The sequence below is a fragment of the Patiria miniata genome, unplaced genomic scaffold, assembly GCF_015706575.1.
Source record: "Patiria miniata isolate m_02_andy unplaced genomic scaffold, ASM1570657v1 HiC_scaffold_25, whole genome shotgun sequence".
Classification (NCBI taxonomy): domain Eukaryota; kingdom Metazoa; phylum Echinodermata; class Asteroidea; order Valvatida; family Asterinidae; genus Patiria; species Patiria miniata.
In genome coordinates, this window is record NW_024037064.1 from 13,254,871 (window position 1) to 13,326,959 (window position 72,089).

General features: G+C 38.7%; 1 protein-coding gene, 1 long non-coding RNA gene and 1 pseudogene across 2 annotated transcripts; 2 read left to right on the forward strand and 1 right to left on the reverse strand.

Annotated features, from left to right (window-relative positions):
* The first annotated feature begins 5,709 nt into the window (after nt 1-5,709).
* On the forward strand, nt 5,710-7,289 carry LOC119733413. The gene is made up of 2 exons (XR_005271819.1): nt 5,710-6,083; nt 6,636-7,289. It is a non-coding gene; the product is annotated as an uncharacterized LOC119733413 (long non-coding RNA).
* A 3,543-nt stretch (nt 7,290-10,832) lies between these two features.
* Nucleotides 10,833-14,142, forward strand: LOC119732924. Its single transcript, XM_038206503.1, has 4 exons — nt 10,833-11,522; nt 11,953-12,135; nt 13,012-13,099; nt 13,696-14,142. The coding sequence occupies exons 1-4, from the start codon at nt 11,176-11,178 to the stop codon at nt 14,095-14,097; spliced, it is 1,020 nt and encodes a 339-aa protein (XP_038062431.1). The 5' UTR covers nt 10,833-11,175; the 3' UTR covers nt 14,098-14,142.
* Nucleotides 14,143-42,705: 28,563 nt separating this feature from the next.
* LOC119733079 lies at nt 42,706-45,099 on the reverse strand (annotated as a pseudogene).
* Nucleotides 45,100-72,089: the final 26,990 nt, after the last annotated feature.

Consider the following 72,089-nt stretch of genomic DNA (forward strand, 5'->3'; position numbering starts at 1 on the left):
ACTTAATAAAAACAAATAGTGTGTACATAAAACAATATCAGTTACTCACTGAAGATCGTCCTGCTGACCCATATTCGCCTCTGAGTGTCTTTAACAAGGATGGTGGAGTGGAGTTTCTCCTCACAGCACCAAGAACTGCACCAAAGTTGCTGGATGTCAGTCGATTTTGTTCATACGCAAACCTACACATCAAGAAATGAAAATAACAATTAAATATGTCTGGTTTTTTTTACTTGCATGCCCAAAGACATCACTCTTAAAAATTGCACTTCAGTTCTCTTGTGCTTGCAATCCAGATTTATAAAGTAAATAGTCATTTCACTTTACATAGGAATACAAAACTGTATTGTCCTCGGTAAAAGTAGCATTTAATTTGTTTACTAATGAAAAATCTGTTTGAAAAGTGAAACAACAACTATAAAATGCTTACCACAAAGCATTATGACGTTGACCAACAGTAGTCCTTTCAATCACCTTGACATCCTCTTCACAAACAGCCATGTGTTCTACTACATACTCTACTTTGTCCGGGGCATGTTCAAATTCAGGTGTGCTTGTTATAAAAGCGTAGCTTTTTACTTGTTTGACCTATTGAAAAAGTTGCATAAAAGTCTGTTAGTGAACATTTAAGTCCAGAATGTGGTGTTGATTGGGTGGAGAACCCACAAACCAACCCTGAAGAAAATATACTGACATGCGGCAAAGGTGATAGTTTGAACAATGCTGCCACTGATTTCACACAGTTAGGGAAGCATTACACCTAAATCAAACAACATTTTAAAATTGTCTTTATTTTAGTGCATGCACTCTATTTGGTCATTGTGCATGATTACAATATTTAATTTTTGTTTAAATACTCTTTTACTTTTAAAACTACCAGTGAAATTAATACGGTTAATTATTGACCACAATCTTACCACTTCAGGTTCTTTGGAAAGGATCCACCCAATCCCAGTGAATCTTGCTAGCAAGGAAACTCTCTGTAATAGCCACTCCCTATCCTCCTCTTCCACAAGTCTTTTTATTCCAGCTGAAAAATCATGAAAATTAAATTACTTGTAAGAAATTTCATCCACTATCTCTACAACAGAGTTTAATGCCACATCATCAGGGGGTTGGGGAAACGGTGTGTAACATTGTGTGTTGGCAGGCACAGGTTTGTGGTACAATCAACATTTCAAATTGCTTTAATAAATCACAGCGCTTACAATAGGCGCATTTTAAAACGCTGATCATTGGGCACACTTAATCCTTCCTGAAACTTTCTCAACTCCCTGGGGAGCATACAACCTCAAGCTGCTACTGAGCGCTAAGGGATTAATCAAACACCATGCCATCTTGGCCCTTGCAGGTTCCCATTTATACACATGGGCGAAGAAGAACAACTTATGCTAAAGGGTCTTGCTCAAGGACACAAACTTCACAGCTGGCCTGGCCGGGATTCGAACCCACATTCTGATGACTCAGCCACCAGAACATGAGTCGGGTGTACTAGACAGCTCGGCCATGACACCCGACACACAAAGAATCCCTTTATTCCTAAATTACCTGTACTTGTGCTTGGAGTCAGCTGTGAAAGTCTCTTCGTTGGGGTTTCTTGGGATTTGCAGGGTTTGGGGCGGGACCACTTGCACTCAAGATCAGTTCTTGAAACATTCTTTTGAATCCATAGGAGGAGCGCTGCCATGTGGTGACATCTGTCCTGGCCCACTGGGCATTCACATGATGAAAAAGTGACCATCTGCTCAGAAACCTGCAACTAAAAGATTGAAAAACGAAAATTAAAATAATGATGACTGTTACATGCGATTCACTTAAATTGACTACAAGGTTAATATTTTCCAATGAAGTTGACACCAAATTGGGGTACTTGCAAATTGTAGAAGTAATTAAGATTATCTTTTCAAAGTGCACAGTTAAAAAGTTCTTATGGGTGTTTGTACAGTTCTCCAATATGTCTGCACAATTATATCCCCAAAAGAAACTGTCTGCCTCCGATCCTCCAACAAAATTGAGTACCTTGCAAGTTATGAACGATTAAAATTGTGTGTTTTAAAATCTTAAGCTAATTTCACCATAATGCATTTTGGAAAAGTAAAGTGGTAAGGATTTAACCAGTTAAATTTCCCCGGCAGGTAGGCCTAGTTTGATTTAATACTTGTATAGGCCTTCCCAAAAATGTACATGGTAGAAAATAGGTAGTAGTCTGCATTCACTGTTTGGAATTTAGCCTAAATAAAATAGCCTAAAAGCTAGCCTTTTCACTTGGTAAAGTACTACATGTAATTGTAATGATTCATTCAGTTAATTGGTTTTTTTTCGCCATGACAACTGATATAATAATTAAGGATATAAATTAAAAGTGTCAATTTTCAAAAACAAGTATGGTACTTCTGAAACCAGGCTATGAATGTGGGGCCCGCAGTTCCGGAACCTTAGTGTTCTTGTACAATACGTGGGGACAGACAGTAACTGTGTCTAAGTAGAGCTACGAGAGGGATAAGTGGTCATAACCTCAGTGACTTTATCATGATGATGTGTGTTTGGTTGCAAACATTGTGAAATCAATACTCTGGTTTCTACAATCTATTCTAAAGCTGTTGGAAGCAGTACTAACAATTGGTGTCTAGCAACCTGTCCCTTGGCCTTCCCTATGCCGAATTACAAACAAAGTAATAACGGTAACTTTATAATAATTTAGAAATAAAAGTAAGCAAAACGTGTACATTCGCCTATCAATGAATGTCTAACGTTAGTGACCAGCCCTAGACGCTTGCGCTTACCTCCACTCTATAACTTCGCTGCTTCATTGAAGCCTGAACCTTCCCCATGATCATACCGCCTGGTTGAACTTGAACAAACAGCACTCTCCCCGATTTCAAGACATTTTCGGCCTTCTTAAGTCGCTCTGGATGATCCTTAAAAAAACTACAAAGAGTAAAACACGACACCGGTTCCATTTACTCGGTATTGTAAACAAAAAACAGCTGATTGTGTTGACAGACGACCTTTGACATGTTTGACAGTACACGTTCTATTTCGCCAAACTTGCAGTTGGAGCCGGAAGTTCACCGTCACGTGACGTATGACGTCGCCACTTACGAACAGGATACCATGTTATGGAATATGCAGTTACCAACACACATGTTCAAGATGCTTGGGAAATCACCCAGAACAACAGTGTATCTTTCGAGTTCAATCCAGTTTCAGAAACCGGGGAAAATTTCCACGCAGTTTTGCAGCAAGACCGAGACAGTTCGCCTCACAGAATACAATCCAAAGAGATCAAGCAAAACGAGGTGCGAGAAACGGGCAGTGTTTCCATAACCGCCGACGAACCGACAACACCAATACATAAACTAATACTCCAAGAAAAGTTGGAGGGGTATGATAAAGCAAAAAGTCAATACTTAATAGAAGGTTTTACGTCTGGGTTTCGTTTAGGCTTTACTGGCACTCAAAAAATGCGAATGTCAAAAAACTTAGTATCAGCTTTACAAAACCCTCAAATAGTTTCAGAAAAGCTCAAAATAGAAAAACAAAACAATAGAATTGACGGCCCTTTTAGTGAAATGCCTTTACCAAATTTCTGTGTAAGCCCCATTGGGTTGGTTCCTAAAAAACAACCGGGAACATTTCGCATAATTCATCATCTCTCTCATCCAGCAAAAGGATCCGTTAACGACGGGATTCCAGATGACAATGCCACAGTACAATATGCAACAACAGATGATGCTATTAGAATCCTAAATAAATTAGGACGAGGGTGCGTTTTAACAAAACTAGATATAAAGTCTGCATTTAAAATAATACCTATCCATCCAAACGATCACAACCTGCTTGGTTTCAAGTGGGAAGGTAATTATTACTACGACAGAACATTACCGATGGGTTGTCGTTCAAGTTGCGCAATCTTCGAAGCATTCAGTACGGCAGTAGAGTGGATCGCGAAAAGGACTCTCAATCCAGGGGGCTTGGTGCACATACTAGATGATGTTTTGATCATTTCAACGTCACCACAAACAGGCCAACGTAATTTAGAGGGTTTTCAAAGATTAGCTGAAGATTTAGGAATTCCACTTGCTCCAGAAAAAACAGAAGGCCCCTCAAGTTGCCTTACATTCGCAGGAATTGAATTAGACAGCAACACAATGTCTGCAAGCTTGCCAGCCGAAAAGTTGACAAAAGCAATCGGCATAGTCAGTGAAGCCTTAACGAAAAACAAATTGAAGCTAAAAGAGCTGCAGTCCATCATAGGTTTTCTTAATTTTGCATGTAGAGTAGTAATCCCAGGAAGGGCGTTTTTGAGAAGACTGATTAATTTAACAATAGGTGTGAAAAGCGAACATCACTTTATACGTATTAATTCGCAAGCTAAAAAAGACTTACAAGCTTGGCTTTTTTTTTTAAAAACAATTCAATGGGAAAGCGTTTTTTATTTCAGAAGTTTGGTTACCTGCACACACACTGCATTTGTATACTGATGCATCAGGCGGTTATGTTGGTTACGGAGCGGTCTTTGACAAACAGTGGTTTTATGGGAAATGGCCAGAAGCTTGGGCCAGAGAATGTATTACGTTAAAGGAATTATATCCAATACTGGCGGCCGTGAGCGTATGGGGGCGATTCTTTGCAAACAAGAGGATTATGATCCACACGGATAATGCTGCGTTAGCTACCATCATAAATACTAACACTTGCAAGGAAATGAAAGTGATGGTACTTGTACGTAGATTAGTAGTCAATTTAATGACGTGCAATATTCAATTGAAAGCAAAACATTTACCAGGATCAGATATATTCTAGCGGATAAATTATCTCGTTTACAGATCAAAACATTCAAAACGTTAGCCCCGTGGGCCGAGAAACATCCACTAACGCTCCCGGCCGAACTACAGCCGCAGAACTGGTTCCCGGACTGTTAAAATTGCTAACTAATTCGATGTCGCCGTCAACATGGAAAACGTATCAAAGGGCTTACACTGTATTAATTGATTTTCTACAGAAGTGTGGGTTTAAAAATTCACTACCATTGCCTCCGATTATCATTGGCTTATTTGTTACACACTTAAACGAGTGCCACTACGCTGCTAGTACTCGTCACATTTCTAGCAGCACTGAAAACATTTGGTGCGGGGGTTCTGGTCATAGTGACAAGAACCTATCTTGTCAATGAAATTCGACGAGATCCGTTTGTCACACTGACAAGATACGTACGCCACTCACGTATCGCATTCCGCGAAATTTAGTTTGCGCACGCGCAAAATGGCGGCTGTACGCGCGCGTACACACGTGCCTCATTATCGGATTATGAATATTCATTTATCAAAACGCGAAGTTACTCACCAATTAAACTACCCTATATCAGTGACGACATCGCCCCTGGCGGTTTCTATGCACCCCAGTTGGTAAGGAGGCTTCATCAACATGATAAATATTTTTTTAATTATGAAAATATCAGCTTGCAAAATCGTTTTATGAAAGTTTGAATTTTAGTATGATTTTGCACGAAAATCGAAGTTTTTTCTGATATCACATCAAATTTTGGCATTTTTTTAAAATCCGGATTTTTTAGGGAATTCTCACTTCTTAAATGTAGTGAACGAGGGTGTATACTTCATTGTTTTCCATACGGGAAAGCAGCTAATATTTTTTTTAATCGTCAAAATTCGTCCTTGAATATCGCATTTTCGGCGACATTTTGACTCAAAAACGCATGTAACTCGCGATGAGCATCAGGAAATGTACACTGGGAAGTGGCTGAATGAGTACGAAATGCTGAATCTTTCAGGAAATAGAGGATTTTGTGCCTCTATTATGTCTTGTGGAAGTCAAGAAACCTCGTATCTGCCATTCTAAACCACGTACAACGACATGTCATGACTTGCATGCAAACCGATACTCGTGGGAAGAAATTTGACACCGCACGGACCACGCGGTGAAGTCGCCAGGCATCACGGGCACCGTGCAGTCTGCAACAGCGTGCCGGGAGTTGGAGCTCGCGCCCCCACAACACACATCGCTTTTGACTGGTGGTTATACCGTCGCCTTGGAGTCGAGTTTTGAGAATGAGAGCAATACGGGTAAAAGGGGATTTGGGTTTGTTCAGTAAAATACGAAAACTGATTCAATTGCAAGTTGCCTTTGGAAAGTGGAGACTAAGAAGTAGAATTTAACATACAATTCATGTAATTCCAACGGCCATGACGGCAACACTACTATTTTTTTTTCTTTTTTATAAATTTAAAGGCCAGAAAAAAAGGGGGGGGGCTCAATGAATTAAGTTTTTGTTGTAGAAGTCGTGTCTAGGCCTACACTAGGCCTACACGATTTTTACCCACAACTTTACAGACAAAATATACAAATAAATTCATGTTTTAGACCAAGTCTTTTTTCACTGGGGAAAAAAAAGAATAATATTGAATTTTTTTAAAGGTTATAAAGAATGGAAAGAGACCAAAGCAAATAATTGTAAGTGGTCATACATGAGGCCCAAAAAATATAGGCTAGGGTTTTTTTCTCCATGCCAAACTCAAATCTGTCAAATTGTTTTTGATATCTATTATTTATTATGTTGCGTTTTGAAATATTTTAACATTGCTTATTTTTCCTTATATGTGTACGTTTTTTTTTAGCTGTATGGAGATGCTTTGAGTGTCATCCGGGGACTGTCGTTCCTTCTGATGATGATGATGCAGACTTCTACAAGGAATCTACAATGCCTGAATCTACAAGATGACATGATGAAGGACACTATGAAGAAAAGAACTATGACCAGCCTTTAAAAAATTAATTCAAAAATAACCCTTTTATATAATTGAAATATATTTTTAACTTGTTCCTATTGTAATCATAATAAAGACCTTTATAAATTAAAATAAAATGTAAATTTTAACAAACATCTTGGGTCTAGCCTCTTCAAACGCTGGCATTGGAGTTAATTTAAAGATTGTAGTAAGAGTCTAATATTAAATTCCAGTGATTTACTAATAAACAATTGATTTGTTAATTATTTGCGAATTCTGAGGGTAGGAGATTCATGAACTATGCCCAAAAAGGCAAAATACTCAAACAGGAGAGAGTTTGAAACTGAAAATTGCAATGATGGACAAGGTTTGGCTTAATGTAAAGAAGGGGAAAATGGCAAATTTTACTTTAAAAATGGTAGCAATTAAAATAAAAAGCTTATAATCTAATAATTACTATTTGTACTTCTCAATTGGAATGGATTATCTTGTGATTTAAAAGACCCCAGCTGCAATAAACAAGATTCTCACGGAACTGGTTAAGCACTCGTCAATCAGCCTATACTTTTGCACGCAGGTAAGTTCCCTATACAATTACACGTAAACATGACATGGCAAGCGTGAAATACGCGAACGAGATGAACCTATCTTTCATTGCAAAAAATATTAGCTCGGTTCTCGCAAAATTGGAAAATTACAATAATTCATGGAGTATTATAATAGCCAAGGGAAAATCGCCAAAAAAATCCGGTTTATGAGAGAGAAAGCAGAATTCTGGGGCTCGTTTTTGCGCGCGCAAAGTTCATGCGCGTTTTTGCATAGAGACGTCACAAACGCGTGCGTAATGCGTCTTCTCGCGTGGTTTCGGATTACAATTATAATAATAAATGTGCGCATGCTCAGACTAAGTTTCCGCGGGTGTCATATTTCATTAACGTACGTGCACTAGTGCCAGATGACAAGATTATTATCGATCAGTGCATGCGCGCGTTGCGTGGGGAGCTGTTATTGGCTGTTGCTTCACGCGCACGCATGCGTACAGCGCGAGGGCGAACAGAACCTTTATTCGCGCCAAACAGGGTCCTTTCTCAAACCTCGGTTTCGCCTCCGATTTGGCTAAGCCTGAGTTTTTCGGTCCCTAACTTTGGCGATTTGAGCTCAATATGAGTCAAATTTTCGATATAGGGACATCAAACTTAATGTTGTGAAGCCAAAGATGGGAAACTTACATGTACATTCTATCTGAACATTACATTGGCCTGCGAAATAAGTGCGAATGTTTCTGGGTCCAGAGGCAGATCCAAAGCTGTTGACGAAGCCGAGGTTTGAGAAAGGCTCTAGTAATCAGATAGAACGGCCTGGAAGTTGATACATTGTACGTACATGCACATGCGCGTGCCCGCTACGCGCGCATATCCGCGACATTGCATTTTCCCTAGTGCACAGCGGTCGTTCCCTAGTGCTCTTGGCAAACTTGAGTTGGGCCAATGTTTGACATCTTTCTTAGTATGCTGGCAACTTTCTGAAAAAGGTAACATTTTGTGTGTGACGATCATTACCCACTTATTTCCAGTGAATCATTTGGTGCTAACAAATAATGCTGTCGAGGTAGACTTGCCATGAACATAGGTCGTTTTTCTTAACCCGTCTTTGACTGAGACCCCATCATTGTCATGGCTCATGTATAGGCTACACACGCACACAATGCATGTACAGTCAATAGGCATAGTGAGCAGTGGCATGCCGCTCATGTGTCCGTTTGGAAATTTTGCTACGTTTTCATCGTATCACACGCGTGCATCATAAGTGCATCGTCTGGCTAAAAATATAACGAGTAGGGCCTAACGTTATAAATCGTGTCTCATCAAATTGAAATGCACTAGGCTCATGGACATGATGGAAGACCAGAACAACATTCAAGTATTTGTGTGCATTTATTGTGAATATGAAACGCCTCATTTCAAGAGGCTGTTAAACCATTATAGGTTTGTTCATGAAATTGGAAATGGCAGATTTAGAATTGTTTGTGATGTAAATGGGTGTCACAGGAATCTGTCTTCTGTAAGATGCTTTGTCAAACACCTCAAAAGATTTCACAGAAACTTTTACCACATGCATTATGCGAATGCAGTTGAAAATGATGGTATTGATGATGTCAACGAACTAAATCAAGCTATAGGAGCACCTGAGCATGTAGGCTTACAAGATCTAGAAGATGTGGATATGGAAGATGTACAAAACATAGGCCCACCCATGCAAATAGATTTGAGGCGTAAGGTAACACTGTTTCTTCTGAAACTGAGAGAGTTACATAAAGTGCCAGGGACTGTTTGTAGTTTTGTTGCGTCAGAGCTGGTAAATATTTTGCAGATGTCTAAAGCAAAGGTGCATTCTGAGTTGGATGCAGCACTTCTTGAAGATGGTGTCAATCGGGATGAGATTGCAACTGCCATGGCTGTTATTCAGTCAACAGAATTAGAGGACATTTTTCACAGTTTGGAGGATAACAGAAAACTGAGTGGTTATGTTCAGTCTGAGTTCCCCTATGTTGAACCAATTGAATTTGTACTTGGAGTAGATATTAAGGGAAAATGTGAATCCACACAGTACATACCCATTTTGAAAACAGTGGAGTTACTCTTACAAAATGAGGATATATTTGCAGAGGTTGTGCAGGGTCATATGTCTGAGGATGGTAAATTGAGGGATTTTTGTGATGGTGCTTTCTTCAGGGAAAATGTTTTATTTGCCTCTGACTCTTCAAGTTTACAGGTCGAGTTATATTATGATGACTTCAACATTGTGAATCCCCTTGGAAATAAGGTCAAGAATTACAAACTTGCAGCATTTTATTTTGTGCTGGGAAATTTGTCACCACAATACAGGTCTAAGTTGTACGTCCTCCCGCTTGCTCTTTTGTGCAAATCCAAACACTTGAAAAAGTATGGATTTAAGAAAGTACTACAGCCGTTGATTAATGATCTGGCAGTGTTAGAAAAGGATGGTGTTTGTGTGAATAAAAATGGCCATGAGCATCACTTCAGAGGCACAGTGTCATTTGTTTCAGCAGATAATCTTGGTGCTCATTCACTTGGAGGATTCAATGAAAGTTTCAATGGCTTGAGGATCAGTCGTTTCTGTATGGCCACGAGACAAGACCTTGATGAATGCTTGACTGTTGAAAGTTTGAAATGAGAACAAGGGAGAGCTACAATGCACAGGTTACAATGGTTTCCGAAGATAGGACATTGGCGACAGCATATGGCGTGAAGACCGATTGTGTTCTTAATGAGCTTGAATACTTCCATGTTACTAGGGGACTTCCGTCGGACATTGCTCATGACCTTTTTGAGGGGCTTGTGCCCGAGGTACTTCAGAATCTTGTATTGTACTTTGTGTCTGAGGATTACTTCAGTCTTGACCACTTTAACACAAGGATTGAGAGTTTTTCCTATGGTAAAACTGACAGGGTGAATAAACCCACTAGAATGGCTTCAACAGTGGCAGATTTCAGGGTTAAGCAAACAGCTATGCAGTGTTGGTGCATGTTGAGGCTGTTCCCAATTTTAATTGGCGACAAGGTTCCTGAGAACAACCCTCAGTGGAATGTTCTGTTACGTATCATGTTCATGGTGGAAGCAATTTGTGCACCAGTTTGTTCAGAGGGCGATGTGGCTTTTCTTTCCGATCTCATAGAGGATTTCTGGTACACATATACAACGGAATTTCCTGATGAAAATGTCAAACCTAAATGCCACTATACACTGCATTATCCTTGGCAGATTCTGCGATTTGGTCCACTTATCCATTGTTGGACTCTCCGATTTGAGGGAAAACATAACTACTTCAAAGAAGTTACTCACGGCTTAAAAAAACGGAAAAACATCTGTAAAAGTATGGCTGTCAGGCATCAGTTTATGCAGACAATTTTCCTCGCATCTGATAACTACTTGGAAACACAGCAAATTGACACAAATTGTGGAAAACTTAGTTTTGTCAGGCTTTTGTTGAAGGAGGTTCAAGATCTGTTGGAACCACTTTTAGGAGGTCAAGACCAAGTGTTTGAGTGCAACTGCCTCAAGGTCGATGGTGTGAAATACTGCTGTGGCTCATGTTTGGTTTTCAGATACAGTGATAGTTTACCTGTATTCATCATGATTGAGGACTGTTTCATCATTGGCAACATTCCATACCTTCTGTGTACTAGACTCAACACCTTATTTTTCAGTGTCCATTACCACGGGTATATTGTGGAACAACTTCACATGTATATGTTGATTAAACCAATGGATGCCATTGACTACCACCCACTTGATGTGTATGATTATCCAGCAGAACCTAAAAACAAATTAGTAATCCTAAGACACAAGATATCGCATACTGACTGAAATTACTTGCACTGAGTGGTAGATGATCATCAACGCACAAAATGGCTGTATTTTCCTTCCAGAAAATGCGTCTCAAATTCCATGTCACATACAAGAGTTCGAAACGGATCATTGAGCATGAATCTGCAAATGAAAGGGGAAATGTGGATGAGATAACCAAGTCCATATGTGAACAATTCAAAATACCAAGAGATGGGGAACAAGTGCAACTGCAGTATTTTGATAAAGATTTTGGAGATTGGGTTGATGTGGCCCCAATGTCTTCCCTTGAAAATATGACGAGATTGCAAGTCCTGATGACTGCAGCTCATTCTGATAATGAACATGATGAAGCTGTGCCTACTCCAGTGTCTGAATGCAGCGGTGAATCTCCTAAAGCCAGTGAAGGGTAAGTTTTGCTTTGATAGATCACTGAAAATCATCACAGGCCTGTTAAACCTTGATTAACTTGCATATTATAAAAATAAATAATGGATTCTGCCAGAAATGCATGCATTGTCAAGATGACCATACCCCATGCATGCAGTCATAAGCTTTAATATTTAAATGAAACAATGTAAAAACCAAGTCCCCAAAGTCGGTGGTACGTGTGGTTTTTGTTTTGTAAACACCTTCACCCCTGTGATAAAAAATAGAATGAAGCAAAATAAAGTAAAATCCCCTTAAAAACTGTACACATATTTCCATTATCTCAAAATACTTATATTTATTACAGTTTTTATGAGGGACTATTTTATATCCCTTATAGTTGCCGGTTTGATGGTATGAAGATGAAGTACATGTAGGATTGCTTTAATTTTAATGTTATGTTTCAACAGCCCTACTTTGAGTACCACAACTTCACCAAAGACTTTCCGTGTGTGGCCAGTCCAGTTCAATTTCCCGGTATATGCTCTACGTGCTGGAGTGCTGCAGAAGCTGCGAAGTGGTGAAAAGCTCAGTAGGGGAGAGAGGACACAGATCACAGATGCTGTCTACCAGGAGGTCACAAAGTATACATAGTAAGTCAGAAAGTTTGGATTGCAATTATGCCTTTCTCAAGATGCACATAATCCTTTGGTCACGTTATGATTCAAGCTCAGTCAAAAACTGCCTGTACTTTATTCCAACAGCATCCTATTTCCACACAAATTACAAGTTTCACACAAAGTAGTATAAGTTGTGCAACACTTTTGATTTATTTCCGTTTATACTTAAAGCAAAAGTGAATCCCTACCAGCAACCTGAAATGGACATTATTTTTTCCTTTTCAAATCTTACGTTTCTGGATTTTCTTGATTCTGCAACAGTGGCATAGCCACGGGGGGCGTGTGGCGGGGGGGGGGGGGGGGCGACAGCCCCACCATGAAACCTTGTCCCCCCCCCCCCCAGTCGCCCCTCCACTGAGATTTTGAGTTTCTAAAAAAATTATCCTTGCTACGCCACTGTTCTGCAATGAGTTTTCACACACAGTGGCGTAAATCTGTGCCGGCCAGTGGGGGAGGGGGTGTGATATGGAGGATAGGGGATGACCAAAATCAAAAATTGTCCTTGCCGAGGGGGGGGGGGGGTGCTAGACACCTCATTACACTAGGGGCACTATTTGTGGTACAGAGGTACATCCTATGTATACTAACGTGCCTTAACCTTGCATCAAAATGGCGCATTTCAAGCTGAATACATCAGTCTGGTTGTTGGGCAGTTAAAAAAGGTCCAAATCCGCATTTTTTTTTATCACGGAAAAGTGGAGAGGGGGATGATTCAATAACCCATCTATTACTATTACTGTGCTACTACCCCCCTCCAACTGGGATTTACACCACTGTTTACACACTGGAGTGGGGATTGAATAATTTTACAATCATGATTGGCATTTCTCTTTATTTCTGATTCCACAGTTACCCAAAAGAGTGGCAGTACACCGAGGTGGTCACAGCCTTCATGGAGAAGTTTCCCAAGGTGAAATCCAATGAAAATTTGTCAATGGTAAGAACTTAACATTATGTTGATGAAGCATATGTACATGTACACTCAACTTTGCAGTATATAACGGAAAACTGAACCTGTAGGATTTGCTTTGTGCTTTGTGATCATAACCATAAAATCTAAATGAAGCCATGACTGCCAGGGTCACACATATATTAATTCCATAAACATTGAATAAATTTTATGCAACATTATTTGCTCATATGTATGACCACATTTGTATTTCAAAATAAGCATAAATTTCTAAACTAACCGCTTTTGTGTCACCGCAATTATGCATGTAAGCTCCGTCCTTTCCCAACCTGTAAGTCAGTTGTTCACGAGATAAAATGGTGAAATTTCATTCAATCCCAAATCAATGCACATTATGCCCGGCTTTTATCCAAGTTTTATCTACATGTATCACCTCCCAGGTGAGAAAAAAACTAAGTGATCCATTATTTTAGGCTCCTTTTGTATTGCCAGGTTTTTCCCAATACATACATAACATTTTTGTGTGAATACAAAATCAAATAAACAAACAAACAAACAACCCAACACCCCAAGGACACCTTGTTTGTTGCTTAATGATGAGAATTACATTTTCTTGTTTTCAGAGTCTGTGGCGTCAACGGATTCAATATAGGTTTCAAAATGACCGAAGGCGTAGAGATTGTGTGCCAGGAAAACGCCGACTTGCAGATCCAACTAGTACAGCAGCAGGACCACCTCCAACAAAGAACGACAAGCTCATGTGGGGACTCAAAAACTACATCAGTCAGCGACCAGAGGGCGAAGACAGTACTTCAATTGAACGACATCAAGCTGCTATGAAGGTGGAACTCGCGAAGAGAAACCCAGACCGGAGTCGTGTTGATCGCCTGATGGCACTGACATTTGCTGACCGCAGGGAATTCATCATCAAAGGCAATCCACTGATGGCTGACATCAAGGCACGTTTTCCTGCACTTCTTGCAGGGGGAAGCGAGGTATTTATATGGCTTCTGGCTGGCACTTAACTTGCTATTGAGAACAAGTAATGTGATAACTGAACACAAAATGAGTCAATTTACTTCCAGGTACTAGGCTTTTAAAGCAATGTTAAATTTAAACTGTAAAGGTGCAGTCCATTTCAAAATGTTATTTTCTACTGTTTTTAGTATGAATATTGTATCCTTATTGTGCAGGTTCTAAAGGAGTTTAAGCGGATTTCAACAGAAGACCTGGGGAGGAAACTTGCAACTGGTTTGAAGCGGTACCATGATCGGCTTTTCTGTCTCGCAAAGAAGCAAGATCACACTGTCATCAAGAAGCTGATTGAATTGGCATCACTTGAAACAACTGAAGAAAATCGTCGGGGTAAGTGCTGTCATCTAATGCATATAAGAAGCGTATTCATTATTTGAATGTGATACTTGGCTTTAGTCAAAGTAATCTGAAACATAACTTAATGGTACTTTTAATCTATTCCAGAAAAGGCATACTGTGCTTCCATTGCTGTGGTGCCAATACTACTGAAGGAGAAGCTGGATCATCTGCTGACTCAACAGGTACATGTAAGATTATGCAATGATTAAACGTTGAAAGTGTTTAGACCCATAAACAATTTTCAAATTCAATGCATTGTTTTGGAACTGATTCAAATTGAGTGACATGCTCATATCTTCACCACCTCATTTCACTTGGTAGTGTGAATGTCTGCATATTCACTTGTAGCTTCATACATTAGTACTTAACCTGAAGGTGAAATTGAAGAAATGTTGAATCTGCATACACGTGCCTGATCTGCATACAAGTGTCCGGCACAAATGTGCACTGCTTTTTACCTGGGGACGGTAGCCCCGGTTTTTGTGGAAAGACGCCTGTCAGTATTTCAGCCATACTGTGAAAAACCTAAATGAAAATGCACCGATATCCCAGACACCCGATCACTGGGCTTCTTTGGCTACAGTCCATCATTTGCAATTTGTATTGTGTTCATTTGAATCAACAAAAATCACGGTGCTCAAAATCTATCGTGCCACTCAATTTTTTAAAATAAATAATATCATCAGTTACTTTTTGGGTAGCTGCAAATGATGGACTATAGCTTTAAGCAGCCTGCTTTTACTGAGAAGCTTGTGTGGGGGCTAATACTTGGGTTATTGCAACACTTCTACTGAAACTTGGCCTTCAATCATCCATGCATCCACTCACTCATTTTGATAACTCTTTTTGTTTTCCCTTTTCAGACTGGAGAATCACAAATGGATCATATCATCCACCAACAGGACGACACCACATTCAAGGTCGTCATCGAAGAAAAGGTAGTCATGAAGACATCCCACTTGTTTTCCGCATTTGAGGTTTATTTTGCATCTTTTTATGTTTTTAACCTGTCATATCCCAAGAAGTTGAAGAAAACACTTCAATTCTTCCAAAGGCCTATCCTGAACATTCAGGACAAGGAAAAGGTCCACACTAGTGTGTGTGCCCTCCTTGAAACTTTAACTCAGTAGTTATTACCAACAAAGAATCCAAGAACATGTCGGCACTTTTTGTTGATCTCTTCAGGACCTTATGATCAGATGTGCAAAACATGTAAAGATGTAGAAATTGTTTTTGATAAACAATTTTGACCATCATGTTCTTGAATGATTTCTATGTGGATAAATTCAGGGAAAGAGTTCCAAACAAGGACAACTTTTAACACCCTGTGCACAAACCCTATAAGACTGGTCTGCATTTTTTTTCCAAGTAAATGCTTCAATATTTTCATTGCTAAGACCAAAAAAAAAAAAGATAGTCGGTCTCTGGTCAGACCGCAGTTCCGGAATTGATGCGGCGACGCGGTTTCTTTTTATTCAAGCTTGTATTGTACAGACAAGGTGGGTACTATTTTGCTTTTTTGTGTCCTCATTATACATTGGTGTCCTCCATAATTTGCCTCGGTGCCCTTTATCATTTGCCTTGGTGCAATTTCCCCATTCCTTGGTGCTCCTTGGTACAAAAATTTGAGGAGGCTAAAAAAGATAGTCGGTCTCTGGTCAGACCGCAGTTCCGGAATTGATGCGGCGACGCGGTTTCTTTTTATTCAAGCTTGTATTGTACAGACAAGGTGGGTACTATTTTGCTTTTTTGTGTCCTCATTATACATTGGTGTCCTCCATAATTTGCCTCGGTGCCCTTTATCATTTGCCTTGGTGCAATTTCCCCATTCCTTGGTGCTCCTTGGTACAAAAATTTGAGGAGGCACGGCAAAAGAGATTGACGCGCATGATTAAAATGGACACGCGCGCTGACCACAGACCGAGTAATTTTTTTTTGGCCTAAAGTTTACTTTTTGTTAGAACATGTTACCACTTCCTGATGGCTGATAGTTCACTTGCTATCCGTGTATGCAACTCTTCCCAAATTCGGTCCTGGTTCTGTTTTCTGTTTCAAATTTGGTTTGATTTCAAAAGACTGATTTTGAGATTTGTGTGGCCAAAATTTGACTCTTGTAAAACTTAACTTGTTAAACCTTGTGTGTTTTTTCTCCTGGATCTTGAGAATGTTTGATCCCATGCCCAAAGTTACTGAGCTTTTATGACTACTTTCAGCAAATCTGAAAAAAAATTAAATGTTGAAGTTTTATTTTTATTAAATGGATGTGGCTTTTTGAAGAGATGTGGTTCATAAGAATGTTAAGAATGTACCAACTACATGATGGAAAATTGTTCCTTAAAGCCTTGTTGTGACTTGAATAAAAGGCCACGGGTGAAAAATAAATTATATAAAAAAAACTGTTGCCAAAATAGTCTCTCTCTTTTTAGACTATTGAGCCACCTCAAGTTCAAGTCTCAAGTATTAACTTGATCATTTTTTAAAGGTTTTGTGAATCCTGTGCGCAAATCCACTTAAACCAGGGCACAAATCTTATACTAGCTCCTGGCCATGTAATTTGAAAGGATTGATCTCGAGAGTTTAATAACTAGTTTCAGCAAATTCGAAAAAGGTTCTATTTTCACCTTTTATTTCATTTGTGGAAATGGATGTGATGTGGTGCAAAAGAATGTAAAGAATGCACCAACTACATGTACATGATGGAAAATTGTTAAGCCTTGTTGTGACTTCAATAAAAGGTCATATGTGCAAAAGAAATTGTAAACAAAACTTGTTGCCAAAATATATATGAATTTTTTATTTTTTTTTACTGTTGACCCACCTCAATTAGTTCAACTGTCAAGATTTCACAGGTTTTAAGGTATTGTGAATCCCGAGTGCAAATCCACAAATCTTGCCGTAGCTTCTAGTCCTTTAATTCAATTTGATTGATCTGAAGATTTTTTTGTTGTGGAAATTGTATTGTTGCAATTAGTTTTTCACTTGTATTTCATTTCATGTCCTCGTTATTTATGAGTGGTGTTTAACTTTATGAGTCATTGGGATGTTACTGTTTAAATAAAGTAATTCAAAGCGATGTATTGTTTATTTCAAGTGTTCTTTTTCGTTTTGAAGGCGTCTCAAGATCAGAATGGCTAGATAATTGCAATTTCAAAATACAGAGCATGGCATGATAAAGGCCTATACAAGACAAAAATATTGACAGATCAAAACAAGACACTGACTAGATTATCACAAGATAATGACGAGATGCCAGCAGGATAGTGACGAGGTGATGACTAGATGTAAACCAAATGATGACTAGATGTAAACCAGATCATGACTAGATGTAAACCAGATCATGACTGGTTGTAAACCAGATGATGACGAGTTGTAAACCAGATGATGACGAGTTGTAAACCAGATGATGACGAGTTGTAAACCAGATGATGACGAGTTGTAAACCAGATCATGACGAGATGTAAACCAGATCATGACGAGATGTAAACCAGATCATGACGAGTTGTAAACCAGATCGTGATGAGATGTAAACAAGATCATGACGAGATGTAAACAAGATCATGACGAGATGTAAACAAGATCATGACGAGATGTAAACAAGATCATGACGAGATGTAAACAAGATCATGACGAGATGTAAACAAGATCATGACGAGATTACAACTTGTCAGTTAGACAAGTGAGTTCTTGTCAGTACAGACACTCGGGCGAAACAAGATCTATCTTGTCAGCATGACCAGTTGTTGTTTTCAGTGAGCCATTAATTACGTACATAAGTTGTACAGTTTACCAGAACCAGGCCAGTCATTTCTGGTTCGAAAAGCAGCAATGGGGGTACAGAACAACAAACCTAGGCAGGACATACGACTGCCGATCACATTACAACTGCTACAAAAAATTACAGCAGCACTAGAGCACTGTGCGAAATCAAGGTATCAAAACTTGATGTACCGCAGCATGTTTTTGTTGGCCTTTGTAGCATTCTTACGAATAGGGGAAATGACCGTTTCAAATCAAAACACAACCAATGTGTTAAAAATAGATAACTTAAACAAAAGCCAAGATGGCGAAGGTGTACGATTAGTTTTTGAACACTACAAGCATTCCAAAGGAAAACAGGCCAGTATAGAAATTTCACGCAAAGGAGATGATGTATGCCCAGTCAGAGCATTGTCAGATTACATGAGCCAACGAATGTCATTTAATTCAAAGTTCTTGTACTGCTGGCCAAGCGGGCAACCAGTGAAACGAACCGAGTTTGCCTGTATATTGCAAAAGACGGTGAAATTTATAGGATTAGACCCACATGCATATACGGGTCACAGTTTCAGAATAGGGGCCGCATGCCATGCCCTTTCCCGTGGCTTCTCTGACGCACAAATTAGGGAAATGGGAAGGTGGCATTCGGATGCATTCAAAAGATACATCAGGTTTTAGGATTGAGAAAGCCTAGGGTATAGTACAGTGCGCCAAGAGCAACGGCATCAAGAGTGTTTTGGGGGGAGCCGCCCTGCGCAAAATAAATAAATAATTAAATAAATAAATAATAACAAAAACAAAAATATTGCGCAGTGCGACTTGTGGCGAGATGGCCCTCCAAAACAGCCAAGAATAGGTTAAAACACAGAAGTAAAAACATAAGAGAATAGTTGACAAAAAATAAAGAAATATTACCAGTCAATAAATTACTAATTGTATTAGCCTAGTTAGTACATGGAACAAAACATAATGTTAACAAAGTTCAGAACTATAATTGAAAAGAAAAAGTGTTAGTATCCAAGGTTGTAACAATGCAACAAAAATTAGTGATTAAAGAAAAGAGGAAATATTTTCAGAGACAACAAATATAAAAGAGATCAGATGTCAAAGATGGCAAACCTAGTAGATATGTACTATGTTTAATTATCTTGTTAAGTAAGTAACATTTAATTTAATTGATTATTGTGTAAGAAAAAGAAAAAGAAATAAAGGACTCCTCAACCCCAAAAGGTCGAGCTATAACTAATGATGCTTAATTTTGTGAAAGAAAAGTAAAGCAATAAATATGTTTTCTTGCGGGGGGAGTTGTCTGCTCCCTTGGTTCGCGTGTCTTAACCCTTCTCTTGTGTACTCGTTTTCCCTTTGCTAGCCCCGACCACCGCAATCCGAAGTCGCTAATTGAACCCCCCAAGTCTTCTAAACCATTCAAAACGGAGAAAAAAAACCTCTAGGTTCCGGGGTTTCGCTTTACAAATAAACCCTGATTAAGAATATGGCCCTGCCTGAGGAACCTAAGCCTCACAGCGCTTCACCTTCGAACTGTGATCTCTGGACTTTCCAAATAACACTTGCGTTTAAAACAGCCTCGAGCCGATGACATTTACAAAGTCAACGTTTTTTTGTTTTTTTCCCCACAAATGTATTTACATCATATATATATATATATATATATATATATATATATATATATATATATATATATATATATATATATATATATATATATATATATATATATATATATATATATATATATATATATATATATATATATATATATATATATATATATATATATATATATCTCCAATGACTGTCTCGTCATTCTGCTGATGAGTGCCTTATGGTACGAAACAGTCTGTTCAGAAAGAGATATGCCAAAGTTTGTTTAACTAATATTCTGAATTTATTGCATATATATATATATATATATATATATATATATATATATATCTGACAATAAACCCATCCCACGACAAAACATAGCTTATTTTACCTCCTACCACACTACAAATGTCCACTATACAGAGCATTTAGAAAAACAAAGAAAAACTCCTTACCGCTGGTTTGGGATCCAGGGTCCTATATAAACCTTGACAAACTAAATGATTTCTTCTAGTGAGTTCTACGAAACTGACAAACGTGGTTTTCGCGATCCCTTTTACTTCCGGGTATCTAGCGCCCTCTGTTGAATGTCGCGTATGCGAAATCCATCCCAAAACAATTATTGTATGCACAATTCAAGGCTCTTCTCTACCGAAACTGCCCCAGAATCAAGACTAAATCTATGGACCCTGATGCGCAGTCCATCAAATATTATGAATATCTATTGAACTTTGAAAATTATGACGCTACATTCTTGAAATGTGTGTGGTTACCCGAGATGTCGTTGGAGCCGATGAAATCGGGTCCGGTTCACTGCTCGCCGCTGATGCAATCCCAGCTTCAGGCGGGGGCTGTGCTAAGTCCACAGAGGCGATTTTTATTCTCTCATATATAAACATATATGGGACTTAAAGGACGAAGGGAAAGAATATGAAATCAAATGGGACATTGTTCTGAAAGCACTGCTATACTCTAACGTAAACAAGAGATGTAATTTGTGTATAGCAGAGAAGTACATAATCATATGTAGGCCAGATCTAGGTACACTGAATAAGAGAAGCGAAATCGTCTCCAAGTGCAGGCATCGAGACAGATGTGTTCTTACTTCAGTGACGTAAACGCGTAGCTTCAATGACGTAACGCGCGTAACGCGTGCGCGCGCTTGATTCGAAATAAGGTAAGATGCTACTTGTATTCTATTTTTCGTCATTCTGCTGATGAGTGCCTTATGGTACGAAACAGTCTGTTCAGAAGAGAGATATGCCAAAGTTTGTTTAACTCATATTCTGAATTTATTGCATGGTTATAGCTCTACAGAGGTGTATCGAGCACTGTGAATTTTGATAGAAGACGATTTCATTGGATATACTAGCTCCTATTTTTATAGTTGAGCACTCTCCTGACGTCGCACTTCAAAATGAAAAGAGTGAACTTTGAATATTCGACGAAGAATATTCCGGTAGCATCGAGAACAACATACCTCAAGCGCCTGATCGAGAAAACGGAAATGTTCATCAAAAGGATTAGATGGAGATCATTCTTCTTTCTGAATCCGGAGCTGAACAAAGACAAGGCGGAGAAGGAGGAAACGTAAGGATTTAACTCGCGGAAAACACCACCAGTCATTCCGGAACTGAGAGAATTCGAAGACAATTTGGTGAGTCTGATTCAAAACGTCGAATTTGAGAAGACCACTAGCCAGTTCCAACGCAAATTAAACGAAGTCATAAATACGATTAGGAACGATGATAAGCTTACCGTCAAGGCTGATAAGACTACAAATTATTACAAGATGGAAAAAGATGACTATGTAATTCTTGTCAGGGCGAATGTCACGAAAACATACAAGAAAACCGAGCAAAAGGAAGTAGCGGAAATCAATCGCGAAGCGAAAAGAATTGCTAAAAGTCTTGGACTGGGCGACCGCATAGATAAATTGGCCGAGAGGGAAGTCTTCGTTACTTTGAAGGACCACAAGGACAACTTCGATAACAAACCATCATGTCGACTAATTTCGACATTGTGGAGTTCTACCCCTCGATAACGGAAAAGCTTCCCCTGAAGGCCCTAGGGTTCGCGGAAAACTACGAGAACATTAGCAGCAAGGAGAAAGATATCGTCATCCACGCGAAACAGACAGTGGTATTCAACGACCAGGTACCGTGGAAAAAGCGTAATGCAGACAGCAAATTCGATGTCACGATGGGCAGTTTCGACGGCGCGGAGTCATGCGAGCTGGTCGTATAGCATATCTGCTGTCGATCCTGAAACCAAAGTACGGAAATAGAGTGGGACTATACAGGGACGACGGTCTGGCAGTATTCAAAGAGACCCCCAAGAAAATAGAAAACACGAAGAAGGAAATATGCCAAGTATTCCGGGAAAATGACTTAAAGGTAACGATCGAAGCCAACAAGGCAACAGTAAACTTCCTTGATATCACATTAGACTTGCGAACGGGAGGGTACAAGCCATACATGAAACCAGGTAATGTACCTCTCTATGTACATGTCCAGTCAAACCATCCACCCGCCGTCATCAAACAGATACCAGAGGGAATCAACAAGCGACTTTCCAACATCTCGTCGAGCAAGGAGGCATTCGAGAAAGCTGCCCCGGCCTACCAGGAGGCTCTGCAAAAAAGCGGGCACAAGTATCGGTTGACATACACACCGGGCAATAACACCAGGAAAAGGACTAGAAAAAGGGAGGTGACATGGAACAACCCGCCATACAACAAGAACGTACGTACCAACATTGGAAAGAAATTCCTTCAGATAATAGAAAAATGCTTCCCCAAGGAACATAAGCTTCACAAAGTGCTCAACCGGAACACAGTAAAGTTATCGTACAGCTGCATGCCGAACATGAAGGCAACGATCCAGTCAATCAACAAACGGAAGGTAAAACAAGAGGACGACGTCGGTGGTAGAACATGCAGTTGCCCCCGCAATGCCGAATGCCCGCTGAACGGGGAGTGCCTCAGCAAGAACATAGTGTACCAGGCCACCGTCACGAGCGAAGGCAGGAAGGAGGCATACGTCGGGCTGACGTCCACAACCTTCAAGGCGAGACTGGCGAACCACAAGCAGTCATTCAGATCCGAGAGCAAGAGGGCGCAAACAGAGCTAAGTAAACATATATGGGACTTAAAGGACGAAGGGAAAGAATATGAAATCAAATGGGACATTTTTTCTGAAAGCACTGCCATACTCTAACGTAAACAAGAGATGCAATTTGTGTATAGCAGAGAAGTACATAATCATATGTAGGCCAGATCTAGGTACACTGAATAAGAGAAGCGAAATCGTCTCCAAGTGCAGGCATCGAGACAGTGACGTAAACGCGTAGATTCAATGACGTAACGCGCGTAAAGCGTGCGCGTGCTTGATTTGAAATAAGGTAAGATGCTACTTGTATTCTATTTTTCGTCATTCTGCTGATGAGTGCCTTATGGTACGCAACAGTCTGTTCAGAAGAGAGATATGCCAAAGTTTGTTTAACTCATATTCTGAATTTATTGCATATATATATATATATACATATATATATATATATATAAATATATACATATATATATATATACACATATATATATATATACATATATATATACATATATATATACACACACCAACGTGTGTATGTCTTCATTTTATTACTAGTGTGTGTTCTCCCTGTTAATATGACCGTCTTTATATTTATTTTTGCCATTGCCGTTATATATGTATTCATAACATAAATATCGTTATAAAACACTTCGTGAACACTTTTGTGTTTTTCCCCAAGAACTGCATCCTAGAGAACCTACTATGATTTCCGTAATTATTTAATTTAACCATTGCTTTACTTAAATCATCACTAAACTCCTTCAAATGCCCTTTAAAAGATCTGTGGTAATGTACAAATAGTGGGTCGGCTCACCTCTACAATATCGTATGCTTTGCTCATCATGGACGCCCAAGGAGTAGAACTGTCTTATTTCAAACTGTATAGGCCACCTGTCCACTACAGATGCACGCCTATTCTCAACGATCAATGCTCACGAATCGCTCTACACTATACGTTGTACGCAATGCATGGCATTTACAGGTTTCTACAAAAACTTGAGCACCACCTTTGTTCAAAGAAAGGATGGGGAACGAAAGGCTGAAACCCGGATAGGCTGATTGACAACCAGGGCCTACCCAGCTAACACATCACGTTGCCACAACGTTGTGCAAAGTTGTGAAAATGTTTTCATTTGGTAACGTGTCACGATGACATTCAAGCAACGTTGACACAACGTTTGACTGTATAATTGTTGGTTGTAAAAATGTTGTATATTGGTAGTTTGTACAACATTGTACGAAAGTCATCATATGACATTGTATTGACATTGTATGGTGGTCGTTTCACAATCGTTGTAATAAAGTAATAAATATGACGTTGTGGTTACGTTAAATGTAGGTGTTTTCATGACGTTGTTTTTAAGTTGTCAATGTTACGTTGTCAGAACGTTGTCATTTAGAATGTTTACAACGTTGCTGTGAGATTATAATCATGACGTTGAATTAACGTTCCATCTACGTTATTTTATAACGTTTTTTTCAGTTGTGAAAATCACATTGTTACGACGTTGTAGTTTAGTATTTCCAAACGTTGCGGTGATGTAAAAATCATGACGTTGTTGTAACATTGTACGTGGGTACTTTCACAACGTTGTTGGTTGTTATTCTCACGTTGTCATTACGTTGTAGATACCAATTTACACCACGTTGCTGTGTTCATGACGTTATGATGACGTTGCAAAAAAGTCTCATCATAATGTTAAGTTGTAAATATCATGTTGTCGTGACATTGCAGTTTGTTATTTTCACAGCGTGGCTGTGACGTTTTATAAAGGTGTTTTGACACTGAATTTAAGTTGCAATTATGCTGTGCAATTATGCTGTGCGTTACGATCCATGCTAGTTGTGGTATTGACAAAAACATTGTGATTACGATTTACTGAATGTGAAGTGAACATAATATGTTTTAATTAATGATGTTTCATTTGATAATAATTAACATTTGGGTGCCGCCTTGCATTAATAATGTAACTCATGAAATTTCGAACATCATCATGTTTGTTTTGTCGTAGTAGGAAAAAAATGTTTCCAGATATTTTTCTAATGGATGAGATCGTGGTCAAAGCGCGACTGTTTCCCGCTCATATTCATTGTTGAATACTCAATGTATACATGTACTTTATTGCACACACCAACGTAACTAGAAATATGATTCCCGTTCTCAAAGAAAATATAACCATGGCGCATGCGCATCAGCAGAATTTCCACGTCCAGACCGCGTGATAGGTTATTTGAATTGCTCTGCTCAGTCGAGTCAGCAATCGAGCAGCAGCAGCTCACTAACGGTCGCCGACTCGCCGTCCAGTTGATGTGAAGTATGGTCGCCAAGCAAGTTTTTTTCACTACAGCATTTCTTAGAAGGTATACTAGGAATGAAATTTTCTGTATCTTGACTTCATTCTTGTGTCGAACACTTTGTCTAAAAATCTGATGAAAGGATCAAATTAAAGTAAAACAACTTTTCGAACAAAGTCGCTGTCAAAAAATGAAGATTTTTCTATGCCTATCATCTTTGTTTTCAAGTTTTAATAAATGTTGAAAATGTTCTTCGGACTCGATCAGAATAAATGTAGATTTATTAAGAGTGAAATTGTGTGCCTCAATTGAGATTGGGGGCTCGTCAATGCGAACAGTTTTGGAGGATCATACACTGAAAGAAACGTTCAAGTCATCTGGTTTTCAATTTGATAATAAAATCTTGGTATTTTTCCAAGGAAATATTATACATGTGGATCAGATTTACTCGAATTCATGTTAGACCTTTTTAACAACGTTTTAGGTTGGAAAGTTATTTGTTCGATAGTTATGATTTTACTTAAAACAGATATTGTTTTAGCCAATGGCAAAAATGGCAAAAGTGTATACATTATATCGAGAAGACTTTTGATTTGTGTACTATAGTATAGGCCTATGTTTGTATTTTTTTTTCAAATTGATGAATTAATCAAAATGTAACAATATTGTATTGAGATACCCATGATACCCGAGCCAACAACCGTGAAATTCGTACCTGGGGTATCTCTTAATTTATAGATCTGAGTTGATTTTCTCTCGAATAAACCTTGTGCAAATTTGAGCATAAACAGTCCGTTATAAAATTCCCGCTCAAAGACACAGTGTACGGTTGTAATAGCAACGCGTATTAGCATGTCAGTCTCAAGGTTCAGGCCTAAAGTTCACGTACCAGGACCGTACACGTATAAACGGTCATCTGGCTTTCGTTGGCTTGTACATAACAAGTGTATACAGTTTCAATCCGGGCTTTCGGGCCGTATAGCTCCCAGGGTTTGGCATGATTTAAGGGAGTTTGACCAAAGTGTGTGGAGTAGGGTTCAGGGCCAGGTCAGCACTGTTACAAGATCAATGAAAAATACGCGAACTATAAAAGCCTTTTCTAAAAAGGGTCATTTGTAGACTAGTTTTTTCGTGAAAATAAGACATTATGTGGGTTGATACGAAGAGCACGGGGACATCATATTTACACTGTGTTCAAACTTGATTAGTTCTATATATTTCTCAACCTTCAAAAAACATCTTTACTTTCTCCAGGTAGGCAGTACACAGGTATGCTATACGTGAGTGCACTGGCTGCAGGATGTGGCATGTTTAAACTTTTAACTTCAGCAGTCTTCGAGGGAGGAAGTTTCTAATTATTTTGAAAACCACCCCGTACATCTCTTCAAGGTTGTTGCTGTAAGTAATTCAACATACATTTTGTACACTGACCTTCTATACATGTATCTCTGTAAGATGGTGAAATTAACTTTTAAAATGTGTTGAAATTACACCTTGGTCGAAATGTGTTAAGTGATTACCTGACGTTCACTAGACACCTATATTAATTCAATTTATGTATTCATGAAATTTATCTATACTATAAAATTCAAGACCGTGAACCCAATGCATACATATCCAAATCCTTCCAACTCAAAATGTTCATACTACCACGTCCGCCTTAACAAAGTCATTCTTGTCGAGTCATGCGCCAGAAAAGATGCGTGCCCAACGCGTGAACCTCCCTGGCGAGAGCTGATTAATTTTCTAGCAGGTATTAACTTGAATGTTGTGAAAAAATGCAATGAAGTTTATAATTTTTATCGTTAGATGTCTTTCAAAAATGAATAACTTGTATTTCGTAGAAAAATAGCAGTTGAAAAAAAGTAAATAAACTTTCGGAGTGAAACTCGAAATTAGCGTAGGCAACGGATCTTTAATCAAAATAATTATGAATCAAATTAGGTTTTGCCCTTCACCGACGTATACACACTGTGTACCCAGTGTGTATTCGCATCAAATAATTATGCGAATATCAAAACTGCTACTGCATGGACGGTTCTTCTTAACATTTAATGAAATTGTATCGTGTGAAATTTAAAATACTTAAAAAAAGCTTGAGCTCTTTGGTAATCAAATATTTTCTGTATTATATTCAGGTTCCTGCATGACATGACTTCGCATGAACTTTTAGAAATGGCAGCCGATTGTGCTTGGTTATCCAGAAGGGCCAAGATTCAAGGTACGTGTATTAAGAAACTAACCATCGCAGTCACTAAATTGATTGGTCCAAAGGTATCAGCGACAAACACCTTAAATACACTTCTGAAACGAGCACCATAGACCTAATGCAATGCCGACTACCAAGACCATAAACTTGCAGAAGAACCAACATTTTGATCGTTACGTACATACATTTGAACATGAAGTTGTTTAGATTACATAAAAATGCGTAAAACAAGATGGCGCTTTAACTCTCAACCAGGGTTTTTGGTTACCCTTTAAATTTGAGAAATATCCTTGACTTTAGGGTCAACTTGAAACAAGAGGCTCATTTATTTTATCCCTGTCTCTCGTGGGTTAAAGATTGTACATGTAGAAACACAGGCACAGCTCTGCTTGAAGTACATGTATTGAGAAGACAGACATTATCTGGATATACATGTAGTTTTAAATTTCACATCTGGTGAGCCAGCGTGACACGCAGTGAGTGTTTTAAGCCTAAGGCAGCAAACATTAAATGGTTCATAATGTTTAAATAATTGATACATTGTTTTTTGTTTTCCTTATTTTCTTGTCAGATTCGTGTCTTTGGAGAAGTGCCATATTGACAACCTTGCTGAACAAGGAATCCACTTACTTCTACATCTGGATAATCTTCTGTTAAAGGTTCCATTAAATGAATGTTACTCTAAAACATAGATTGGGCAATTAGCCAATCTGCATGGAGGTATTCAAAGAAAATCATGTTGAAATGTCAATATTTTAAAATGCAGGTTTTTTTGCGAGTTCCTTGCATTCAAATATATCTTCACGAACAAACGCTATTCAAGTATCTCTTTCAAGTGTAATTCTTTTTCATAGACTCTGTAGCTACAAAAAAAAAACAATTCCTTTGAGTTTTCTTTTGAAGATGTTCCATGGGAGAGAAAGAAAATAAAGGATCTAGATAGAGGACAGATTTAAAAAGCATGTGATTCAGTAGATTAAAAGTTGTCGGATCTATTTTATTTGTTCGATGTGAAAGTCGCCTTCCTATACTATATTTCTCATCACGGACAGTGAAAAATACTAATGTTCAAATACTATTTGAAACCATACTTTTGCTTGAATGTACGTTACGTATAGCACTGTGTATTTTTCATGAATTGATCCAATACATGAATAGGTATTCTCTAGTGTGGGTAACATTGTGATATGGTATGTACCCCGTTAAAGGTGATGTACAAAACCGGTTAGTGGCTAGGTCGACGATAATAGCCCTTGCATTCCGGCTCTGGCTATATTATTGGCGACCAGACCCTTTATCTTCTAATTGCTCAGTAACAACGTTATTGTTTTGTTAAAAGGTTGGTTCATACTCTGTGAAGTTACGGCAATTCACTTTGTGAAGTTACGGCAATCATTAACGCCAGCGCTAAAAATCTGGGGAAGAAAGAGTGAACCACATTTAACTCTGGGCAATTTTGAGTCAAATGGTTTCGATGTCAACATTTCAAAATTTGCTTTCACTTGAAGTATGAACCGATCGTTAGAGCTCAGCCCAGTCACTAAGGCGTGAATTCCTTAATGTGGATTCAAGTTAAAGACTTTAATTGTATACCATTCACGAAATGGACACTGTAGTAATATGTGCATATTGATGTGTCCAAATAATTGCAGTGAGTATTAATTACACTTACCGTTTTAGTGTTTGCATTTTAGTAATGTTTTTACATGCTGTTGTTTCTGAACACTCTTTGTAATAAAATTAGAGAAACATGAATTACATGTATGTTTAATTGTTTTGTTATCGTTTTCAGAAACATTTCTCCATAAATGCCCAGTAGGCTGCAGTAAGGTGGCCACCATAAGGTGGCCACCATTTAGCTGCAATAACGTGCCCATAAAGTTGCAGCAATGTCCTCATAAAGTTGCAATAACGTCCCCATAAAGTTGCAGTAGCGTGCCCATAAAGTTGCTTAAACGTGCCCAATACGTTGCTTTAACGTGTACAATAAGTTGCATCAACGTGTCCAGTAAGTTGCAGTGACGTCCCAAATTAGGTTGCAGTAACGTGCTAATCAAGTGGTAATCATGTCGCCAAAAGGTTGTAGAAACGTGCGTAGAAGTTGCTGTTATGTGTCAATTTGGTCGCAAATAACGTGGCGTCAAGGTGGTAATCATGTGCAATCACGACCAAAAAAAGTTGTGATGTATGTTGCGTTTACGTTGTGGAAACGTCATTGTAACGTTGCGTGATAACGTTGTAGCAACGCGCACGCGAGTCGACATTTTTACGTTGCCGCAACGTCATTTTCCTCACGTTGCAACAACGAAAACCTGACCTTCTGGCAACGTTGTCACAACGTAAATGTGTTAGCTGGGTATATACCATGCCCGCTCGAGCGTGGCCCGCCAGCTCAGACGTTGGTTTGCAATGCCCATTCCCGATCGACTTGACAGAGAAGTCTTTGCGACAGCCATTACAATATTTTCTGCTTACAACTATGCTTGTGCTCACCCTGTCCGGCTTTTAAATACTTTACCCTTGCAAAACAAAGGCCTACATCTGACTAAAATGAGCCTACCGCCATAGCTCTTCGTTAAAGGGTTTCCCTGTGCACCATCCCAGCAAACACAGAACGTTTTAAAAACGTTTTGGTAGGTTTTACGTAGGTCTTCGTCCAAAAAGGACGTTCTTAAACCGTGCATAAAACATTGTAGAATGTACAATTCCGAGGTTTTTTCAAGAACGTTCTAAAAACGATTTGCAACCGCTAGAAATTGTACCCACGTGAAACGATCTTTTGCGTTTAGAAAACCTTACATTTGAACGTAAATAAACTAAACAAACAGACCCACGTCTTCGTCCAAAAGGACGTTTTTAAAACGTGCTTAAAACTTAATGTACAATTCCGAGGTTTTTTCAAAAACGTTCTAAAAACGTTTTGCGAACGCTAGAAAATTTACCAAAGTGAGACGATCTTTTGCGACGTTTAAAAACGTTTGTTGGACGTTAGAAAATGGACCTACGTTAAAATGTCTTTTGTGACGTTTGGAAAACGTAATTTCCCAAACGTTTAAAAACCTCACATTCAAACGTAAATAAACGAAACAAATAGACCCATTAATTCGAATTGATGTGGAATCTTACATTTGTGTGCAAGGTTGAATATATTTACACATTTTCAATTACTAGCAGATTCATACGGACAATTACCCGGCATCCACTGTGTGTGTTGTTAAGGTTTTCTGTGTTTTAAGCAATTATTTCATTAATTTATTCTATTGAATGTTTTTATATTGTCTGTTTTTTATCGTCCATTTTCTGTATTTGTATGTTTTTGTATTGTTATGTGCAAATCGAGAAATGAAATTTCATGCCGGTATGATTTAAAAATAATTCAGTACGCTTTGGGCAAGATCCCGCAAGATTCTAGCCGATCGAAGCGTCAAAGACAATGACCCATAAACGTCTTGGCACTCTGGTTGGCCAAGGTGCGCTCAAGCTGCGGTCGTTCTGTTTCAAAGTCTAGTCGTAAACACAACGACACACTCTTCTCTGGCCATACACTAGTCACTTGCCAGTTATGCCCGTGGTCATCTCGAACTATTTTGTTCCAACTTTCAGCAAACTTTTGTTCACCAGTACAATGCAGTACTGCAGTAGCTAGGCTATACAACAAAACACACGGAGTTAGAATAATAACAGCCGGCTACACAGAATCCAATTAACAGGCCAGTCCCACACAGAGTTACAGTGACCACCTGCTGTGCAAGGTCAGATTACAACCACTGTCTTCCGCTGCATGGTAACCCAGTCTCACCCAACGTACAGTACACACAACCTTGCATACCAGTCAATACCTGAATCTCCCTGTGTGGCAGATTTGAAGTCAGTCAGTTGGACCACAAAGCAAGGAACAGATCTAGGAATGGGTTGCTGGTAATGTTGTACTTGTACAAGAAGTTTAAGACAGTATTTCTCAAAACATGAATGTTGGCTGTAAAGTGCATGCATATGGAAACTTTCAAGACTTAATTGCTCTTCTTGCAAACACTTATAATGGAATTGTATGGACGTTAATGGATTTATAAATGTTGCCTACATCACCATGATCACAATTTCCATGGTCATGATGGTGTCGTTCTACTCTGCTAGAAAGAATAAAGGATGACTTGGAGGATGAAAAAGGTTGGTGAGTAGAGACAATCTTTCATTTAAAACCAACTTTAGATATGTTGCAGAATAGAATAGTGATATAATATTAATGTAAATAACAAACTGTTATAATGTTATGGTACGGTCTCAGTTACAGTTCATGATAACCAGATTCCTTCAACATCAAAGTTGCAAGAGAATTTCACAATTTTTTAGAAACTACATTTATTTTGTCCAATGCTTGTTTTAGGGAGGGAGTTAGGGCAGAAACTATTGTAAACCACATTTAATGTATATCGTAAATTGACTTGGGGTCGAATTAACAAATAAGAATCAGCCATGTCGGCTGATTTGACAAGTTTGGAGATTGGTTTGAATTTGTTTATCATGTTTATGCAAAAGTGTGCTGCTGTTGTTCGCCGACAACAAGTTCATTTGTGGACAAGTCGACTTGATCATTGTAAGTTTTTTCACACAAATAGTAGCAACAGTATACAATGTATACACATTATAAGATGGAATGTTTGTGTCGGGGTGATATAAATCAAATTAGGTTTTGCCCTTCACCGACAGTGTTCAAATGTATACACACTTGCTAAACGTTGCTATAGGTTTAGCCATGCTGTAGCCACGTATACGCTTCGTCCATAATTATCTCCGGACTTTTGACGTTTGTTATTGTTTAGGCTCCATGTATTTTCCTTCGCAATTCTTTTTATACCAATGCGTAGGAAATTAAATGAAAAAGACATTTAAGATCGCCCGATTCGGTCCAGTATGTTCTACAGCCAACATGACTAAGCCTATTTTGTGAAACTTTGGCGGAGTTTTGCCTCGATCAATCAGACCGCGCCCGTGAATTAGACTTTTTGGGAGGATTAAAAATGAAAGATGTGTAGTAGAGTTTGTCAGGTTGTGTTTTTTACATCTCGGAACAAAATCTCAATTACGATTTATTGCTCGCGAGGGGCAACTTGAACTGGTGAACTTGTGACCCTGCCTACTGGTAATGGTCATAAAGCTGTGTGTGCTGAAAGTTGAAGTTAAAGGTTCACTGCATTAATTTGTGTGCTTCACAATCACAAAATAGGTTCTTCAGTTCTTTTCCCCTCCATTACACCAATTCGGCTAAAACATGTAAAACCAAAAAAGGTTGGAAATGTGATAACCAGTTCGGACCTCTATATATTGCCACAAGATGAAACTTTGAATAAACTTCACAAAGTTGTCCTGCAGCCAAAAGTGAAAATAGAAAATACTGAATAATTTACAAACTCGTTTCTACTAAGGCATCAACACACCATTAAAATGGAGCAGAGTTTATCTATCTACCGACAATCAACTGCTCAATTAACTGGTTCACTTGTCATGTTATCCTTTTAATTTTCCCCCAAGAGGAATGCATGAGGAAACCACTCTAATATACCAAGGAGGCCGAAATCAAGAATGGCTACTGGGGAAAAACAGTCTCCAGACCTTCTAGGTGGATGAATTACAAAGTAAGTTCATTTCTGCAAATCGACGTTTTTTTACACACATGTGCTAAATATCCTGGTTAGTGTTTTAAATGTTTTTCTTTGTTCTTCCATGGATGCGCTGTAGAAGAATCTACATAAGGAATGAGTTACAAACTAACACGAAAATTACGTATACGCATGTGGTTTTTATTTGCATGTTACAAAGAATTATCAACTTGCCAATACATAACATTTCAATGTTTATAACCTTGTGGGGATTATGGGAATTGTTTACCCTTCTTCACATATTTGTAAGTTGTGACGGGTACACAATTTCCAATTAGATGCTAATAGAATTCATGACTTGTTTTTATATGACATGAGCTGCCAATTTTTGTTTGCGCTGAGAACCTTTACATACTGCGAGCATCAGTTTGTGCTTGCCAAACCCAAGTGAAATTCAATCGACAATCAACATTTTAATGACTAGATCAGCAACTTGGCAGTATGATTTAAGTATAAGTGAACATGTAGGAATTGCCTTTGTAAATATTGTACAATGAACTTAGCCCGTAGGGGTCTGTATTATGATCTTGTTCCTTTGGGTGATTTGCAGAAGGAATCCCTCAAATACTCCTCAAACTGTTTTTCTTTAATTGATATATTTTTTGTTATTTATTTGATTCGTTTGCACTGTAGAAACCTGGAAGTGATGCAGCAGCTCAATCTGAGGATATTCAGGAAGATGAAGATCAGATGACCAGTGAAGACTTTTATATTTTAACAAATTTAGTTAAGAAAATATATGTTTGCTTTGGCAGTTTTAAACAATATGTTTAAGATAAAGACCAGTTGGAGTCTGGATTATACTGGCAAAGCACATACTTATCGCCATTCATAAATACCCTTTCGGTCCACAAAGTTAAAACTAATTCGGTCCAAAAGTCAAAATAAGTCAAATATTATAACAATTTCAATGTTTTTTCCCAGCTATTTTACTCTATGATTGTCGGACACCAGCCACAGGTCTTAATCAGTTGTTTTATAACCGGCAACGTGACGAGCTCTCGAACGACCGATATGAATTAGTAAAATGTTTCTCTGGTATTTATGCATAAACAGGTGTATCAAATTTAACCTTATTTCCCACTTTTCTTGTTGCTATTTTCAAGGGTACATGTATTTTGGTGTAATTTGTTTTTATGCAAATTAAATTTTCTTCTAGGTTTTATGGTTAAAAGTGTGATGCTATTTCAGGTAGCAAAAACATCTCTGTTACAGCTCATTTAGCACAAAAGAAAAACAATCCTGTACATTTTCTTCTGTCCAGTACGCCATCAAGTAAAAATTTCTCGCAGACGTGTTCATTCAGCACATATTCCGGCACAATAAATCTTTGTGATAAATCGCATTAACAACTTTAAAAAAAAAAATTAATTTAATTTTAATTTCTAATAACTACAGGTACGGATATAAATCCATGAAAACTCGAGTTCTGTAATTTGAAGTTCCGGACCAAGAATAAAGTTGATAAAACACAGAATCATCTAGTATCAGTTGGTTGTTCGAACGTCCGAAACGTTTTATGTAGGTCCTTGTTACGTCTTTAGTCAAAAGTAGTACGTTTTTAATAGGTTTTGTACGTTCAACAAACGTTCTAAGAACGTTTATGGCATGTCAGTTGGTTGTCTGAACGTCCGAAACGTTTTATGTAGGTCCTTGTTACGTCTTTAGTCAAAAGTAGTACGTTTTTAATAGGTTGTGTACGTTCAGTGAACGTTCTAAGAACGTTTATGGCACGTCAGTTGGTTGTCTGAACGTCCAAAACGTTTTATGTAGGTCATTGTTAGGTCCTAGATAACTACTAGCAAGTTGCTAATACGTTTTGTACGTTCAAAGAACGTCTCAGAAAACTTTTTTAAAAACGTCCAAGAGTGTCCACAAATGGCCGTTTTTAAAACGTTTATTCAAAACGAAAGAGCCACGCTCAGAAAACGTTCAGAAAACGTTAAACTGTTTGCTGGGTTGTGTTTTTACTGCAGTACTGCATTGTACTGGTGAACAAAAGTTTGCTGAAAGTTGGACTGGCAGGATGACTGATGTATGGCCAGAGCAGAGTGTGTCGTTGTGTGTACGACTAGACTTTGAAACAGAACGACCGCAGCCTGAGCGCACCTTGGCCAACCAGAGTGCCAAGACGGTTATGGGTCATTGTCTTTGAAGCTTTATTCGATTTACACATAACAATACAAAAACATAACAAATACAGAAAATTGACGATAAAAAACAGACAATATTAAAACATTCAATAAAAAAAAATTAATTGCCTAAAAAACAGAAAACCTGAACAACACACACAGTGGATGCCGGGTAATTGTCCGTATTTATCTACTAGTAATTGAAAATGTGTAAACATATTCAACATTACACAAAAATGTAAGATTCCACATCAATTCAAACTGATGGGTCTATTTGTTTCGTTTATTTACGTTTGAATGTGAGGTTTTTTACACGTTTGGGAATTACGTCTTCCAATAGCCTTAGTCAAGGCGCTAAATGTTATTCAACCCGGCCACGGCGCGTAAACGATATCCTCGCTAGAACTATGCATTATACAGTGCATTAAAAATACAGCGCGAACAGCGACCTCATGCGGCCACCATTTCTATGCAAATTAGTTGGACCCTATATCGCGCCTTGGTTCAATCGTCGGCAAAAGCGTTTGTTTTTCTTTATTTTGTGCTGGATTTCTAGCGCACGACCTCGTATGCGAATTCAGATAAGTGTAGGCGGGGCTAATATGTGGAGTGTCCAATCACACCTTGGTAAATCCGGACGTCATCAAATTGTTTGCAGCTAGCTATTCGCCTTTTGCGGACGTGACAGGAACCACAGTTTTTGTGCATTGGTGCCGTGTGCAGAGACACATATGGTGTACGTGTACATGTATGGATTATGTATGGATTATTATTTTACTAAGCAAGTTTCCCCGCAACGATCGACCAATAAGTAAACTACATTTAAGGTCAGCTAAGGCTATTAACATAATGAGCACCACCCCCAAAACCTCACATGGACGATTGAACCAAGGCGCTATATTGGTCCAACTGATTTGCATAAAAATAGTGGCCGCGTGAGGTCGCTGTTCGCGCTGTATTTTTAATGCACTGTATACTGCATGCATAGCGCATAGACATTATGACTGCATGCATTACAGCGCTACGGCCGGATAAAAAACAACTAGCGCCTTGACCAAGGCTAGTCTTCCAAACATTTTAATGTAGATCAATTTTCTAACGTCCAACAAAAGATCGTCTAAATTGGGTAAATTTTCTAGCGTTCGCAAAACGTTTTTAGAAAGTTTTTGAAAAATACCTCGGAATTGTACATTATCTACGTTTTAAGCACGTTTTAAAAACGTCCTTTTGGACAAAGACGTGGGTCTGTTTGTTTAGTGTATTTACGTTTGAATGTAAGGTTTTTTGAACGTTTGGGAAATTACGTTTTCCAAACGTAACAAAAGACATTTTAATGTAGGTTCATTTTCCAACGTCCAACAAACGTTTTTTAACGTCGCAAAAGATTTCACGTGGGTAAATTTTCTAGCGTTCGTAAAACGTTTTTAGAACGTTCTTGAAAAACCTCGGAATTGTACGTTATCTACAACGTTTTATGCATGTTTTAAAAACGTCCTTATTGGACAAAGACGTAAACGACCTACGTAGAACCTACCAAAACGTTTTTTAAACATTCTGTGTTTGCTGGGAAGTGCCTCACTGGTGTTTCTGTTTGGGCGTCTTCCATTTCTTCCATTACACAAATAAATTTGGAATTTACAACTTAAAAGGGTAGGGTTCATTCTTGCTATCAACCCTTGTTCAAGGAGAATAATTATCCCAAGTGCACTACTAATAGAGGCAGTGAACAAATACGGTGTTTTTAGACGTTTGTTGAAAAGAAAATACACTCCAAAAGACATTTGTCCTCTATAAAATCGTAAACGTTTTTAAGAAATCACTGAAAGAAAAATTACAGGAGAAACGGAACCAAATATATTTGAAAACTCATCAGCCACAATTTATTTATTTATATGTACATTATTTCAATCGCTGTTGACAAAACATGTCACTTTACACTTTAATAATACACATTTTAAAGTCTTAATTATTGAATCTGTTTGAATATTTATCTCCTCAATTAATTTACATGTACATCATTTTAATTGTACAAATATCAAAACATGTAAAAGAGAAACAAACTTTCGTAAGAGGAAATACAGACATCCAAAAAGCCCATACAATTAAAAAAAAAGTGGTAAGGTTACAGGAAGGTGCAAGGACCTTCCAAGTGAAGCTGCAAGATTCAAAGTATATTGAATTATCTATGCTTGCAATGCATTAATGGAATCAGTAATTATTTCAAACAAACTTGACTCTGATTGGTCGATCAATGGCAGTGGCGTATAGGCAATGTAGCTTTTGATGTCAAGAGGGGAGTGGGCATATTCAAGAGCCTCAATGTCCCAACATTCTTGGGGTTTGTTTTCATTGCATTCATGTCAGACCTCTCAAGTGAAATCACACATTGATGGTGAATACCTCACCGTTAAAACTTTATGAGTTTAAAACCAAACCACTACTTTGACTCATGGGTCATTACACTTTGAACAAAGAATGTCATAAATTATTTTTTATAGACTAAATTTTTGATATGTATATTACAATGCAGTTACATCAGCATATTTGTCACTCTCTCAAGACTGAAAATTCTTACCATGGCGGTAAATTCTTCATTAGTATTTTCTGTTAGTGTGTCTATACTTGATACATTTGGTCAATAAATGAAAATTTAATAAAGGAAGCCGGTACATAACATTAGCATCAAAACGGAGTGACACAGCATGCGTGTTTGTGCCGACTCTTTCTAGAAAGAGAGTAACCATGTTTGACGGCCTTCCTACTTTCATAACTTTGTAAACATTGCTAGCAGTGACCAGCATTGAGGCTACACCGCCCTAATCCATGTGCCAGTGTCTAGTCTAATTCATGTTACTAGAGATGCATGACAGTTTTAATAAAGTCAGAAAACAATCTCACAAGATTTGCGTGACTGCCTGGTACTACAATTCCAAAAGATACATATACATCAGAAAAATATGTTTAGACTTGTTGTCTTCACAGCAGCTTGTAGGTTGGGGTGGGAACAGACACCTTCATCCTGAAGAGGAAAATGTTGAAATAATACACATGTAAATTGATTAACAAAACAGTTTAAAACATGCAAAAGTGAGTCACACTACACAATAGAGTACGGAAGTAAATACATCATGTGCACAATTGTAAAAGAACAGTGCGTGATTTAGCCAGTGAACAAACATGCGCACGTCCATTCGTTTGCACTTCACTTCCTGTTCTAAAAGACGTCACACTTCAGGACTCTATAAGTGTTCAGTATACCAAGCATGTACATAATTATGCCTTGAAATCTCACTTTTAGTTTTGCTGTGAGCACTTCCAACAAAATGATCTGGAGGCATTGGCCACTGAACACCTTTAAACAAATTTAGGCTAAAATGCATTTTTTTAGAACATAAATGACAAGGCCAAAACCAACAAAAAAGGAATTCAGCTTCCATTTATGTGGCATTTGAATATAGGGTAGGTAGGTAGGGAATGTTTTTGATTTTTGTTTTTGGAGGGGGGGGGGGTGATCGTTATGTAAGTGTGTGCGTGTTGTCAATGTTAAAGGTAGGAATTGATGGTTTTGGTTTTTTGTTTTTTTTCTTGAACCTTAACTTTGGAAATGTTTGTCCTGGATGAAAAGATAATCTCGATCGAAAGATGTAGCAAAATCGCTACATCAGCGACCAAAAAAATTCAGTCTCTGTGGAAGCATTGGGCGTCTGGCCGTACTACAGAGCTTGCAATAGTACTGCACGGCCAGACGCAGTCGGGCTAAGTTTTCCCCTAATCTCTAAAATCTGTATGCACCCAAACATTCCGGATGGATTATGTAAAAAGTGATGAGTCTGTGTTCCGTACTGTAGTTCTCTTTCTACTAAAGTAGAGCCGTAGCCTAGGGCAGCGCAGGCAGACATGGCAGTAGCCAGTAGGAGTATCATTCTCAAGTGAAAAAAATGCAGGTAAGATTCAAAATCAAAGCAGGGCACTAGAGAATCCCCATGCCAAGTAAAACTTATCGAACCGGGCGAATATTTAATAGAAACAAAAATCTCCAACTTTTGATCATAGGCATACACCGTGGCGTACACGTACGGCTTGTGTTCACTCGGTTAACTTTGATGTGCCAAATTTTCAGACGAACCGTTTTATCGATTTTCGGACTTAATTCTGCAAACCAAACTGCATAAAGAGAAACGATAAATGACTGTGTAATGTGGTTTTGCTCATTTGCGCACTCAAAATATGAAATACTGATAATCAGCAAACATGGATGCCTGCGGTCGCAGTTTGACCCACTGAAGTATCGGTCAACATCACGCTTGAAGAACTTTGATAAATGTTTCTTTCCACGTGGACAGGAATTTAAGGCAATCAAAGTCACTTTTGCAAACCTTAGCGCAAAAAAACAGAGAGTATTTGATGCATTTTTTTTGTTTTTCCGTGTCGTGTAGTACGAAAATATTGGGTCACAAATTCAAAACAGGCGACAGTTTAGGGGATAATTTTTTCAGTTTTGCCGAGTAATTGTAAACTTGTCTTCACTGAAAAATGGTAAAAGATGCCATGGAAAGTGCGATGTTTAAATATCATTTAAGTCGGAAACCGTTTCAATGAGAAAAGTAAGGTCTCACGTTATACGTTTTTTCGTTGAATGTAACGTTAGTGTGCACGTACCTGTACACAGACCCTGCGGGAATCTGGCCCGTAAACATGGCTAGCCACGCGCCGCGCGCGGCGCTCCGTTTGTAATCTTTCGACGCGTTGGCAAATAAATGTATACATTTAACCGAAACGATTTACAACTGACTGGTTCCCGCCCCTGAAATGCAAGCACGATCACAGAGGGCACTGGGACCAGTGTATTTGTGCACGAAGCTTTCAAAATGGGTTTACTCGAAAAATGACGATTTTTATAAGCTACAGGTTTCCTTCTTACATCAAATCACCTGTAAAATGATAATAATCTATCATCCTTTCCGATGGTACTACGGCTGATCTAAGGTAAACCCGGAAAATTGTCAAAATGTGTAAACCAAAGTCAAAAGCGAAAGATTTTTTTCCTTTTCATTTTGTACGTTTTTTGTCCATAATTATTGGGTTTTTTTTTTTTTTTTTAAAGGTTTTTAGCGCCGTTACCACACTGTAGGGATAATTTATATCTTTGTTCACTTGGTCTACTGATAATTTTTGGTTTGAATCATCTTTTAAGTACGTTTGAGAAGGATACATTTTAAGACATAAAAACCAGACAATCGTTCAGTGCGTCGTCTGCTACCGCTCTTTGCAAGCCGACGACGCGGAGGAAACCATTGCGCATGCGTGAGAAGACGAACTAAATGCACGCACGGTCTATGGGGCTGAAACATACGTGTGGTAACATGATTCTATCCACTGACCCAAAAAGAATGATTTTCAGAGATGACAAACACCGACAACGCGTGAGCTGAGAACATACGTACGTACGCGTATTATAAATTGAAACTAAACAACATGCAGTACAAGGAGGTCATGAATAAAATATTAGCAATATAGTGAATGCGCGTAGGAAGCCTTTAGAGTACCCCCCCCCCCCTTTCATACCACTTTAAAGCTCAGATTTTATTAATCTATGTTGTTTCTGTCATAAAATATTGGATGTTTTATTTTATGAATATTTCGTTAACCAAACCCAACTTTTATATAAGGAAAGGATATCCCAACGTTAATGAAATCTGGAGTCAATAAAAGTCTAAAGTATTGCTTATATTTTTTAACCCCAGACTGTCTAGAAAACACTATTATCAGTGCAGGGAGAGAAATAGGGATTATCTTTCAACAGAAAATACCATCTCCATTGATGGTATGGATCAGTCAAAGACCAATTTCCCTAGTTTGTTCATAGAGGACACGATTTTCAAAATAAATCTTTCACGATGTTATGAATGAATGTAACAAAACCCTAAGGTCACTAAAGAAAAATACAGTGAGGTCAAATGAATATTCATTTAAGAGTCGGCAACCAAGCCGATCGACGGCTAATTCCCATCTCCAAATTTTCAATAACAAACAAGTGCATCTTCAGAATCGTGATAGTTGTTAAAACCAACTTGTTAAAGAAAGATATTTACTTTTCACTTGTCTTAGTCTTCTAGAAATACTTTAATAGCTTTCGCGTCCAATCACTGGAGTGGAGGCAACTCTTTGGATTTCCAAAGTTTATTGATAGACAAACGAAAAGCTGCCGAACTATGAAAAGCCGAACACTGTAAAATTGGACAATTGTTATTGATGAGTACCAAAATAGTTCTTATTGTTGAAAATACAAATTAATCAAAAAATGCGACAAAATAATTCCTCACATGTCCTTTATGTATGTAATAAGCTGTTCTTAGTTGGGTTTTTCGGTATAGGAACACTTCCTAGTTTGTTTGAAAATCATTTAAAAAGTGCCCTCCAGGAGTAGAAGTTGTACATTTTCCAGTTTTTTTTTTCGAGACTGATGAATTCGTTTAACAGAATAAAGTTTACGAAAGGGTCTGGTTCAAAATATTTCATTTTGTGTAAACACCCTCACCTATTTTTGTAAATTTGTAAATGCTGAAAGATCTCCATCGGCTAATTCGAGAGTCCTACACACCAAGGGTTGAAGTAAGGCATATCCGAGGGCCAAAGATTTATAATCTCAAGGATGGATATCTTCACACCTTGAAGAAATCGGCAATCACAGCAAGCCTCATCACATCTGCTTCAGTAAAGTAAACGGCAAAACGCAAGTGAAATACAGAATGTGGTGTTGTGATCCTTGGCGGCCTAACGATGTAGAGGCCAATGACCCAGAAGTGCCTTCCACATCCTCCCCGTCGGATGGCCTAAATATTTTGAAGGTAACTTTAAACACAAAAATGGTTTCTATTCCGGACATTTCATTTACCGTGTTTTGCCATTAACTTCCCTTCATTAACGTATTTCCAATTCAGTTTACAAAAACATAGTAAAATATTTCGTTAAACGAGTAAATTCAACAGAATGTGGTATATAAAATTATATCTCACAAGACACTGTTAGTTTCATTTATTTTCACAGAATTATTCACCAGCGTGTTCTGTCCCTGCAAGGGTTGATTAGAGCTTAGCAAAGATTGATCCCGGCCTTGACAGCATCCTGCCAGTGTTTGGAAGGAGACTCCAGACACAGCACAGGCATGGTCGACTGATTTCCTCAAAGACTAGCACGAATATACGGAGGTAAATTTTACCACATTTTATTTTATTTCATTTCTATTTCTTTTATCAATGTCGATTTTTTTATCTGAACCTTTGTATTTCTACCTTCATTGTCTTGAAGACGGTAGAGACAAACATCTCATACATGTATGTTGACAGTTTTTAAAATTTCTATTCCTTCCGTGACGGCCCCTGCTTACATTTTGTTTCTGGTATCCTAAAACTGAATCTACAGATAAAAACAAATTAATTATGCAATCAACCGTCAACATAATTTAGGTAAGATGTCGATAGATATATTGATAAGATTATGTAGGCAATGGAGGATCACAACCATCCTTGGCCCCTGGAGTTGCTGCAGACACAGCCCAGGAGAGACACCCCGACGGACATATCCCATCTTCAAGAGATGGAATAGTGTGCGACTCAAAATTGCCTGAGGGTAACAAGTAAATTAAGTGCTATAATAAATAAATAATATATAAAACAACGTGAGTTATGTGTTGTTTATGCTAATTTTGAATACAAATCACAATTTTCTTGGGGTTTTAATCTTGCATTTTCTAAACTAGCATTGCATTTTGCCACTTTGCGAGAAAAGAGCTAACCAACAAGCCGTTCTTGGAATTTTGTTTTGACAAATTTCATTTTTTGGTTGACCAAGAATAATAATTTTTTAATGAGTAAACTGAACCTACATCAGAACCAAAAATGTACAAAACTTGTGTAGACAAGGGACTATTCTAGTTTACTAGTCTCTAATAATTACAGGTCTGTGTGCAAGTTATTCACAGACGGCTTGCTCAATTAAAGTAATACCACATGACTCTCTTCCATGAAATGTCCTGTACCTTACCTCTTTTAAGACTTACATGATCTTGATTCCAACTTAATTGTAAATAGCCCTAATGGCGAATGGTGGTGGCAAAGTAATATATTTCAGCGATTCCAACTTTATTGTAAATAGCTCTAATGGCAGATGGTGGTGGAAGTGTAATATATTTTCGTGATTTTCCGTGAATTTGAGAAAGTTGAGGTATAAAATTTTCTATCACTCAGTAATACTGTTGTCGTATTAAAATAAAAAATCACTAAAAACATGAACGTTTGTCATCTAAATCTGTTTGAATACACTCGAACTAACTTGGTCAAATTATCTATACAAAACTTGGCTTTATCTAATATAATTATAAAGTTAAACTAAATGTTAAGCGAGAAATACCCCAAAATGGCCTGATAATGGCTTATATATACAGCACCACCAACGGCCTCAATATATGTTCCAAAGCAGGCATGATCTAAACCACCGATTCTTTTATCACAAGAATCATCATTTATATGCAACTTATACATATCAAAAATCACCTCTATAGATGTCCTGAAATAAAGATGAATCAAAGTATAATACTCACTTTGCTGAGTTGTCCTAATATCAAAGAAAAATGACGAAATTTGACTGAATTTGTTGCGAAAACTGATCACGTTGCAAAATGATTACAAGTATGGTGAAAATGAATAGCGCCCTCTGGCTTAAACAAACTATCTAACATAAAAATGAAATGGCACTCTCTGGCGTGCCATGCACTGAATGATATTCTGGCGAATACAGCCCCCCCCCCCCACCAAAAAAAATCTGGATCCACCTATGCATATGCACATAAATCATTGTTAACTATTGATTGTTCTTGAACTTGTAATCCTTATTAAAGATGTAATGCATTTTTGAAAGGGCTAGTCCTGGAGAGAGCGAAATATATATGCAGTTTATATCACTTTATTATTAATATTAATATTTATCAGGGAAGCCATTCATATGTTTTAATGTAAAGTTGCTTGTACTTCTGTTGATAAATATGGATTAATTTTAAATATAATTTCTTGTAATCCATTTGTTCTTAGAATTTACTGAATTTGAATTTTGCATTGCTGAGAACAACTCCCGTGAAATGAATTTTGTCTTTATTCTACTTTCGATCTTTAAGATTTCTGAGACTTTCAGCTAGTGACGCATGTGTACAGGCTTGCTAGTGTTTCGAGTATGAAATTGCAAAAGTGTAGCTGTACTAACCTCCATCCATTTGTTGTAAACACCTTCGAATCTTTGTCACAGCTTCTACAGCCAAAGGGGCTTGGTAGATGTTGGCGTAAACCATTGCTGAATGGCCCACGTGTTTTGTAGAGCAGCTCTCTCTCTGACTCGGGCAAATCCAGCAAGGCATATATAGTGCTGCCTCTGTGTCGTATTTGGTTGGCACTGATTCGCTCCGGGGCTTCCAAGTCTTCTACCATGCTGCACACTTTTTGTACGCAGTGCCACCCACTGATGTGATTATCACTTTGTTGTATGCTGGGGAATATGTATGTGTTGTTTGGGCTGACCCCAGCTGTCTCCCTGACCTCCTCGCTGGCTATTATTTCCATTGCAGCGTGGCAGTCTCTTGGGATTATCACAGGGACCAGGTGGTTGTTACCCTTTCCTGTTTGGAAAGTTCTTCTGCAAATAACTTTCTCTTTACCTCGTTGAATGCCTGGATCCTGTGCTTGTTGATCCAGGCACCTTTTACGGCTTCATCCCATTCAACCAGCACCAATCTGGCAGGTTCTCCTCCTCTCGAATAGAACATGGTAATTCTGCTTGCTGCCAGATCCCTTAGCTTGACAAATTCATGGGAGTTCCAGAAGACAAAATTGTCTTCTGCCATTTTCTTCATTTCACTGACTGTTTAATCTCTAAGATTTTTGACATTTGTCTCCAGTGGTAGCCTTTCTGGCTTGTGCAGATAGACTAGCCTGTTCTTGGTGAGGCTGTACTGCGCATCATCAAATATAAAGTTAAGGTGAAGATCCAGGACTCGCACAAACTTCTAAATGTCTTCCTCATCTTTATCTCTCCCTTCGATTAGGTATGTGCCTTTCACAATCTTCGCTGTGGTCTTCAGGAGATAAAATATGACATTTTTTTAGGCCAGCTTTTAAATCAGAGGGAGATGTGATAGTTGTGTCTTCATTTTTGTGGAGGTATATGTGTCAACTGAATCACAAAGGGTCTTGAACTGCTGCCGCTGAAGCATACCAGCTGCTGTTCCTCGATCTGATGGTCTCCCTCCTGTATTCTTCTCTTTGAAGTCGAGGTACAGTGACCCAAGCCTTCGCATATCCAACCTCGCTGATCTTTTCACCTCCGCTGTTTTGTCTTTTTTCCTGTTAATTTTATCGTACAGACGTTGCCCTACCATGAAAGAGGTGACTACACTTTTGCAGACTTTCAAACATTATCATCTTTCAAGCCTTTGAATATTTCTTCCTTGAAATCATCTCTGACCAGATCGGGGAGAGGCTGGAGCAGAGATGTGGACACTGCTGACGCACATACTGATGACTCCTGGCAGCAGGTTTGCTTATGGCGGAAGAAGGATCTGCTACTATAAAAGCTATGGCAATTAGCACACATCACGGTTGCAGATGCATTCTTTGTCTTTTTTTGTTGAAGAAGCTGCCCATTGTCAGGATTTTACCTAACTTTCTTGTTGTAGGAATATATGCTCTCTAGTCTCAGCTTTTTAAATGCAGCCCTTTGCTCCTGCTTAGGAAGCCGTTGGATTGCTTTTGCCGTGTCTTCATGCTTGTGCTTAGCTATAAAAACGTAGTAGTGTGCCTAACAGGTTGCCTCACATCGCATTTTGTTCTACTTTATTTACTGGTACCCTTTTTGAGAGATCACAGTTTCATCCAAGCAATACTTCCTTACCCAGCCATCGGACTGTGACCATAAATTCCACTGGATACACTAGATAACATTTTTTGCAGCTTCAGTACTCTGTAATTAGGAGATACATGCACATACAGTCAAATTACGCCATTACTCCTTCCCCGTACCAATCGGGAAGATCAACAACATTGAATAGTGTGTGACGTAATGTTGTGTCATTGAACAATGCTGTATTGGCCTTTGCCTGAACAACCAGTGCTCAATAGTGATAATCAGTATCAGGATAGATACTCGGGTTCAATGTTGATGTTTCTTAACAACTCGTGTGCCTTACCACTGTAATACTTCTGCGACCTTCAACATTCAGTTCCTTTTTTTGTGGTGACATTAGCCCAAATCCCCGCCCAGATTTACCAATAAACCATAATTACACTGCTGAAACCCCTGGTAGACGACAATATAACATAACTATCGGACCTTCGGACTATGTATGCGGACAACTTTATTTCACCTTCAACCCTTCTCAACAGCTGGCTTGCACAGCAATCACCAAAATAGAGACCTGCATATCCGATATTCGTCGATGGATGCAAAACAATTTTGTGAAACTTAATGACGACAAAACCGAGTTCATGATCATTGGCTCCTCGCAACAACTGTCAGAAGTTACCATTCCTTTCATCACAATCGCAGATTCTCAAATCTGTCCAGTTCCTCAAGCTCGTTATCAAGGCATTATTGTGTACTCTTCCATGTCATTTTAAAGTCATATCTCTCACACCGTCCGCTCTGCCTCATTTCATATCCGCAATATTGCCCAAATTAGAAAATACCTTACGCGCAACTCTACTGAACATATTATTCACTCTTTTGTCACATCTCGGCTGGACATAAGAAATTCACTTTTGTTCGGCCTCCCTCAACAACAGCTATCTTTGACATACGTCATTCAAAGTTAGCATAGTCATAGTCCATATAGCAGAGATGTGCCCCGAAGAGTGACGTCATGGTGACGTCATCGACTAATTTATTACGGATTTTTGAATATTTAATTTTTCCCATAGACTTTGTACACAGAAATTTTAAACAAATTGTCGCTTTTCAAAGGGCATTTTCGACTCTTTGCCAGTTATTCATTTACACCACTCTTTATCCAAGCAAAGACCCTAATTCAAACAACATTGTGGAATGATGACGTCATGATGACGTCATCCTGTGTTTATTTATAGGCAATTAAATTGTGACACTTTTAATATTTAAAAATGCATAAGAAATCAACCGTACGCGTCCGCAGCTTTCTGTTGCCGGCAAGTGGTGGAGTAGGTTGAGGTCTTTATTTCATTCAGTGTGCGTGAAATCACGTGACCCTTGCTTCCGGTCGAAAAAGGCCAAAATCGAAAGTGGCTTATTATTTAAAAGTTGTAATAGATATGAACTTGCTTTCTACAGTGTTAGTCTCTTGGCTGATAGTATTCTTCAAATTATTTACTGATGACGTCATGCAATCTTCGAGCGCCCTCTAGCGACAGGTTAAACATTTTCAAAAATGTATTTTGAATAGATGTCTGTGGCGAAGTTTGTCGGAATCGCCTAAATATTGGTGTATATGATGACCTTGACCCACTTGAGACGTGTGCGAAGTTTTAGGCGAATGACATCATCAGACCGGAAGTTATAACAAAAAGACCCTTTTTCATTTGAAAATTCCTGAAAAATCAACCATGGCAGTTTTTCTGTTAGTTTTACTTTAATTGTCGATTAAAGGGTAGGTCTAAAACATGTCAAAGCTTCGAGGCAATAAGCGAACTCGGACATGCCCTGCGCACGCTTAAAACTTCAGGTTGACAATACCTCTGCTCTAAACTATGCACAGAACGTCTATATGTACATTACATACACGTACGTTACGCACATACATGTACATCGTATGTCAGTCAGCCTGCAGAGCACGTGTTGCCGAGGTCAAATCCTGTCCACATCACAGTGACCGTTTTAGCCGATTTTCGGCTAACTTTGACAAATTTTATGTTCATGCATGCGCATAGTCAGGGACGTATAATAAACAATCATAATGCCGAAAAGCCCTATGTTACGTATTTAAAGATGCAGTTATTCTGCAGTGGGGTTTTCCACATGTCTTTTCCTATACAACACTGATATCTTACTGAGTACTTCTGAACTTCAGCCGAGAATTACTATGAGAAGGAAAGAGAAATCGTATTTTTGTTTGAACATATTCCTAAGGGTCAGAATATCAAGTAATATTTCATAAAAATGTTTCAGTTCAAAGGCAAAGTTCCGTTGAAAAGACCTTTTCTTTTTCAAAAGTTGCTAACAAATCAATCCGTACAGATATAATCTTGAATTGCCCATTAAATGATAGCTTAAATATTTGCCTCAACAGTGCCAAGTTCCCAGCTTGTCAAATTGTTCACACAGTTGATGCGACGTCGGCAAAAAAACACACTTACGCAAGTTGCGGTAGAGGGCTGTAAAACATGCACAGGACTTACACAATGTGTATAGCAAATGCACGTACGTTGTACATACGCACATACATCATATGTCAGGCAGCCTGCAGTGCACGTGTTGCTGAGGTCAAATCATGTCCACAGTGACCGTTTTAGCCGATTTTCGGCTAACTTTGACAGATTTTATGTTCATGCATAGTCAGGGCCGGGTATTATTGATAGAAAAAAATCATAATGCGGAAAAGCCCTATGTTCTGTTGCAAACAGACATAGATCTCTAGTTTGTTTTCTTTCTCTATTGGTAGTATGTTGATTTTCTGAGTAAATTCCATTTATTGTGTTTATAGCGCCTTGAGCGCCTTAATTAGGTGGATATGTGCGCTTTGTAAATCTTCATTATTATATTTATAATTATTATTATTACTATTATTTTAATGTGCCGCTTAGGTTGGCTTTGGAACACGCCGCAGAAAGGGCAGGGTCGTGCTGGTTTTGTCTTTCCTATTTAAAGAAAGAAAGAAGTTATAGTTAAAGGGAAAATACAACATTTCCAAGCATCGAAAAATAGACTGGTTCCCTTAGCGTACAATTATCCGGCATCTGTAAATTGATCAATTTCATCTTCAGTGGAGTCAGGGAACCAGACTACTTGAAAAATTTTGTTTTTCTTGGTTTTTCCGGCATTTTCGAAAACAAAACTTCAAACATGTCAGTGTAACAATAATTTGATATATTATACTTACCCCTCAAATAGTTCATTTCTGAAAATTAAAGCATAAGCCAATGATGTACATTCCCTTTAATGTCATACAAATTACAAATGTAGACGTTTGCTGTAGCTTGCAAAAAGTGTGAGTCTGTTTACAGATGGTACGAGAAGGCAAAAGGGCCATTCTCCAGCAGAGAAAGAAAATGTGAAAATTGAGATTCACCCAAATTGTTGCGTCTCCACAGTAAACATGCTGAAAACCAGTTTCATTTTCACCTGAAATCAGATACATTCGTTGAGGTTAGGTCTCAATAACAACATAAAATAGGGGATTAAATACAGTGTAATTCCATTACTATAAAATCCGCCTACAAAGTTGTAATTTTGTTACCATGTTTTGCTTTGCCATGGATTTAATTCCAAAATAAAGTTTCTCCTTCCATATTTTTTCTATGTGTGTTGGGGTTTTATTAAAAATACAGAATTATTTGTATAAGCACAAACAAAAAGTTTAGAAAAGTGTGATTTTTTTTTCTTTTTCAATAAAGAGACATTGTCTGATTTCAAGTAAGATTTCATAAAACAATTAATGTAAAAGCTTAATTGATTCTTTAGGATTGCTAAAGTTATTCGCTTTCAAATTAGGTATTAGATGAAAAGATCCAACCACAGATAATTGGAAATGCATTTTAATGTAATTTCAAATTATGAGGTTTTTTGGCGGGCAGTCAAAGCTCAAAAGTTCATACAATATTTTAGGCAGTACGGTGTTTAAGGTCACGCACATGCACTTCCATTCGTCTCGCATACATCATGAATAATGCATCTCTGTTATCGGATGCGACAACATTTGATCAAGTGATCTGTTGGTCAATATATAAATATGCAGAAGCGTCAAACAAAATAAGCTTATAACTAAGCGACCTCGCACAAGCAGTTTGTTGCCCCCCCCCCCCTCCATTTAAGAAAAAAAATTTTGTTACGATTTTTCACACTCCGATATGCGGTAAAACATGTTCTTTTTTAAGTTGTTAGACAAAGAAAATCGATTGACCACTGCACAAACAATGCTTCTTTTACAGATTTTCAAACCATTTTAAGGTGTTCGATATCTTAGTTGCAATAATGTAAATTGCAAGTTTCGTTTTCACATTGGCAAAGTCGTCTGCATGTGTGATGCCTTTGGGGGCACATAACAAAATAATTTGAGTTCCGCATTAATGGCAGTAGTAAAAAGAGTAACCATTTTCCATTTTTAAGCACGATTCAAAATTTTGAGACTCGGAAATCTAAAGTATACTTTTTTGCAAATATGCTTCTTCTAATTTGGATTGCAAGAAGTTGATTCTCCATCAAATCGTGACCAAGAATCATTGTAGGGTTTCCTAAATACTTTTTTTCACTTCTGGGCGTTTTTCCTTCTGTACAGAATATGTGTCGCTATTACTACAACATAAACATATTATCAACTCGAATATTTTGACCATTTTTGACTTATATGCTGAGATGTTTTCCTTCCTTCCAACTGTTACACCAGAAATGTCAAGACAACATTATTGGTATTAAATATGTATTTATCTGTTATGTAATATCTGCTTATGCATACATTATGCATTCAGTACGTATTTTTCTTCTTTTTTAGCAAGAAAATGATGTGCGCACTCACCTCGACTGGTCTTAGATAGCAAGTCATCAGTGGGGCACTGACTTGGAGACGGAGGTAAGGCTGAAGAAGTAAAAAAGTAGTCCCATTTTACTTACAAAAATTACGAACCTGGCTGAGTTAAACACATTTGTTACTAATTCTTTCCCACAACCAATTTGCATTAATTTGCAGATCAGCAATAAAAAAAAATATTGGCATACTGTGTATATGTGGTGCGTCTTTTCAGCTTGGCGAGATTCTTAAAAATGCTCTTACTGTGACTTGTCCTAGATTGCGTGTCATCTGTTGGAGGGGCAGGTTGTTTTTGAGACTTTGACAAAGGTAAGGCTATCTTGGGAAGAAGAAGAATCCAAACATGCATTCTGTTTGAAGTAAATGCAACCACAGTAACTTGATAAGAGGCACAGACAAATAACCTAACTCAACATCACCAATTCACTTCACATCACTTTATTTTCCATGTCAATACATAGGTAAGGATGGTATACATATATAAGGTGGTGGAAGGGGCCCCAAGAAGCACTGCCCCCGTGAACATTAAGTCAACAACAATACCCAAGCTACAACCACGGAAAATTCTACAAAAACCCAGGGAAACAAACTATGCCGTAACCCTGTAATACTTTATTTAATAAAAAAATACTTGTTTAATAATTGATATTTGTATTTGCTTTTAAAGGTAGATGAACTGGATATGTTCTTTAGAGACTTGTCAATCGAATTCCACATCTTGGGCCCCTCATGCTTCACAGTTGTTTCTGGAAAAAGTAGTTCGTGCGTATGAATGATGAAATTCTTTACTTTGCCGTGTAAAATAATGGTGTACCTTTCCATTTTTTATGAATGAAGAACGTACAGATTTAGGCAATTTATTGTTACTGAGTTGTTGCATAAGGGATCCCAGCTGGAGAGAATAAAGATCATAAACTTTCAAAATATTACAGTTATAAAAGAGGGGATTACTAGGTTCTCGATAACTGGAAAAGTTGATTATTCGTAAAACAGTTTTTCTGTTATTTAAAGATTCGACTAATATAACTACTGCTGCTGTTATCCCATGCAAAAATACCATATTTATGTTGGATATGTAGCTTTTTGTCTAATCGTACCCAAGCTATTTGTTACCAAAATGAGCTATCCGAATGGCGGTCAATATATGCAGGCATTCCACAAGGTACTAAACGAAGGCCTGTTGCTTTCTTGGCTGTGATTAACGATGCTTGATCCTATTCACCTAAATTTAAATATGTGGATAACTTAACATTGTGTCAGACTTTCAGTGACGTAAATCAATCCAACTGGATGCAAATTGAACTTGACAGGCTAAATCAATGGGCTTTTGATAACAATATGAAATTAGACCCCACTAAATGCCAGGCTTAGATTGTGTGTTTTAAGAATAATCGAACCTACCCTCCTGATCTTCAAATAGGTGCCTCAGTCCTTGGTCAATCAAATTGTTTGAAAATTCTTGGTGTTTACATTCAAAACAATCTGAGATGGGACACCCAGGAGACTACATTGTGCAATTCCTTTAACTGCAGACTGTACTTCTTACGCCAACTTAAACGCTGTGGTCTACCCGTTGATGACTTGGTCACTGTTTACATGCAGTACGTAAGACCCACTGTTGAGGATGCATGTCTTGTTTGGCATTCTGAAATGACAAAGGAACAAAGGGAATCGCTCGAAAAATTACAAAAAAGAGCATTTTGCACACTCCTTTCCTTTAATGTTTGCGAGCACGTTCCCTATGACCTTATGTCTAATAGGATACAAATCCCCTCTCTCCAGGAAAGACGCGATCATCTCTGTTTAAAGTTTGGTAAAAACCTTCTCTCATCTCATAAATACCGTGACTGGCTTCCACCCAAAAGATCAAACAACCTCCGCAATACCAACACCCTGTCAATCCCTCGATGTCGAACCAACCGATACAAGAATAGTGCAGTCCCATTCTTAGCCAACCTTCTTAATAACAATTAAGCTCTTCGTCTAACACCCTGGTGTGATATTTATCTTCATTTATTTACTGTTTGTCGTAATCTGAACAATCCATTTCTCCATAATTGTTTTCCCAACTGTTTTTAATCAACTGTTTTTAGTCAATTTTTTTTTTAATTTGTTTTATTGTGTACTCACCATTCTTGTTGTTACATGCATTGTTTTTTAACTCATTATAATTTTTTCCGGTCTTCTAATTATTTTTATTGTAATACATACAGTTTTTACCTCCGTCTATTTTTAAAATGTTTTCCAATGTAAACCTGCCCACAATTCAGCCTTCGGGCTGCGACGGGAGAGTAAAATAAACCATTCAATAATAATAATAAAAATAATAATAATAATCGCCCTATTACAGTAATAGTAGTAATAATAATACGGCAATACGAGAGTATTAAACAAAGTTAATAAAATATTGTAAGGCAAAATAGTTTTAAATTCTGAAATAATACCTATGTTTCTTGAAACAACTGTCGATATATGACTGATATGTTTGTTTTAGGTTAGGCCGTCATCTATATATATTATCCTAGGAATTTGATTGTATCTGCTTCTGTGATCTCTATATTATCAATACAAATTTGACTAGACTGGTGATGTTTTTTATTGCAAAACATCATATAACTGGTCTTTTTTATATTGAGAGTAAATTCGTTCGCTTGGATCCAAAAAGAAAACCTTTTTCATTTCATGATTAACCGTGTCACAGAGCGCTTTCAAATCCTTGTGGCTATAAAATTTATTACTGTCATCGGCAAAAAGAATAAAAGATAAAATATTTGAAGTTCTATCAAAATCATAAATATAAGTAGAGAATAGGAGGGGGCCCAGTATAGAGCCTTAAGGGACACCTCAGATTTGGTATTCCCAATAACCACAAATTTTTGTCGATTGGAAAGATAACTTTTGAACCAATCCTAGGCCACCCCCTAATTCCATAGTGCTGAAGTTTACAAAGAAGAATCTCATGATCAAGCGTATCAGAGGCTTTTGACAGGTCTAAAAAGATACCAATTGTAGTGGAGGATGTATATAGGCCGGTAGCTTTCTTATCGATCAGTAAAATAATGACATGCATAGTTGAATGAAAATCAAACTGATTATTGGATATTATTTTATGATTGTCTAAAACTTCTAAAGTACGGTTATAAACAATACGCTCACTAATCTTGGAGAATGAAGAAAGTACAGAAATTGGGCGATTATTAACAATGGCTGGGTCACCATTTTAAAAAATCGGAGTAACTCTAGCAATTTTCATATCATTAGGAACTTTACCACTTAGCATGAAATGGTTAATAAAAATGTAAGAGGCGTGGCAATGGTCATTACAACTTGTTTCAATAATGAACTGTCAATGGAATCAAAGCCAGGACTAGTTTTATTAGGTAAACTGTTTACAATGTCTATAACCTCTTCTTCTGTAGCAGGAGAAAAAAACATAGAGTTAGGATAAGGGTTCAACAGATAATCACTGAAATTTACATTTGGGGTACTGTTATGTTTACTAGCAAGATTTCTACCGATGTTAACAAAATATTCGTTGAAGTGATCAGCCATTACTTGCAAATTGATAACATTTGCACCATCAATCTCAATCATATTAATTTTAGATTGCGGGTTATTTTGGAGTACACTATTAATTATTTTCCATGTTTTTTTTTAATTTTCCCATTTACTTTTTCAAACTGGTTTGTAAAGTAAGCACGTTTTGCATTTCGAAGGACATTAGTAAGTATGTTTATATAGCGTACATTCTGGTTACGATTAAAATCAGTAGGACTAGCAATATATTTACGATAAAGTTTATTTTTCACAGAAATTGACTTGCATAAACTAACAGTCATCCAAGGACATTTTGGTGTTAATTGTCTTGATCTACATTTGTCTTGCTTAAGAGGAATATGCTTATCAAGATTATTATTGGAAATATCCATGAAACGAACAAATGCTGAGTTGGCATCCTCTGCCACATTTTCTGATGCAAAGTCTCGGGCTGGAATATATTGATGATTAACACGGTTCACTTAAAGGGGGTATGGAGTAAATACTGGGAAGTGATCATTTAACAATGATACCAGATTTAGGTAAGGGGAGTATGTTAGTAAATATATTGTCAATTAAGGTGGCTGATAAAGATGTTACCCTGGTTGGCTTATGAAATAATTTCAAGCATGATGAAGTATAAGTTATGTCCAAAAATTCTTGTGATTGCTTATTATTTGAGTTCAACAGGTTTAGATTAAAGTCACCCGAGACAAAACACAGTTTATTTTTTTTGCACAGATGACTGAAGACTGTTTGATAACTAGATAAGAATTCCTCAAACTTAGCATCTGGAGCTTTATAAACTATTCCAATGACAATATTTTTTACATTATTAGCCGTGATAATTACAATAAACATACATTCAAAGGAGTTGTTACTCAAATTATTTAGGTCTGGTCTAGAAATATATTGAAAATCAGTAAATTTGTAGAATGCAACTCCACCCCTAATTCTGCCCTCTCTATTTTTAGTTACTAGGGTAAAAACCAGGTAATCGTAGTTGATTCAGACAGGAATTTGAATTCAACCATGTCTCAGTCAGGCCAATAACAGAAAAGTTATGATTTAGGAAGTGAAGAAAATACTTAATCTGTCGACATTCTTGGTTAAACTTATAATGTTTAGATGCAGGAGTGAAAAATTATCAACTGGATCATGATTAAAGAATCAACACAATCATTGAGCGAGTAATAGCATAAATTTGCAATATTACAGTTCTCGTCGTTTTCATTGTCTGGAAGTTCAATGGAGCTAAGTTTAAGATTCGACAAGGTTCGGAAACTAAGAGGGAGATCACTTGATGGAATTCATGTCAGAAATTACCGAATAAAATTTTTGCAAATCAAGTGTATTAAAAGGGGGGATAGGTGCAAGACAATGAGGGCAGTACCAGTTCCCATCATCATTAGCTAGCTTGGAGAAATCAATTAGATTGAGGCCAGTACATTTAAGATGCGTTCAGAGATTGCAACAATCACAAAAAGTAATGTTTTGGTTGTTTGTTTTTTTACAGAGTTACAGCATATACTACAGAAAAAAATGAACAGGCATACTGCAAGAAAACCAAAAAAAGGGAAAACACGGTGGTAGGCCAAAAAAAAAATATTTGGTCTCTGGTCAGACCAAAGTTCCGGAATTGACACGGCGACACGGCGACTATTTTGCTTTTTTGGTGTCCTCATCCATAATTTGCCTTGGTGCTCTTGATCATTTGGCGTGATGCAATTTCCCATTCCTTGGAGCTCTTTGGTAAAAAACAAATTGAGGAGGTGCGGCAATGAAGGGCGCTGTTGGAGCTACCGCTGAACATTTTGGGGAAAAAAAGATTGACGCGCATGATTAAAATCGACGCGCGCGCTGACCAGAGACCGACTTATTTTTTGAGGGGTCTTAATTCAATACTATGGAAAGAGAAAAATTACGTATAAATCTTGGGTATACATACACAGATACAAATAGTAACAAATACAAACACAATCAAAGCACCAACATCAATGTAGAGGGCTACAACTTTTGACAGATTACGCAAAAAATATCAACCATGCAATTTGGGACTGACAATCAATTAATTACTTCCGCACCCGCAAGATATAAGCCAAAATATTAAGTGAGTGATTCTTACACAAAAATAACCACCACAGTATTAGAGTCCACTCTGAACAACACGTTTGTGTTATAACATTGAGAGTGGACTCTATTAATGTAAGCCAAAGGATACATGAGGGCCTATTTAACTAGGTCGGGTAGGTGAGGTGTGCTTCCTGCCATTGATAAGGATTTGGCCATTGCGGAATTCGACCTTCTTGCCAGCTTGCTAGGCTTGTTTCGTGACATCCTTCAAGCTCCGTTTTTTTTTCGATGTCAGCGGTAGGCAGGTAAGGCATGATGAAAATGCCACAACTTGCGAGGGTGGATTTTGCACGCTGCAAGATGGCCTGACGTTCCGGTCTGTATATGAATTTCGTGAGTATATGTCTGGGCTTGTCGGACGGAGACTTGGGAGGGCTTCCAGTGCGGTGGGCATTCTCTATCTCCGGTTCTAGTCCACGCTTTTCAGCCAGGACTTCCTTGATCTTTTCATACGCGTAAGATGGGGACTCGTCAGGGAGCTCAGGGACGTTGCAAAACCTCAAATTATAGCTTCTAGAATACCGCTTCATCTGCAGTGACGTTTCTTCCAGTTTGTCAATCTTCTGTTGTGATTCTTCAAGTTTCGAAGAAACTTGAGCTACTTTGGAAGACAGGACTTTGTTTTCAGCTTGGGATTCGTCCAGCTTCTGCGCAGCGAAGGTAACGGATTCCTCGAGGTGGCGTTGTTTTCCCTCGTTTTATCTAATCTTGTCATGAACGACTCCTAGTTCATGAGTATGGTGTCAAGTTTAGCCAGTAGTCCCACCTTCATCATCATAAGCTCCTGCTGAATTGCTGTGATGTAAGGGGGAACTTCGGCTTCTTGACCATCGGAATTAGTAGCAGTAGATGATGGCGTATGTACTTGCATATCGTCGGTATGGAGAACACGATTCTGTCGAGGTGTGTTTTTTTTTTCTTTCTGGGCGGCATACTGACTATTTGCTGAAATACGAGTTACCTTAGAGCGTACACTAATTGAAAAAACAGATCAGATTACAAATGATGAAGGCCACGTTGCGATGTTGGTGGATATTAATGCTGTTTTTGTAAGCTTCACGGAGCGGAATTGAAAGATATGTCAGTCCATGAAGAGCGCCCTCAGTCTTTTCAAGTGATGGCATGACAATGTCATGAGTGGTGTTGTTATGTCTTCTTAAAAATGACTGTTTTACATTAGGTGATCCAGGGGAGGGGAAATGGGTGTACAATCCACCCCACCCATACCCGTCTCCCAAATTAACCATCCCCCATGAAAGGAAAAGAAAAGGGACAAAAGGACAGAAAAGGGAAATGAGAGGGGAGATAAGTGTGCAGTCTCATGCTTTCAGCCTCAGCAGGTTTTTTGCTGACATTTGTACTTTTTTCCATATATGTTACTCTTTTATTGATGACTTCGTCTCAATGTTGTATTTCCAAAACTTTGTTTTCAACCTTTATCCCCATGCTAAAATTATTTCTAGATCTATTTATATTTAACATACTGTATTTAGATAACTGTAAGTCTGGTGTGGTCCTGCATGTATGTAGGTTGGTTAGGATGTGTGATTAGTTAAAGTGTTGGTCATTCCATTCTTTTTTACTCTTTCACGTTACCCTCACAGATAAAGCCAATATTTGTTCTGATGATTAGCCTGGTAGCTTGTACATGCATGAGAAATCCCCAGAACTGGTTTTGTTTAAAATTTAGCTAGTTAGTTGTGGAGATGAGGGTCAGCAAATTTTGAGTAGGTAGCACGACCGCTGAACTTTGATTGCTTGTAAATATCTCCAAAAGTATAGCACCAATCAAGCTAAGTGTTGTACCGTCACAAAGCACTTTGAATGATCTCCATTTTATGACAAACAACCTACTTAAGGTCGAAGCTCAGAGTGCAAAGAAATCATACAACAAAATGACCTTTGACTTTTAATTCGGAAATAAGTATTGTTGCGGGAACCCCCCAGGCCAACCCAAGTCTGTTAGGATAAGTATGACTCCTAATGGGGTTAAGACAATCTTCCCAAACCAAGGCTCTTCCTAGACGAGAGATCACTCGGAGCGACCTTCAAGGCTAAGGGTGCAGGTCCGTTTTGGTGGAAATCTACCGCCCGATTATGAATGAGTGTTGATTATTTATCTCTGTTAATTAATGGCACAATAAACCTGTAAACATAACACCGGAAGCAGAATTGTCGGTAATCTCAGACAACAATGATCGTAATTTAAGCAACAATAATCAGGTACATTAATTAGCATGTGATTCGGTGGGTTGTTTTATTAACAGGGTCCTTAGTTACTGGAGATAGCCCGCTGCTAGCCTATGCGACAACGCACAAATCATTAAGCACTAGACAACAATGGCAGCAATGAGCAACTATGCACAGCGCTAGTAATAAATCGCTAAGTTAGCAATATCACAGCATCACAAGTGCACAACAGCCGCTTAGCAATGTATACAGTCCTATAGCAGGGTACCCGCTACGCCGTGTGTGTAAGCCAGAATTCAGCTACACATACCAGCGCGAAACTTAAAGGTTAACTTCATCTTTAAAATTCAAAAGGAAACATAAGACTTAACTTCTTCTTTTAATTACAATAGAAAACATAAGGGGGGGGGGGCTGATTTCAAAAGTCTTTAAATATTCACAAAATATAACATGTACCTTCCTCAGATGTCACTTACATGTGTACATGTGCTTCACATGTGCAAAATATAACATGTACCTTACCAACATGTCACTTACATGTACAAGTGTTTCAAATGTGCAAGAACGCCAAAACTCAGCTCATTAAATATGCACAAGATTCTAAGTGCACAGTACAACGTATCGAAAATCCATGTACATGTACAACTTCACCAAAATTTGCTAATTAAATATTCACAAGATTTCACAGGGAATTATCGTACAGCATCTGAATCACATTTTTGCTCATTAAATATTCACAAGAAATTTAAGGAAAATTATACTCGTCTAGACCAAATTTTAGTTCATTAAATATTCACAAGAAATTAAGGGAAAAATTTGCACTGATTTTAAGGGCAGAAATTTAAAGGATAATCTTAGACTGATGAAATGTACACTAAATTTGATGGCAAGATTTTCGCAAATCGGAATTTTACATGATTTAACTGGGATAAATTTTACAGAGTTTGAACAACGGATTTTTCAATTAAATATATAACAAGACTTTTCTAATGCACCATTAGCACCTAGAATTATATTACAAGATCAGTCAAAAGTTCATATTTTGCTCCTCTCATTGGATATACATGTACATATTTTTTTTTACTTCTACATGATTATGGTGAATCACTTTGTACATAAAATTGTTAAGTACTTTACCAGATCTTAGAAAATTTAAATAAAAGTCCTGATTTAAACAGATTAATGATTTTTTTCCACATCCAATTTTACATAATTTACATCTGCCGAATTTGTGAGAAATGTGTTTACGATTAAAATGACTGATTATTTTTAATAATTATTTAACCGACAATAACACCTAACTTTTTTCAAAACGTAACAAATAAATTTGGAACTGTCAAACTTAACTGGTTCAGAACTGAACAGAACAGAACAGAACTGTACTTTCCTACAGGCCGCCCTTGTTTGTCTACTTCGATGGGTCTTACATAGGAGATGCAGCGCTCCTCTTCCTTCACTATAGCTCCTTCGAGGATGACTTGTTTCAGGGTATACTCTCTGATGATTGCCTTCTTCATCCGTTTCTTCGGAGGCGCTTTGTCGCCATCTGCTGACATCTCGCTGACGTCATCTTGCAGGCCTTCGAGCGACAGCATCGACGATGCAGTGCTCGGGTGAGGTGACGCCTCTATAGCTGCCACATCCTGCATCATCTGCAGCGTCCCTATTGGTTTCCCACTACTACGAATGCAGGGGGAAACCGAGGACTTCGGGGAAGTGGCTGGCTTTATCGAAGGGGAAAGGGGAGTTTGGACAGTGATAGGACTGCCTCTCCAGAGTGGGGGGGGGGGGGGGGGGGGTTCTGGCTGGCGGAGGGGTTGAATTTCCCGGCATTACTTAGGGAGCGGTTCGGCTCTTGGTAACCTCTGTAGATGCGACCTTGTGCGGGACCGCGACAACCTTTTTCATCGCCGGTGTGGAGACTGCTGGACCGCCGGTCGAAAGCTCTGGTGACACATTGTTATGTGCCGTTGCAGCGTGCTCACCACCCCTGCTTGGTACGAACACTTGCTGCAGTGAAGGATGTTAGCTGATCTGTGCACATCCTCGATGTGCCTCCATAGGCTCTGCCGATTGATGAACTACACTGGGCACTGGCGGCAGTTGTACCGCCTGCATTTGGTCTTTCTGCTATCTTTGTCTTGAGGCATCCTCACTTGATACTGGAGAACAACATATACAAAATTATGGAAACCTGTTGAAACCTCTCAAACTAACTCAACAACAAATCTCAACACTAACGATACCGCAGGGGCAATTTGTGGGCCCGTCTTGGGTACCGTCTTGGTGGTGACTCATCTGGCCGTTCTGACTAACTGGCTGGACTACCTGGACTCAGTTCATCTGTAATGGAATCTTCCATCGCAGGAACCTCATTTTCGGCCACTTCGGCCAACTCCTCAGACGACTCTCGGTCATCTTGAACCTGTGTGATTTTATCCATGGGGAGGCTTTCCGTCACCTGTTCCCCAGATTGACGATCCCACGGTTCGATTGCCTCACCGACATACGGTTTTAGTCGTTCTACATGGACTACCTTTGGCTTGCCATTACGCTTAAGTTGGATACGAACCGTTACATTTGACAGCTTCGACAACAAGCCATGGTCCTTCCCACCTAAGTTGTAATTTGGGGGACATGTACTTTTTCATTGCAGGGTTGTGTAGCCACACAAATTGGCCCTCGTTCAACCCATGCTGAGATGCTCTCCTGTCAAAATTCTTCTTTTGCCTCCGGGCACTTTTCTCTAGACAATTCCTCGCCCTATTGTGGGCCTCCTGTATATTACTTCGCAATGTTTCAGCGAAGTCGGCAGTGGCTTCCACCTCAACCTCAGGACACCCTGTCACCAGATCCACTGGGACACTCACCTTCCGCCCCAACATCATCATGTTGGGCCAATCATGTGCGCGCAGCAGCCCACGGAGCTCGTAAGCTCTTCCCGGTCACTGCACACAAGTGATTAAGCGTTAGTGCTCTGGTTTGATGTCACAACTAAACACTTTCCGTCACAGTATGTTTCAAATGTTGTTCTTATGTTTTTCATATGCGAGTTTGGTGTTAGAACTATCCCCAGAAAATGTTGTAAAGGACGCACTTGTTATAAGGTCTTTGCGTTACGATACTTTGAAATTACAACAATTGTGTCAATGTTCATATACGCAGTATTAGCAAAAAATGTTTGTGCGGGTTGTGTACTTTTCGCTTAGCTTTTAAAAGAAATAATGATGTGTGCATTCACCTTGACTGGTCCAAGATGGCATGTCATTAATGGGGCACTGACTTGGAGACGGAGGTAAGGCTAAAGAAGTAAAAAGGGAGTTCCATTTAACTTACAGAAATTATGGACCTTGCTCAGTTAAACACATTTGTTACTAAAGCCGTAATCACTTTGGACTTTTGTCAAAGTACTGCGACTTTTCTGTAGAAAGACAAAATTAATCCAATGCGGACACTCGGTAATCTCCCCTCCCTGTCAATTTACCGCGAGCATGATGTAAAACTAAAAGGCCGAAAGTGGTCGCGGAGAACTTCCGCACAGCTACTGTAACTTATTAGGGACGCTAAAAAGTCCAATGCGAACAGCTTCGAACTGAAGAACTACCGCGACCACGCGTACTCCTTGTGACACTTCCGGTATACGTCACAGTCATTCAGCCCCGGGGCTCAATGCGCGCGAAAATGGCAGTATGGTTCCCCGTCTCCTCTATTACAGCGCGTCGGTAAGGGTGTACATTGTACTGTACTAAATGGGGTTGCCTTTCTTTTTTTGTTGTCGGAGTACAGAAGACTGTATACCTTTATTAAGATGATGCACTGGGACCCATTATGACATCATCATGGCTTCTGATTTTGAATCTACATGTAAACTATTAAAGGAGCGACATCTGTCTGTTTGCCCATCCCCGAAAGCAGAACAAAATCACCTAGACAAATTTCGCTCGTACCCCCCGCCCCGCAAACAGGGCGCTGGTGAGGTCTGATGAGTTTGAAGGAAGTACAGATTGACCTTTGCATGCAGCTAGCGCGCTACACATGATTGGCACCGGAAGCTAGTTTGTATGACGCGTTCTACATCGCATGTCACGAAAATCTATCCCATGAGAGCTCAAATGACGTCAGCCCTGACCAGCCTCCTGTTTGCAGGGCGGGGGGTACGAGCGAACGTGTCATCTACTGATTGGCGAATGGGGGCGCCATTTACTTTATACGGTGTGCCGTTATAATTCTTTGTAACGCGCTGTCTTTATTTTGATCCCGTAAGTGTTTTGTACGGAAGCGTATTATGACCATCCGAGTTACTGCGTTACTGAGATAAAATATCTTGGAAACATAGAGTTCCATCATAAAATATCTTTACAACTCGGAATGCAGCGATGGTCATCATGAAAACGCTGAATTCCATGACAGCCTATCATGGAAACGTGGAAATCCGCGTTATAGGTTATCGTGGAAACGTGGCATTCCGTGATAGGCTATCATGAAAAGGTGGTATTCTGTGTTATGGTATCGCGGAAACGCGAAATACTGTGATATCCTATCATGAAAACATGGAATACCGCAATAGCCTATCAAAGCAACATGGAATTTCGTGATGTAGTATCGTGGCAAAGCGAAATGCCATGATATCGTTAGCCTATCACAAAATTCCACGTTTCCACGACAGGTCACCACGGAATTACATGCTTGCAGGATAGGCTATAACGACATTCCACGTTTCCGTGATAAGCTATCACAGTATTCTTCATTTTCACGATAGCCTATCACGGAATTCCAGATTTCTGTAATAGGCTATCACAATATTCGACGTTTCCACAATAGCCTTTCAGGGAATTGAAAGCTGTAGCGTAGAATCATGTTTGCAGGGCGGGGGGTACGAGCAAACTAGACAAATCTACTGATTGGCGAATGGGGGCGCAATTAACTTTATACGGTGTGCCGTTATAATTCTTTGTAACGCGCTGTCCTTATTTTGATCCTGCAAGTGTTTTGCGTTTGCAGCTGTAGTGTAGAATGGGAACCAGACAATGGAACTTTCATGGAAAAAGCACCATTAAAACATTATTTTGAATATAAAGACCCACCTTCACACTGTGTTTTAAAGCAAAAATTAAGAATACAACTATCAGGGTTGATTTTTGTAGGACGTCATCATGACGTCATAGTTTTTTTCGCGCACAGGCTTTGTCTGCATTAAGGTCATCATATACACTTATTTTGAAGCGATTGCCGAAACTTCGCCACACACTTTAACTGAAAGTTCAATTTTTGACACTTTCGACCTGCCAATAGAGGGTGCTCTAACATGTTATGACGTTACTGGTAATTTTTGTGTGAAGTACAATCTAGCTAGAGACGGTCATTGTTAAAAGCAAGTTCACATCTTTTTCCACTTTTAAATTATAAGGCACTTCCGGATTGGACCGGAAGGATTGGACCGGAAGGAAAGGTCACGTGATTTTACGCACACGAGATAAAATGAAGACCATGAATTATTCTATCCATTCCTGAAAACGTAAAGTTCGGGTCTCTCACAGCCGATTTTATACTGATTTTCAAAGATTAAATCTAGTAATCTGTAACGTGACGTTGTTAGGTTACTGGTTTAAGGTTGATAAGAATTGACTAGATTGCGGAGACTCACCATTTGGGGTTCACCATGCGGGCCGCCATGTTTGCACATGTTTTATTCATGAGTGCGTGTACTTACAGAACGTACAGTTCATGTCATGGAACGTACAGTCCGAATGCCTGTTATAACATCTCCCCTTTTTCTAAAAGAAACAAACTGGTTAATAAACAACAATGTGAATATAAATTCCAAGAACTGGAATCAATTGAAAAGTTCAAATCCTTGAGTTGAGAGATTTGAGAGTCTCTGTGACTAAAATAAAGTTGCTAGTGTTCAGCTTAATGTTCAGATGAGATGAGGTTTCTTGCAGATCTAACACGTTACAGTTCTATGTCCAATAAAAGTTGATTACTGTAATTTCGCGTCTCAGGCTCTGTGGAATCACAATGCGGTCACCATATGTGAGGATACCACCGACTAGGCTGATCTTGTCTTGGTCATCCCAGAACCTTTTCAACTCTGGGTCGACATCCTTCTGGTACTTAGGCCATCCATCTTTGACGTGAGTGATGACTGCACTCAGGGTACGGTCGTGACTGGTCTCTAAGGCTATTTCGACCAGCTTTGCATCAGATGCTGGCCACTGGGTTGTGATCAAGTGGACATGTGCTTCGATCTCGCCTTCAAGATCTTCATCTGGTTCGGCCACTTTATCTCGCTGGAGAGGAGCTCGCGAAAGTGCATCGGCCACAACCAGGTCCTTACCAGGGGTGTACTCTGCTTCGCAGTTGTATCTCATCAGCCTCATCAGCAGTCGTTGGCATCGGAGAGGGGCATCACATAAGTCCTTTTTGTTGATTAGGGACACTAGGGGTTTGTGGTCTGTCTGGAGCGTCACTCGTAGACCGCGGAGATAGACGAAGAAACGCTCACATGACCATACAGCAGCCAGTAGCTCCTTCTCGATCTGTGCATATCGTTGTTCAGCACGTGTCAGGCTTCGGGAACAATATGCTACTGGTCTCCAGGACTCATCTTCCTGCTTCTGAAGGATGTATCCACCAATGCCGTAACTGCTGGCATCAGCACTGACCATTGTTGGCTTTGTTGGGTCATAGTATGCAAGCGTCGGGGCTGTAGTTAGCAGAGTCTTGAGGTGTCTGAAAGCACTGCGTTGTGCTGGACCCCAAGTCCACTCTGTGTCGCCTTTCATCAGAGCATTAATCGGTGCTGCCACTGTAGCTGCATGGGGTATGAAACGAGATAGCCAATTCACCATCCCCATCAGTCGTTTGACTTCCTCCTTCGTCGTAGGCGGCGACATCTGGAGGATTGCATCAAGTTTAGCAGGATCAGGGTGAATTCCATGCTTATCGAGACGATGGCCAAGGAAGTGCACCTGCTCTTGCGCAATTTTGCACTTGTCCTTATTAAGCTTCAGCCCAGCTCCTTGTAGAATTTGCAGTACATGACGGAGACGTGCGTCATGTTCCTCTGGTGTCGCACCCGTGACAAGAACATCATCCATGTAGACGACAACTCCTGGTAGATTGACCAGCAGATCACTCATGATTCTCTGGTACAGCTCAGGTGCCGATGTGATGCCAAATGGCAGGCGATTGAAGCAGAATCTACCAAATGGTGTGATGAATGTGGTTAACTTCTGGCTGTCAGGGTGGAGCGGAATTTGCCAAAACCCATGCTTGGCATCGAGGACAGAAAATAACTGGGCACCGGCAATTTTACCCAGGACCTCTTCCAAGGTAGGTATGCTAAACTGCTCCCTGGCCACGGCTTTGTTCAGCATTCGTAGGTCAACACAGACTCTGATGTTTCCATTTTTCTTTGGAGCGATCACGATCGGGGCGCACCAATCAGTTGGTTCTGTGATGCGCGTGACGATTCCTTGTTTCTCCATTTTGTCTAGCTCTGCCTTGAGTTGGGGGTGCAAGGGCAGTGGGATTCGACGAGGGGCATGGACACAGTGCGGTGTAGCGTTTTCTGTCAGCTTTATCTTGACTGGTGGGCCTTTTAGGCATCCGGTTCCCTCATAAACATCATCATCATTTATCATGGTGTACACACGCTGCACCAGGTTAAGGGAAACACAGGCATGTTTTCCCAGAACTGGCTCACCATCGCCAATGATAAGAAAAGTCAGGATATGGTACTTGCCCTTGACTTCACATGATAGGCGTTTCTGTCCTCTTGGCTGGACTTTTCCGCCGAAGAAACCGCACAGACGGGTTGTAGTCGTAGACTGCAGGGTCGGGTTGTGGAGCTTCAGGGTGTGGTAAACATGAAGTGGCAGTATGTTTACCTCGGACCCAGTGTCAAGCAAGAAGTTGATGGGCTTTTTCTCAACAAGGATGGTCTGGCGCCAGGAAGTGTGTGATGGGGCATTTTTACTGGATACGGAGCCTACAAAGAACTCAGTCTCATCGTCAGATGAAGTCGGTGCCATCACAGCTCGCGTGTGTTTAGGTTTGGATCGGCAAACCCGGCTAAAATGTCCAGTTTTGTGACAGGACTTGCACTTCTGGCCTCTAGCAGGGCATGTAGCATGACTTGGGTCGTATCCGCAATTGGGACACCTGGCCTGGTGGGTGTTGGGTTTGGTCGATCGATTGTGGGGCATCTTCTGTCGAGGTTTGGGGTGCATCGCGTGAACAGCCGCCGTATTGTGTGCTCCTTTAATTTCACGGAGATCTTTGGTGGCTGTCTCTAGAGTTTTTGCAACATCCAGGGCTTTCTGGAAAGTGAGGCTATCCTTAGTCAGAAGATGTTTCTGAACATACTCACTTCGGAGGCCACAGATCAGGCGATCACGCAAGGCGTCATCGAGAAATGTCCCAAACTGGCAGGGGCTGGCAAGATCGCGTAGTGCAACAGCATACTGAGCGATGGACTCATCCATGTGTTGTTCGCGTTTGTAAAATCGGAAACGCTCTGCTACAACTAGACGCTTTGGGCCGTAGTGTGATACAAGCATATCACAGAGTTCTTTGAAGCTCTTTGCAGACACTGGAGTTGGTTCAGCTAAGCTTTTTACAGTCTTGTATACAGTAGCACCAACTGCACTCAACAGAACTGCCGATTGTTTCGCCGCAGGGATGTCATTTGCAACAAAATAGAGGTTAAGACGCTCGATGTAGTTGCGAATGTCTTCAACTTGGTCGTACTGGTCGAGACGGCCAATTAACGGAGCGCTGGATACCGCCCCCAACGATGCAGACTGCGTCATTGCGATGTCTACGTGTTCCCGTGCGTGCGTGAAACTCCCAACAATTCGTTCGAAAGTTGTAGCGTAAATGTCACTTTTTCATGCGAAAAGTGGAATGCAAAATGACGGTTATTTTATACTGTATCAACCACTGCTGCCACCATGTTAGGTTACTGGTTTAAGGTTGATAAGAATTGACTAGATTGCGGAGACTCACCATTTGGGGTTCACCATGCGGGCCGCCATGTTTGCACATGTTTTATTCATGAGTGCGTGTACTTACAGAACGTACAGTTCATGTCATGGAACGTACAGTCCGAATGCCTGTTATAACAGACGTCACGTGACCCATAATGACGTCATGATGACGTCACTCTTCGGGACACAACTTTGCTATAGGGACTATGCTTGTGGTAACTTTGAGTGATGTATGACAAAGATTAATGTCAGAAGTGGTGGGCAGAACAATCGTGTACAAAGTCTATGGGGTTTAGACGACAAAAAAAAGGAAAAACTAGAGATTTATGTCTGTTCAATCAACAGAACATATGGCTTTTTCGCATTGTTGATTGTTGTCGTTGATTATTGATGTTGATTGTTGATTGTTGATTGTTGATGATGATTGTTGATGTTGATTGTTGATGTTGATTATTGATGTCGATTGTTGATGTTTCTTGATGATTGTTGATGTTGGTTAATGATGTTGATTGTTGATGATTGTTGATGTTAATTGTTGATTTTGATTGTTGATTGTTGATTGTTGATGTTGATTGATGATTAGTTGATGCTGATTGATGATGTTGATTAACATGTTAATTGTTGTTAATTGATGTTGTTCTTGTTGAATGTTGATGTTGATTTGTGATATTGATTTTTGATGTTGATGTTGTTGATGATTGTTGACGTTGATTGTTGATGTTGATTATTTATGTCGATGATTGATGATGTTTCTTGATGTTGATTTTTGATGTTTATTGTTGATGTTAATTGTTAATTGTTGATTCTGATTGTTGATTGTTGATGTTGATGTCGGTTGATGATTATTGATAGTTGATTGTTGATAGTTGATGATTTTTGTTGTTGATCATTGATTTTGACTGTTGATGAAGATTTTTGATTTTTTTTTATTGTTGATGGTGATTGTTCAGTGATGTTAATGTTATGTTTATATGTGTTTTCAACTATCGCATTTTGATGACGTCATGATGACGTCACATTCTTTTCAAAATTTTGTGTATATACTTATTCCCTATCAAACCAAATACAAAAAAGAATTTTAAATTTTGCATGTTGCGTTCGTGTGATATGGCTTAAAGGTCCAACAATTCATGAAATCATATAAAATCGCATGATGACGTCATTATGGCGTCATTTCAAGTTGTACCTATAACACATCCCGGTCTACCTACATACCTAGTTTCAACCCAATCAGACTTACCGTGCTGTGGATATTGGGCTTCGAATTATGAACTTTTAAGATGACGTCACGTGACCCATGACGACGTCATTAAAACAATACTTGGCGACGCTCATTATTCTTTTGTGGATTTAGCCTGTACCAAGTTTGAAGCGACTTGGATGAATAAAAGTGTTAAATTTTGTAATCAGAATAAAATTGTAAATATTTAAAAAATCGTTAAAAATCTGTCGATGACGTCATCGTGACGTCATTTTTATATTTAGTGCACTGGTACAATTATCTACCCACCCACCAAGTTTCAGTACGATCGGACATTTCCTTATATGTGTTTTAAAAAAAACGCATTTTTGATGACGTCATCATGACGTCTCACTTTTTTCAAAATTTTGTGCATATACCTATTGCCTAACAAACCTAATACAAAAAGAATTTTGAATTTAGCATTTTGCGTTCGTGAATTATGGCTTCAAGGTCCAAAATGTCAAAAATCAATATAAAATCACACGATGACGTCATGATGACGTCACCTCAATTTTTATCTATAACACATCCCGGTCTACCAACATACCGAGTTTCAACCCAATCCGACTTATAGTTCTTTAGATATAGGGTCCTAGATTTTGCACATTTCAGATGACGTCACGTGGGCCATGATGACGTCATGATGACGTCACTTTTCCATGCACGAGTTCACTGTGGGTTCTGACTCTGTGCCAAGTTTCATTAAGATTGAAGTATGTTCAGGGTCAAAAGTGGGGTCGTGAATGAAACATGTGCAAAGTCAATGGGATTTGGGATAGAAGAACAAGAAGAAGAAGTAAGAAAAAAAAAAATCAGAACAAAAACAAAGGCTTTTTCGCTGATGGCGAAAAAGCCAAAAACTAGAGCTATGTCTGTTCGATGAACAGAACATAGGGCTTTTCTGCATTTTTTTTTTGGTGGGGGGAGGGGTGTTTTGTCCATATGCAATTAGATACCATAGTTAGAGGACTAAATTCTTCACATACATGTATAGGACTTCCAAATTTACAACTTTTAACATGACGTCACATGTCCCACAATGACGTCATCGTAACAACACTTTAAATCCCATGAAAGAAAGTGTACCATTTTGTTAGGGGAATAAAATCTTTAAAAATTAACAAAATCATAAAGATATCAACCGATAATGTCATGACGACGTCATTTCAAATTTAGCATACTTGTGACATTATCTACCTATCCACAAAGATACATGAGGATGGGAATTCTGTTATATGTTTTTTGGAAATTTGCGTTTTTGATAACGTCATCGTGACGTTACAAATATAAAAAAAAATGTGTATATATACCATTTACCTAACAAACAAAATACAAAAGGAATTTTGAATTTTTCATGTTGCGTTGGTGAGATACGGCTTAAAGGTCCAAAAATTCAAAAATTCATATCAAATCGCACGATTACATCATCATGACGTCACCTCAATTTTATCTATAACACATCACAGTCTACCGACACACCGAGTTTCCACCCAATCAGACTTACTGTTCTGTAAAAATAGGACTTCAAAATATTCACGTTTGTGATGACGCCACGTGTCCCATGATGACGTCATCATAACAAAACCCGTCAGTCCAGATATATTTTATTGTAGTCTTGATGTGCACCAAGTTTGACGTTAATCCAATAAAACAAAGTGAACAATTTTGTAAATGCAATAAAATTGTAAATAATAAAAAAATCATAAAAAATCAACCGATGACGTCATGGTAACATCATTTCAGATTTTGCATATTTGTGACACCATCTACCTATCCACTAGGTTTCATGACGATTGGGCCTTTTCTTATAAATGTTAAAAAAATTGCATTTTCGATGACGTCATCGTGACGTCAGACTTTTTCTAAATTTTTTGCAGACACGTATTTACTAACGAACAAGAATTTCCAATTTTGCATGTTGCGTTCGTAAGATATGGCTTAAAGCTCCAAAAATTCAAAAAAATATATATAATCACATAATGCTGTCATCGTGACGTCACCTCAATTTTTACCTATAACACATCCCGGTTTACCAACACACCGAGTTTCAACCCAATCGAACTTACTCTTTTGTAGATATAGGCCTTCCAAATTTGCACGTTTGTGATGACGTCACTTGACCCATGATGACGTAATCATGACGTCACTCTTCGAGACACAAATTCACTATAGGGTCTTTACCTGAAAAAAGTTTCATTGGAAAAGGACTTTGACCCATAAAGATCAAAAAAAGGAAAAACTAGAGGTCCATGTCTGTTTGAAAACAGAACATAGGGCTTTTCCGATTATGATTTTATCTTGTACGACTTTGTGCTTTCTTTGCTGATGTGCCATCAAGTGAACTATAATTATTTTGTTCAAAGTTCATGAAAAGTAATATTCGGGTAGTAGCCAATACAACAGATATGAAATAGTTAAGAATTAGTTAATGACGTCATGTTGTCCCTTCGGATTGTGCATATTTTCTAGTTTCCCATCAATATCATGATGATTGTACGGATCTGGGGTAACTGGATGGGTTTTAATCTCATATGTGAACTCGTTTCCACTGTCAATGACTGTTACTTCTGGCCGATACAGTTCTGCTTGATTTTATTCTCTGTATTCCTTTTATTCTGTTCTTCCTTTTCTGTCTTTGCAAGGTTATGCTGTCTTTACAAGGTCTTTCTTTTCTTTCTTTATGCTGAAATACAATAGAGAATTACAACAGTAATCAGTAAGGGAAAAATAACAATCATCCCAACCATGTGACAATTAGCAATGAATTTACATGAACTTTGGATGACAAATCCAGCTTAAACAACTGTTCATCTTACAATATAAACCTCAGATATGCAATCATAAACATTCATAGGGTTAACTCACCCAGTTTTGGTAACATATGTCAGGTTGAATGATGAAAAATACAACACTTTTCAGCATCAAGATGGAGATTTTCATGTAACTTGGAACAATGAAAGCATGGTTTGAAACAGCGCCACCAATAGTCTGAAAGTATATAGCTCAACACTATTAAACTGCAATAGCGC

Coding starts and splice junctions, on each gene's coding strand:
- LOC119732924 (XM_038206503.1), top strand. CDS start 11,176: ATGGCTGTATTTTCCTTCCAGAAAATGCGTCTCAAATTCCATGTCACA. Junction 11,523..11,952: donor TCTCCTAAAGCCAGTGAAGG/GTAAGTTTTGCT, acceptor ATGTTTCAACAG/CCCTACTTTGAGTACCACAA. Junction 13,100..13,695: donor CCAATGAAAATTTGTCAATG/GTAAGAACTTAA, acceptor TCTTGTTTTCAG/AGTCTGTGGCGTCAACGGAT.